At 42.7% G+C, this 72,089-nt stretch overlaps 2 long non-coding RNA genes across 2 annotated transcripts; both read right to left on the bottom strand.

Annotated features, from left to right (window-relative positions):
- Positions 1–27,635: 27,635 nt before the first annotated feature.
- On the bottom strand, positions 27,636–30,373 carry LOC123119255 (uncharacterized). Its single transcript, XR_006458570.1, has 3 exons — positions 29,431–30,373; positions 28,471–29,268; positions 27,636–28,361 (listed from the first exon to the last, which is right to left on the bottom strand). It is a non-coding gene; the product is annotated as an uncharacterized lncRNA (long non-coding RNA).
- LOC123119256 (uncharacterized) lies at positions 30,374–32,141 on the bottom strand. Its single transcript, XR_006458571.1, has 5 exons — positions 31,684–32,141; positions 31,526–31,603; positions 30,929–31,147; positions 30,653–30,706; positions 30,374–30,431 (listed from the first exon to the last, which is right to left on the bottom strand). It is a non-coding gene; the product is annotated as an uncharacterized lncRNA (long non-coding RNA).
- Positions 32,142–72,089: the final 39,948 nt, after the last annotated feature.

A 72,089-nucleotide genomic window follows, 5' to 3' on the forward strand; every position in this document is an offset into this window, starting at 1 on the left:
AATTTTTTATAGGTTTGCAGTATATGGTGAACATTTTTCAAATGCACACTAACTTTTCAGCATACAGTGAACTTTTTGAAAATGCACACTGAGCTTGTTTTAGCATAAGGTGAACATTTTTCAAAACACACGCTGAACATTGTTTTATATATGATGAACATTTTTTGTATATACATTGAACTTTTTTAATATATGATGACATTGTGGACTTTTTTTAATATACACTGAACTTTTAAAAAACCTATAATGATCAATTTTTTACAATATATTTTTTTGTTATGAATAGGTTATAAAAAATTCTAGCTTCTAAAAAACAACAACTGGTATTTTGGGTGAAACCCTGACTTAAATCCAGACAAGAAAATATAGATAATAGCTTCCTGGGAAAGTGGGTCTGCGAAGTCACAGTAGGTGCTTCGTAGTCGACGGGAACGTCTTCTACGTTCCGTTTTCTCATGTATTCACATTATGAATGCTCTAAACTCTGTGTTTCTTGAACATGGCCAGGGAAATTGATAAAATCCACTCCCTTCGTTCACAAATATAAGATGTTTTGGATATTTCAATATAAACTACACACAGATTGAAATGAGTGAACAATCATACTACAATGTGTCTTTATATACATCCGATTCACAAAGAGATTAGAACATCTTTATACTTGTGAAGGGAGGGAGTAGATGCTAAATTGCCTTTTTGTCTACGGATTTGCTAATCGTGAAGATGCACAAAGAATCTACAGCCCCAACATTGGATGATGAGGAACTATATTTTTTTCAATACTGATGTTGAGAAACTATAAGTTCCCTCACCAAAGGAAGGAAGGAAGTAATTCCACAAATTCTGAACGTGCTGCTACAGATACTGAAAAGTTTGAAATTATTTAGTTTACAATCGGGGAGGAAAATAAACAATACAACCGAGGATATGAAAACCTCACTTAGAGCATCTACAGCTGGGCGCCCCAAACCTGCCTCATACGTCCGGGCGAGCCGCCGGTCACGATTTTTTTTACCCAGACGGCCCCCTCAAACGGGCCCCAAATGCCCGGGCTGACTGGCACCCCTCATATTCAGCCCAAATATGGGGCGGATATCGGGGCGCCCGGGTGCATCCGCCACGTAGGACTGATGAAGGGGTCCCACGCGGACTTGCCCGGAAACCCGGCGGTCCGACGGACGCCTCTTCCGTCGCCGCGGTGTGAACGCCATGTGGCTCTGCTTTGGCTCGCCGTCCGAGACCAAATCCGCCTATTTAACCCGGTCGGTGTCCCGCAACCCTAGCCCATCCACCTTCCCCCTCTCCGTGCCGCCAGTCCGAGCCCTTCCACCTCCTTCCTCTCCCGCTCCGGCGCTCTGCCCACGCTCTAGCGCTCTGCCGTGGTCCGGAGAAAGATCACCTACTACACAATGCTCACACCGGAGCGCCGGTACGAGATCTAGCAGGAGATTCGGGTGAGACAAGCTGCACGCGCCGCCCGCATCGCTGTCGGGCTTGAATGGCACGTTTCTTGAATGGCCTCAATTATCCTATCAAGAAGATCACCAACTTCCAACCTTACTCCAACCTCCTCGAGCTAGTGCGCCAAGCTACCAAGGCAGAGCGACAAGTGCAAGACGACTACAAGTACGCCAAGTACTCTTTCAAGACCTACGGCTCCTTCAATCAAGATTCAACGACTACGACGCCTTCTACCTTGAAGAAACCTACACCAAGCAATGGCGACAAGTCAAGTTACAAGAAAACTTCGACATCTTCAAGTCGTCCTCCTACTACAAGCAACTTCAAGCCAACGGCTTCTTCATCATCTACTCCAACGGATGAGCCCATCAAGACAAGTTCCATCAAATGCTTCACATGTGGAGGCCTAGGCCACAAGACATACCAATGTACCACTCGTCTCACCATGATTGCCAATGATGATGGCACCTATGACTCCATGAGTGAGAAAGAAATGGAAGCACTTGAGCACGTGGCCATGCACCGGCGAGTGAATAAAGATGAAGACGATCAAGTCTTTTGTGACAATGATTCGAGCCCCGCTCTTGCTGTCTCCAAGGTCTTGATACTTCAACACCAATAAGACGAAGACCAACGTTGCCATATCTTCCATACCAAAGCGGGCATCAATGGACGTTATGTCAAGGTCATCATCGATGGAGGAAGTTGCCACAATTTGGCAAGTGGAGAGCTATGTTCCAAGCTACAATTGGTTAAGATGAAGCATCCTCACGCCTACAAGGTCCAATGGCTTAGCAACTCTGGCACTATTCAAGTGAAACATACCGCGTTCAAGTCTCCTTCAAGTTTGGCACATATGAAGACACCTTGGAGTGTGATGTGGTTCCCATGTCCGTTTTGCCACCTCCTACTTGGACGACCTTGGCAATTCGACTGCGGCGTCATCCACAACGGGTGAACCAATCACAATAGCTTCAAAATAAAGGGAAAGGAGTATGTGCTACAACCTATAACACCAAGTCAAGTGATCACCGACAAGCAAACATCGTGGTAATTTTCTTTGGTTATGAATTTAGTCCTAATATGATGGGCATCCAAGAGGGGTATAATAAAAACTTTCATATAAAGTGCTTTGAATACTATGAGAATTTTGATTCCTTATGATTGTTTTGAGTTATGAGGATGGTGATATTAGAGTTATGCTAGTGAGTAATTGTGGATTGTAGAAATACTTGTGTTGAAGTTTGTGATTCCCGTAGCATGCACGTATGGCGAACCGTTATGTGATGAAGTCGGAGCATGATTTATTGATTGATTGTCTTCCTTATGAGTGGCAGTCGGGGACGAGCGATGGTCTTTTCCTACCAATCTATCCCCCTAGGAGCATGCGCGTAGTACTTTGTTTTGATGACTAATAGATTTTTGCAATAAGTATGTGAGTTCTTTATGACTAATGTTGAGTCCATGGATTATACGCACTCTCACCCTTCCACCATTGCTAGCCTCTCTAGTATCGCGCAACTTTTGCCGGTACCATACACCCACCATATACCTTCCTCAAAACATCCACCATACCTTCCTATTATGGCATTTCCATAGCCATTCCGAGATATATTGACATGCAACTTCCACCGTTCCGTTTATTATGGCACGCTTCATCATTGTCATATTGTTTTGCATGATCATGTAGTTGACATAGTATTTGTGGCAAAGCCACCATTCATAATTTTTTATACATGTCACTCTTGAGTCATTGCACATTCCGGTACACCACTGGAGGCATTCATATAGAGTCTTATTTTTTTCTAAGTATCGAGTTGTAATTCTTGAGTTGTAAGTAAATAAAAGTGTGATGATCTTCATTATTAGAGCATTGTCCCATGTGAGGAAAGGATGATGGAAGCTATGATTCCCTCACAAGTTGGGATGAGTCTCCAGACTTTACAAAAAATAAAAGAGGCCAAGAAGCCCACCAAAAAATGAGAGAAAAGAGAGAAGGGGCAATGTTACTATCCTTTTTCCACACTTGTGCTTCGAAGTAGCACCATGATCTTCATGATAGAGAGTCTCCTATGTTGTCACTTTCAATACTAGTGGGAATTTTTCATTATAGAACTTGGCTTGTATATTCCAATGATGGGCTTCCTCAAATTGCCCTAGGTCTTCATGAGCAAGCGAGTTGGATGCACACCCACTTAGTTTCCTTTTGAGCTTTCATAAACTTATAGCTCTAGTGCATCCGTTGCATGGCAATCCCTACTCACTCACATTGATATCTATTGATGGGCATCTCCATAGCCCATTGATACGCCTAGTTGATGTGAGACTATCGCCTTCTTTTTGTCTTCCCCACAACCACCATATTCTATTCCACCTATAGTGCTATATCCATGGCTCACGCTCATGTATTGCATGAAAGTTGAAAAGGTTTGAGAACATCAAAAGTATGGAACAATTTCTTGGCTTGTGATTGGGGTTGTGCATGATTTGAATATTTTGTGCCACGAGCATGGAGCATAGCCACACTATATGATTTTGTAGGGATAGCTTTCTTTGGCCATGTTATTTTGAGAAGACATGATTGCTTTATTAGTATGCTTGAAGTATTATCATTTTTATGTCAATATTAAACTTTTGTTTTGAATCTTATGGATCTGAACATTCATGCCACAATAAAGACAATTACATGGATAAATATGTTAGGTAGCATTCCACATCAAAAAATTTGTTTTTATCATTTACCTACTCAAGGACGAGCAAGAATTAAGCTTGGGGATGCTTGATACGTCTCCAACGTATCTATAATTTTTTTATTGTTCCATGCTATTATATTATCTGTTTAGGATGTTTTATATGCATTAATATGATATTTTATGTTATTTTTGGGACTAACCTATTAACCTAGAGCCTAGTGCCAGTTTCTGTTTTTTTCCTTGTTTTTGAGCTTTGCAGAAAAGGAATACTGAACGGAGTCCAAACGGAATAAAACTTCACGATGATTTTTCTTGGACCAGAAGACACCCAGGGGACTTGGAGTGCAAGTCAGAAGAGCCACGAGGCGGCGGCAAGGGTGGAGGGCGCGCCCTAGGGGGGGCGCCCCCTACCTTGTGGGCCCCTCGGTGACCCCCTGACCTAGATCTTCCTCCTATATATTCACATATATTCCAAAACGCTCAGAAGCATCCACAAAAACACTTTTCGCCGCCGCAACCTTCTGTTCCCGTGAGATCCCATCTCGGGGCCTTTTCCGGCATCCTGTCGGAGGGGGATTCGATCACAGAGGGCATCTACATCTACTCTATTGCCCTTCCGATGAAGCGTGAGTAGTTTACCTCAGACCTACGGGTCCATAGCTAGTAGCTAGATGGCTTCTTCTCTCTCTTTGATTCTCAATACCATGTTCTCCTTGATGTTCTTGGAGATCTATCCGATGTAATCTTCTTTTGCGGTGTGTTTGTCGAGATCTGATGAATTGTGGATTTATGATCAGCTTATCTATGAATATTATTTGAATCTTCTCTGAATTCTTATATGCATGATTTGATATCTTTGTATTTCTCTTCGAACTATCGGTTTGGTTTGGCCAACTAGATTGGTTTTTCTTGCAATGGGAGAGGTGCTTAGCTTTGGGTTCAATCTTGCATGATTTCACCCAGTGACAAAGTAGGGGTAGCGAGACACGTATTGAATTGTTGCCATCGAGGATAAAAAGATGGGGTTTTCATCATATTGCTTGAGTTTATTCCTCTACATCATGCCATCTTACTTAAGGCGTTACTCCGTTCTTTATGAACTTAATAGTCTAGATGCATGCTGGATAGCGGTCGATGTGTGGAGTAATAGCAGTAGATGCAGGCAGGAGTCCGTCTACTTGACATGGACATGATGCCTATATTGCATACTCATTGCCTTGGATATCGTCATAACTTTGTGCTTTTCTATCAATTGCTCGACAATAATTTGTTCACCCACCGTATTATTTGCCTTCAAGAGAGAAACCTCTAGTGAAACCTATGGCCCCCGGGTCTATTTTCCATCATATTAGTTTCCGATCTACGATTTTACAATCTTTTATTTTCATATCTATAAACCAATAAAACCTAAAATATTTTATCTTTTGTTTAGTTTTATCTATTTCTATCAGATCTCACCTTTGCAAGTGACCGTGAAGGGATTGACAACCCCTTTATCGTGTTGGGTGTGTTTGATTGTTTCTGCAGGTGCATCTATTGGGGACTTGTGCGTTTCTCCTACCGGATTGATACCTTGGTTCTTAACTGAGGGAAATACGTATCTCTACTGTGCTGCATCACCCTTTCCTCTTCAAGGGAAAAAACAACGCAAGCTCAAGAAGTAGCATGATCCAGGTACACACGTCTGGACAATCATCGTTGTGTTCGACCCGGGCACGTGCGCTTGCCTGGCTCAACATATCCACGGGCATAGAATTTCCTTAAGACGGTTGTTTCAAGGGTGTTTTGGTGTTTTTCTCAAGAAGGTTGCTTTTTCCTATACGTTGGCCGTGCACTTGCTTGGAACACTAAGGTGGACTTTCTTTAGTGCGACGGTGGGCCGGTGTAGCGTCTCCTGTGCATAGAATATAGGTGGTTGATGGAAATATGCCCTAGAGGCAATAATAAAGTTGTTATTATTATATTTCCTTATTGATGATAAAGGTTTATTATTCATGCTAGAATTGTATTGGCTGGAAACTTAAATACATGTGTGAATACATAAACAAATACCGTGTCCCTAGTGAGCCTCTACTAGACTAGCTCGTTGATCAAAGATGGTTAAGGTTTCCTAACCATAGACATGAGTTGTCATTTGATAACGGGATCACATCATTAGGAGAATGATGTGATGGACAAGACCCAGCCGTTAGCATAGCATATGATCGTTCAGTTTATTGCTACTGCTTTCTTAATGTCAAATACATGTTTCTTTGACCATGAGATCATGCAACTCCTGGATATCGGAGGAATACCTTGTGTGCTATCAAAGATCACAACGTAACTGGGTGATCATAAAGATGCTCTACAGGTATCTCCGAAGGTGTATATTGTTGGCGTGAATCGAGATTGGGATTTGTCACTCCGTGTAACGAAGAGGTATCTCTGGGCCCTCTCGGTAATACAGCATCATAAGAAGCTTGCAAGCAAAGCGACTAAGGAGTTATTTACAAGATGATGTATTACGGAATGAGTAAAGAGACTTGCCGGTAACGAGATTGAACTAGGTATGAAGATACTGACGATCGAATCTCGGGCAAAGTAACATACCGACAGACAAAGGGAATTACGTATGTTGTCATAAAGGTTCTACCAATATAAGATCTTCGTGGAATATATAGGAATCAATATGTGCATCTAGGTCCTGCTATTGGTTATTGACTGGAGAGGTGTCTCGGTCATGACTACATAATTCCCGAACCAGCAAGGTCGCACGCTTAACGTTCGTTGACGCTAGAGTAGTATTGGGATATTTGATGAGTGGTAACCAAATGTTGTTTGGAGTCCCAGATGAGATCCCGGACGTCACGAGGAGCCTCAGAATGGTCAAGAGGTAAAGATTTATATATGGGAAGTCATATTTTTGGGTTCTAGAAAAAGGTGCGGTTTTTTGGGTATTGTACCGGGAAGCTTCCAGAAGGTTCCGGAGGATTTCGGAGGGGTCCGGAAGTCAACAAGTGGGTCAACCATGACCCAAGGGATAGCATGGGCTGCGGGGAGGCACCCTCTCCTAGGCGCACCAAGTCCTCAAAAGCTCATGTGGTTAGGGACGGCAAAAAAGAAAGGAGTCCTAGTCGGAATAGGATTGGACTTGGAGTCCAAGTCCTCTCCCCCTTAGCTGCGCCCTAGGGCTTGGAGGGGCTGTTTCCCATGCCCCTACAGCTATATATAGAGGGGAGGGTGCGCCCCAAGAGTACACACCAAGCCCTTGGCGCCCCTCTCTCTCTCCCGTTACTCCGTAGTTCCACCGCCTCCACTACAAAAAAATACACTTCCGTGATGATACGTGTTTGTCACAGTAGGTCACGTTTTCTATCATGCATGTACATCCATGAAGATTTTATGACAGAACCAAGATAGTCATACATGTGCTGTCGTAGAAGTGTTCCATGACCTTACCAAAATTATCATCACGGAAGTGTCCACTTCCATGACGATAAATGCCGCGTCATGGAAGTGTTTTCGTCAAGGGTGACCGACACATGGCATCCACCGTAACGGGTCGTTGTTAAGCTATCGGGTCCGGTTTTGGATCCGATAACCCGCTAACAGCCATGACCAATGCCGATTTTCCACGTGTAAAATTCTCATTGGCTGACGGAACCACGTGTCAGCTCCGTGTTGGCATAGGTGTCACTCATCCAATGGGTGAGATGCGCCTATGATATGTTGACACATGGACCGGCCCAAAAGTGGCCCATAAAGATTAAATGGGCCGGCCCAACTAAAGGCCGACAAGATTTAGCGGACCATAATGGGCCGGCCCAGCTAAAGGCCCACAAGATTTTGTAGAACATAATGGGCCGGCCCAGCTAAAGGCCCAACATTCTCAGTTAAGGCTCGTACGGCTAGTGTCAAATAGGCCCGTCAACGGCCCGTCCTAAACTTGTCATCATCACGGCCCATGGTCACTTCTGGCCCGTTAACAGTCCGCTAAGTATTTGGGCCGAATTACGACCGAGTGTGTTTCCGGCCTGTTAAAGGTCCTGCTTCATTTGGGCCCATTTATAGGCCATTGAAACTTTTGGCCCATAAACGACTGTGAAGGATTTGGGTCATATTCGGCCATGTCTGACATTCGGCCTGTTAGAGGCCCACTATAGATTTGGGCCACTTTCAGCCTGTTGTGACTTTCGGCCTGTTAACATCGGACGAAATCCATGGGCCATATGTGGCCCAACGTCACATCGGGCCTATTAACGGCCCATATAAAAATGACACTAATCAAGCCCGACCGAACTTCCGGCCTGTTAAAGGCCTGTGTAGTAGGTCGGCGCATTTACGGTCCGTCTGAATTTCAGCCTGTGAACGATCCGCATTGTAAATGGGCCACCATTTCGGCCTGCTAATACCAGTGGGTTATTTGGCACAATCAGGGCCCAATCTCACTTTCGGCCTATTAAAGGTCCATGTTTTTTATGGGCTCGAGATATTTACACCTGTAAACGGCCTATTGTTACCGAGGGCCCAAATTATGTTTAGGCCTGTTAAAGGCCCACTATGGGCACAAGCCTGCCAAAAAAATATGAAAGCTTATGCTGATTTAGGCCCAGATATTTTTAGTGGGCTACATGCAAATTTCGGCCCATAATCGTTTTAGCCCAATTGGAATGGGCCCAACGAATGTTGGCATGTTGGGCTCCTACGAAGCTTTCGACCGAATACATTACTAAGATAAACCTACACTATACAAAAATAGCGTCGTAATTACTGCAACCTTTGGCAGCATCATAAATGTTGTATCAAACAAAATAAATTCCAACCATACAACAAAACTCCTGTTGGCATAAAGTTTACAGTCCTTGCAGATAAAAGCACCATCAGATGTATAGAAGCATAGATCATTTGACCTGAGTGCTAATGTTTCAGGCTGTAGAATCTGATGGAGCAGCACGATCTTCCCCTTTTTCAGACATTGCTCTTGAACAACGAAGCAAATGTCTGATAGTCTGGTTTCAAAACCATTCATATCTTGACGACATTTGTCAACCAGTATTCTTGTTTCCGAAACGACGTCCATTAGGGATTGGACTTTTGTCTGGAGCACAGATATATCACTCTGTCTGGCCGAAAGATTTTGTTCAGTAGGCGATTTGGACGAGGTTACCTTCACAACCAACCCAGAATTACGCAGGAAGGTGCTTTTTTGCACTGTTAGTGGAGAGATACTGACACACTGCAGCAAGAGGTGACTTGTGCCTGTGGTAGCCTCGTCACCTTCAGGTGGTTGTGGCTGTTCAATCATTTGTTCCATAGCTTGCTGAAAGTTTGAACTTGTAGATTAGTGTACCAGATAAGTTACTAATGAGACAAAAACAAATAAAGTAGGTTTCACGTTTATACATAACTTATTTTGGTGAACTACTGTAATACATTAGCATGTATTGTAGTGCCAACTACATAATAAAATCACTTTCGGAACATATGTCCATGTAGCATTCCTACTGTATTGTCTATTTCCTCACATTTGTTGACATCTAAGGATAAAGAGACATGGTTTAAAGTAGGATGAACATAGTATGACATCATTCATATCATGGGCAAACAGATATAAAACAAACAGGCTATTGTATCATTGTGTGCGCACGTGAACATCACAACTAGATTACACATCAAGACCAAAAGAATATCCTTCATCTCTTTTAAACCATGTAAGGTGAAATGATACGTTAAGACAACTGTGCACAAAAGTGAATAGAGTAACTGACATTGGTTGCAAACCAAGTAGTTAAATGAACACATCACAGTACAAATCAGTTCAAAGGTAGGAGGAGTAAGGACTTACAACATCGGCTTGAACTGGTGTGCTCATGCCCTTCATCTTGCTGGTGTGGCAATCCTTGAAGATTTGCACTGCATTTGGTTCGGGTTCTTTTTGGTCTGCAGGGGCTTTCCTCTGTATTTGGAACAAGTCAATATAGATACGATAATATGGCACAGAAAAAGAAGGAACTAGCAGCTATTTACAAGAGCCTCGTAGTGTGCAATATAGTTATGAGATCCTGTTGTCTGTTGGAATTTCACTTTAGAACGGTTGGTCTTATTCTTCAAACAGTTAGCCTAGAAGAAGATACACTTGTAAGGCACATACATAAATACAAGTTCAATATGTGGTCTGATCAAATACATATACCCTACCTGATACTTTGGATCAGACCAGTGTTTAACAAGGACTGTCCAGTCTTCATCTATAATATATTCCACTGGAGATGTTTGGGCGATTTCATTGTTAGCCTTGCCTTCAAAGTGAGATTTTCTAAGGTGGTACCGATATTGTCGCAGAGCAGACTGAAAAACATGAGTGCATGATTGTTTAGTTGCATCATCTTTCAGATCCAACTTGAACCTCATCTATTGAAAAAAGAATGTGAGTCTTATTAGGAGGAAGCTAGAAAGTATGGGACAGAGCAAGACAATATTACAAATTGCGATGAATAACATTACTTACAGATAAATGGTCAAGGAAGGTGTTAAACTGGGTATTGTCTTTCTCATTCCTGTACTGGATCCACGTTGGGAGGATACGTGCATGACACCTAACGGCAACGGCTGCCTCTGATACTAACTTGGCTGACTCTGTAGCATCACGTGGCCTTTTTAAACCTGCCACAAAATGGATCTCCATTCTTCCTTCTTTAGATTTTGTTAATCTGTCACGCATTATCCCTGATGTCTGTTTCTGCTTGCGTCGTGGTGCTAATTCAACAACGAATATGGAAAGTGTTAGTGCACATCAAACTGTGAGAGTACATATAAAGGAGCATCCAACTGCAACTTGACTCGGTCAGGTACCGTCTTTGTGACGCCCGGGTAATTAAGCTAGAGTAATCCCACGCTAATGGTGCCACGTTACCTCCGTTACTGTTGCTAATCTATCGTTAGATCAAAACCGGTCCAAAATTCAAATTTAATATTTGGTCAATAATAAAAGTTTTCAAACATTAAAATAAAAATGTTCGGTTTGTACTAAATATTACATAGATAATTATGGTGTAGAAGACACAGTTTTAAAAAATGCATAATATTTTAAATTGAATTAAAACAGAAGAGAAAATAAATAAAAGAAAGAAAATACAAAAGAGAAAAACAAAAGACCAAAAAAAAAAGAAGAGAAACCCCCCAGGCTTCGGCCCAGCTGACCACAGGCCCAACTGGGCCAAGCCACCAGCCCACACGGCCACCCCACACCCGCAGCCTACACCTAATCTCTCCCCCGTGACCTAACTGCCGCACCCCACATCCCCCCACAACCACCCCGATCTCTCTCCCCTTCCCCGCGTGGATCTGGATCGGGGGTGCTCGCCCCCGAAAACGGTGCCCCGACCCCATCGCCTCGTCGCCTCGCGGACGCTGCCCGGTGCCCACGCCGCTGCCTGGACCTCGCCGCCCGTCCCCGTCATCCTTCCCGAAACCCTAACCCTACCGATCCACCTCGTCCTCCCTCTCCCTCGAGCGTGCCCTCGCCTGGATCGGGCACAGCCCGACGCACCTCGAGCCCGCCCGTCGCTGTTGCCACTGCCCTCGCACACGATCGCGGCCTCCTCCCATGCGCGCCCACCGTGGCCGCGCCTCGCACGCGCCCCGCTCCGTGCGCGCCCATCGTGGTCGCCTCCCCCGCTCTGCTGCGGCCTCGTTGGCCCGCGCGCCCGCCCCCTCTGCTCGCTGGCCGCAGTGCCGCTCCGGCGCCCAGTCGGACTCCGACCGTTAACGGCGCCTAGCACCCGCACCTGTCTGCCCACGCGCCTGTTTGGCCCCCTGGGGCCAATGACAGGGGGGCCCCACGCCCAGAAACGGTTTAATAAAAAAAGAATTAAATAAAATTAAATAATAATAATATGATTAATCAATTAAGATAATTAATTAAATTAATTAATCCCTTTAATTAATCTAAATTAAGCATAATTAATTAACCTAATCACTTTAATTAATTTAACTAAACCTGTTTAGTTAACTAAGTCAATGACCAATGGGACCCACATGTCAGCGACCAGTCAACACCTCTGTTGACTGCTGATGTCATGCTGACGTCATGATGACGTCAGCAAATACTATTCTGGATAATGTTGAATTGAATTAATTAAATAAATTCTAAAATGATTTAAAACTTTAGAAAATCATATAAAATAAACTGTAGCTCAGATGAAAATACTTTCTACATGAAAGTTGCTCAGAACGACAAGATGAATTCGGATACGCAGCCCGTTCATCCGCCACACATTCCTAGCATTGCAAACATGCAACTTTCCCCCTCCGGTTCATCTGTCCAAAAACGCGAAACACCGGGAATACCTTCCCGGATGTTTCCCCACTTCGCCAGTAGCTCCTACTACTACGTTAGGTCACCTCTAGCACCGCGTAATGCCATGTTACACTTTGTGATTCTTTGATTGCTCTGTTGTTTATTGTGTTTCCGCTCCGTTACTTCTTTCCGGTAGACACGGACCGACGCCGCTGCTACCCAGTACGACTACGGTGTTGACGACCCCTCCTTCTTGCCAGAGCAACCAGGCAAGCCCCCCCCCCTTGATCACCAAGATATCGCCTATTCTTCTCTATACTGCTTGCATTAGAGTAGTGTAGCATGTTACTGCTTTCGGTTATCCTATTCTGACGCATAGCCTGTCATTGTTGCTACAGTTGTTACCCTTACCTGCTATCCTACTGCTTAGTATAGGATGCTAGTGTTCCATCAGTGGCCCTACACTCTTGTCCGCCTGCCATGCTATACTATCGGGCCGTGATCACTAGGGAGGTGATCACGGGTATATACTATATACTTTATATACATGACACATGTGGTGACTAAAGTCGGGTCAGCTCGTTGAGTACCCGCAAGTGATTCTGATGAGGGGGCTGAAAGGACAGGTGGCTCCATCCCGGTAGAGGTGGGCCTGGGTTCCTGACGGCCCCCGACTGTTACTTTGTGGCGGAGCGACAGGGCAGGTTGAGACCACCTAGGAGAGAGGTGGGCCTGGCCCTGGTCGGCGTCCGCGGATACTTAAAAATAACACGCTTAACGAGATCTTGGTATTTGATCTGAGTCTGGCCACTGGTCTATACGCACTAACCAACTACGCGGGAACAGTTATGGGCACTCGACGTCGTGGTATCAGCCGAAGCCTTCGTGACGTCAGCGACGGAGCGGCGCGCGCCGGATTGGACTGGAACGCCTGCTAGGCTAGGTCTGCTTCCGGCCGCCCTCGCAACGTGCAGGTGTGCAATGGGCGATGGGCCCAGACCCCTGCGCCATAGGATTTAGACCGGCGTGCTGACCTCTCTGTTGTGCCTAGGTGGGGCTGCGACGTGTTGATCTTCCGAGGCCGGGCATGACCCAGGAAAGTGTGTCCGGCCAAATGGGATCGAGCGTGTTGGGTTATGTGGTGCACCCCTGCAGGGAAGTTTATCTATTCGAATAGCCGTGTCCCTCGGTAAAAGGACGACCCGGAGTTGTACCTTGACCTTATGACAACTAGAACCGGATACTTAATAAAACACACCCTTCCAAGTGCCAGATATAACCCGGTGATCGCTCTCTAACAGGGCGACGAGGAGGGGATCGCCGGGTAGGATTATGCTATGCGATGCTACTTGGTGAACTTACCATCTACTCTCTTCTACATGCTGCAAGATGGAGGTGGCCAGAAGCGTAGTCTTCGACAGGATTAGCTATCCCCCTCTTATTCTGGCATTCTGCAGTTCAGTCCACCGATATGGCCCTTTACACATATACCCATGCATATGTAGTGTAGCTCCTTGCTTGCGAGTACTTTGGATGAGTACTCACGGTTGCTTTTCTCCCTCTTTTCCCCCTTTCCTTTCTACCTGGTTGTCGCAACCAGATGCTGGAGCCCAGGAGCCAGACGCCACCGTCGACGACGACTCCTACTACACCGGAGGTGCCTACTACTACGTGCAGCCCGCTGACGACGACCAGGAGTAGTTTAGGAGGATCCCAGGCAGGAGGCCTGCGCCTCTTTCGATCTGTATCCCAGTTTGTGCTAGCCTTCTTAAGGCAAACTTGTTTAACTTATGTCTGTACTCAGATATTGTTGCTTCCGCTGACTCGTCTATGATCGAGCACTTGTATTCGAGCCCTTGAGGCCCCTGGCTTGTATTATGATGCTTGTATGACTTATTTATGTTTTAGAGTTGTGTTCTGATATCTTCCCGTGAGTCCCTGATCTTGATCGTACACGTTTGCGTGCATGATTAGTGTACGATTGAATTGGGGGCGTCACAAGTTGGTATCAGAGCTGACTGCCTGTAGGAATCCCCCTTTCCAACTCCTTGGCCGAAGTCGAGACTAGTCATTTAAAAACTTTTACTAACATGGTTGTGTGGCTTACGGGCCCACGTCGTCATTGGGTGGTATTAGGATCTTTTACTCCTTGTCTATACTCTGGGACTCTGATCTCTCTTCTATTCGGGTTAAGTGAATTTTGCTAAATCTAACATTAGGATCTTGTTATCACTTTCACCCGGAGAGCCCCTTATTACTGATGATCGTCTGCTGCACGTGAAGACCCTGAAGATACTCTCTGCTGATAACTCGAGAACTTGTGTTCATCGCTTTTGCAATTCCCTTTCATCGATAAACTCCTATAGATAACCACGTATACTCGCCATTCATACAATGTTTCCCAGTTGATCTTGTTATTACAAGATACCCCGAAATTCTCTCTGTTGTTCCGAGAATCGTTTGAGCTTACTGCCTTGCTGTTCTTTGTCACCTGAATACCCCTACGGATAATTCTCGCACGTACCGAGTATCCGCTCATCCCCAGTTGATTCAAGTATTTCACAAAAGTGTTCAAAATACCATTTGATCTTCCGAAAATCCTCAGGAGCCTTTTTGCTCTTGAAATTCTTGCTTACTTGCATTATCATTAATCTTAAGTCTCGTAATCTTATTGGCATCTCTTGTCATTATCATTTTGAGTCCGTTGATTCAATTTGTTGCGAATGCTCGCAATCCTCAATCAGAGCCTAGAATTCATCCTTCCGGCTCAGACGTCATTTGAAACGTGAACTGGTTATCGACCAATCAAATTGTCGTCGATTGTACCCCTAAGTCTATTCAACTTATCCATTCTTAATCAGACCATTGGCTTCTGATCCCTTGATTTGGAAATGATAATTCCTTTGCATTTGAGCTTTGAATTACTCAGTTGTTTTTATAGTCTGATGCCCTTTCATTCCTTCTTCCTCTGATAGAGTACCGATACACGCATCAGCTCTGTTGTAGATCACAAGACTCCTTGTTGGGTTATTATCCGACAGTGTCCTTCATATTCAATAACCTTGTGATCATTTCCATGGATATATAATGCCTTTGGTAATTTGTATCCTCTGCTTGATAACCATACTCTACTTTTGAGCTGGTGATAATTACTCTCGAAGCTTGTGGCATATGTTTCTTAAGTTACCCTGATGGGTTGAACCTATGCCTTCCTTAATCTGTGTGAACCCGAAAGTTTTCCAAGGTTCATACTCCTCTGGTAATTAACCAGGTAGGTCTTCGCACTCAAATTATTTTTAATAGAGCAGTGAATGAAAGGTTATGCATTGCAGAAGTGGGAGTCGACCTTGAACTTTGTGTTCATGCACATGGACACGATGTAGATCTTATCATTAAAAGCTTCTCTTAAATTAATTATTCCCTTGGTATAAGTTCATCTTATATCTGGGATCTGGCCTTTTGCAAACGTGGTTCCAACCATGTTCTCCTTTAAATACCATTTCTCGTACAAGTTAAGCACTTGTCTTCTGCAGAGCAATACCCCAGTCCAACCTCTACTTTGGTTTGTCGTCGAGTATTACCCCCCTGGTATCTCGAGATTATCACGGAACTGCATAACTTCTTATGAGTTCTTCATCAAGTACTACATTCTCACTGATTACAGTTTTTCACGGGCTTCGAGTTATTAAACACTCAAGGACATCGATAACTGAATCGAGTCCGCGTCGCGATTAAACAACTCTTAGTAATCTTCTTTACTTGCGAGTTTGTACTCGATCACGTCATTCCTAGCCTGATTGGCTATATCATTATCGTGCTAAATTTTAACTGTGCTACCGGGTCCTTCTTCCCGGAGCACAAATTGCGACGGTGAGCTAATCTTACAATCGATCTTCCTCGTCATATCGTTTGTCCTTGAACAGCAAGCTTGATTTCGAGTTTGTGTCGTACCCATGGTTCCAATAACTTTTTGTTTCATCATTCCTTTGACTTGATGTCATCGCCGATCAGTTACATCTTCTCGAAACCTCTCGACAAATGTGTCGTGATCGTCATCAACATTCTGAGGTCTTCCAAGATATCTATTGAATTCTTTATGAGAAATAGCATCCTTTGCCCTCGATGATTTGGGTTATCATCGACAACATTATTGCATTCCCTCCAACACAAAACTTGTTCCTGTTTTATGTTGTACCTTGAGTTCCTTGCTATCCAACTTATGTTATGTTCTACCGCGGAGTATTACCATCTTTGATGTCAAAAATGTTGTGAGGATTGCTCCACCTCTTAAGAATTCTTGCTATAATGATACTTCTCACCATCACCATTCTTTCTTGGTCCTCGTGTTGATTCCAACCGGGGTACCCACAAGTGAACGGTGTTGTTTGGATTCTGCACTTCTAGCAACCCTATTGCTTTGAAGTTAATGGTCGATAATTCATTCTTAGCCTATCGGTTGCTGAACCACCATTCTAACATTGATCATGCTACCTAACCCCATATTTCGGGTCCACCTTTCAACCAATGTTTAATTCTGTATGTTTTCCTCGAGCATACCTCATTATGTCATCTGATTTGACAAATGTTATCTCCTTATTCACATAGTTGTGGAAATCCATCCTTTTGGAAATCTCAAGGAATTGTCGCTGAGTCCACCAGCCACCTTCTCGTCCTCTCCTTGGTTAAATAATGAACTCTTGTTTTGGAACTCGCTTCCATAGTTCATTTCCAAGAATCTTACATTATCATCTCGTCAATGTGTGTTACACCTTTCTTCTCAGGCATCCTGAATCTGAGTTATCCTAACACCGATCAGATCTGAATCTCGGTCAGCTATGATGGTTGGAGCATATTTTCAAGAGTTATAACATTGATCTTTATATGACCCGGTAAGGTGATGTCATGCCTAGCACACTAGACCGGAGTACCTATTATTATAGTTCTTCCTTTCAGCAAGGTTATCCATTCTTCCATGAGAAAATTGTAACACTTATTCTACAAGTTTTTCCTGATGGATCCTTCCTGTATCCAAAGTCTCATCTTTGCTTGAAGACCATGTCAATGCTATCTCGAAGCGTGTCTGTGGTACTCCGATTTCCAATAAGAGCATTTGAAGAACAATGCTAAATTTTCTTTGTCCATTATCCAAACACCGTTGTATGGGTGATGTCAAGAAATTTCTCTCCCCTTACCTAAAGGGTTTTCTACTTCTATCCAATCATGGATATCATGCTCTGCTTACCCTTGGGAAGGATATACCCCTGAAATATGTGTTTAAACACATTTTCCTTTCCATTGTTCTGTTAATCTGATAAACACCTTTTCCTTTCCATTGTTTTCTTTAACCTTTCTGGTGATCACTTTGATCTAAGCAGTATTAATTCCCTGCTTATGTGAACACCTCGGTGTACAACCCTGTCAGTAAGACCCCGTTACTTTTGTTGATGACATTTCGGTAACCGCCGATGGACGAGAACTTTGCCTACTGGTCCGCCTCGTTTCAACGAGCAAGAAAATGGTTCTCTTCGTCCCTCGCCTTTGGTACCGATGTTGTTGCCGACATAATCGACAGGCTACCCTCTGACATGTCTTGCTATCATGACCGTGCAAGATGTCACCGTTCCTCCTACTTTTAATCCACATGGTGGGCCCATAACCCACAGTTCCACAGGATCGAAACCTGACTCTCCTGTACACCCCCTGTTCCCAAGGATGTTCCTCGCGCGTGGCCTCGTATATAATTCACGAGCCACCTCCCGTGAGATCATCAATTCTGGTATCAGACACAAAACTTATTCCCATTGCTCTGGACCCCTTTTACACTTTGTTTCAGGCATCGAAGGATTTCCTACCCGCTTGAAACTTCTCATGGTACCTTCTTACTTTGCTCTCGATATTTTCTTAAAGTTCCAGTTCGAGAGTTACTTTCCGCCACCTTCCCCGATGTTAGCTACCAGATAGTCAACCTTGCAGAGGTCCGTTCTCCCGGAATACCCCCTTTATACATTCGTAAGTACGATTGAGTTCCAGAAGAAAGGATGCCGACTTCAGCATGATGACCTGAAGCAGAGAAATGAAGACATCAACATAATGGATCGACCTCTCTGAGAATAGCAACCAAGACCGAGAAGACTCGTTAGAATTTCGCGACCAAATCCCTTCCCCCTTACTCCCCCTCTTAAATCTCGGGACGAGATTTCTTGTAGTGGAGGAGAATTGTGACGCCCGGGTAATTAAGCTTGAGTAATCCCACGCTAATGGTGCCATGTTACCTCCGTTACTGTTGCTAATCTATCGTTAGATCAAAACCGGTCCAAAATTCAAATTCAAAATTTGGTAAATAATAAAAGTTTTCAAACATTAAAATAAAAATGTTCGGTTTGTACTAAATATTACATAGATAATTATGGTGTAGAAGACACAGTTTTAAAAAATGCATAAATATTTTAAATTGAATTAAAACAGAAGAGAAAATAAATAAAAGAAAGAAAATACAAAAGACCAAAAAAGAAAGAAAGAAGAGAAACCCCCCGGGCTTCGGCCCAGCTGACCACAGGCCCAACTGGGCCAAGCCACCAGCCCACACGGCCACCCCACACCCGCAGCCTACACCTAACCTCTCCCCCCATGACCTAACTGCCGCACCCCACATCCCCCACGACCACCCCGATCTCTCTCCCCTTCCCCGCGTGGATCTGGATCGGGGGCGCTCGCCCCCGAAAACGGTGCCCCGACCCCATCGCCTCGTCGCCTCACGGACGCTGCCCGGTGCCGGCGCCGCCGCCTGGACCTCGCCGCCCGTCCCCGTCATCCTTCCTGAAACCCTAACCCTACCGATCCACCTCGTCCTCCCTCTCCCTCGAGCGTGCCCTCGCCTGGATCGGGCACAGCCCGACGCGCCCCGAGCCCGCCCGTCACTCTTGCCACTGCCCCGCCTGACGCCGTCGCCGCATCGCCTCCGCCGACCGCCTCTTCATCGACTTCGCCCATAGAAGCAAGCCCGAGACCACTACCTCGCCGGATTGGCCTCGTCTTCCACCTCTGCCTGCCGGTCATCGCCGTCGGGTCCGCTGCACTGAGCCACTTCTGGCCTCCCCGAGCCCTCCTCTGCAACGATGTGAGCATCCGGCTCCCCTCTCCTCCTCTCTCTGCCCTCGCACACGACCGCGGCCTCCTCCCGTGCGCGCCCACCGTGGTCGCCTCCCCCGCTCTGTTGTGGCATCGTTGGCCCGCGCGCCCGCCCCCTCTACTCGCTGGCCGCAGTGTCGCTCCGGCGCCCAGTCGGACTCCGCCCGTTAACGGCGCCCAGCACCCGCACCTGTCTGCCCACGCGCTTGTTTAGCCCCCTGGGGCCAATGACAGGGGGGCCCACGCCCAGAAACGGTTTAATAAAAAAAGAATTAAATAAAATTAAATAATAATAATATGATTAATCAATTAAGATAATTAATTAATCTAAATTAAGCATAATTAATTAACCTAATCACTTTAATTAATTTAACTAAACCTGTTTAGTTAACTAAGTCAATGACCAGTGGGACCCACACGTCAGCGACCCAGTCAACACCTCTGTTGACTACTGATGTCATGGTGACGTCATGATGACATCAGCAAATACTATTCTGGATAATGTTGAATTAAATTAATTAAATAAATTCTAAAATGATTTAAAACTTTAGAAAATCATATAAAATAAACCGTAGCTCAGATGAAAATACTTTCTACATGAAAGTTGCTCAGAACGACGAGACGAATTCGGATACACAGCCCGTTCATCCGCCACACATTCCTAGCATTGCAAACACGCAACTTTCCCCCTCCGGTTCATCTGTCCGAAAAAGCGAAACACCGGGAATACCTTCCCGGATGTTTCCCCCTTCGCCAGTCGCTCCTACTACTACGTTAGGTCACCTCTAGCACCGCGTAATGCCATGTTACACTTTGTGATTCTTTGATTGCTCTGTTGTTTATTGTGTTTCCCCTCCGTTACTTCTTTCCGGTAGACACCGAGACCGACGCTGCTGCTACCCAGTACGACTACGGTGTTGACGACCCCTCCTTCTTGCCAGAGCAACCAGGCAAGCCCCCCCCCCCTTGATCACCAGATATCGCCTATTCTTCTCTATACTGCTTGCATTAGAGTAGTGTAGCATGTTACTGCTTTCGGTTAATCCTATTCTGATGCATAGCCTGTCATTGTTGCTATAGTTGTTACCCTTACCTGCTATCCTACTACTTAGTATAGGATGCTAGTGTTCCATCAGTGGCCCTACACTCTTGTCCGTCTGCCATGCTATACTATCGGGTCGTGATCACTAGGGAGGTGATCACGGGTATATACTTTATACTTTATATACATGACACATGTGGTGACTAAAGTCGGGTCAGCTCGTTGAGTACCCGCAAGTGATTCTGATGAGGGGGCTGAAAGGACAGGTGGCTCCATCCCGGTAGAGGTGGGCCTGGGTTCCTGACGGCCCTCGACTGTTACTTTGTGGCGGAGTGACAGGGCAGGTTGAGTCCACCTAGGAGAGAGGTGGGCCTGGCCCTGGTCGGCGTCCGCGGATACTTAAAAATAACATGCTTAACGAGATCTTGGTATTTGATCTGAGTCTGGCCACTGGCCTATACGCACTAACCAACTACGCGGGAACAGTTATGGGCACTCGACGTCGTGGTATCAGCCGAAGCCTTCGTGACGTCAGCGACGGAGCGGCGCGCGCCGGATTGGACTGGAACGCCTGCTAGGCTAGGTCTGCTTCCGGCCGCCCTCGCAACGTGCAGGTGTGCAATGGGCGATGGGCCCAGACCCCTGCGCCATAGGATTTAGACCGGCGTGCTGACCTCTCTGTTGTGCCTAGGTGGGGCTGCGACGTGTTGATCTTCCGAGGCCGGACATGACCCAGGAAAGTGTGTCCGGCCAAATGGGATCAAGCGTGTTGGGTTATGTGGTGCACCCCTGCAGGGAAGTTTATCTATTCGAATAGCCGTGTCCCTCGGTAAAAGGACGACCCGGAGTTGTACCTTGACCTTATGACAACTAGAACCGGATACTTAATAAAACACACCCTTCCAAGTGCCAGATATAACCCGGTGATCGCTCTCTAACAGGGCGACGAGGAGGGATCGCCGGGTAGGATTATGCTATGCGATGCTACTTGGTGAACTTACCATCTACTCTCTTCTACATGCTGCAAGATGGAGGTGGCCAGAAGCGTAGTCTTCGACAGGATTAGCTATCCCCCTCTTATTCTGGCATTCTGCAGTTCAGTCCACCGATATGGCCCTTTACACATATACACATGCATATGTAGTGTAGCTCCTTGCTTGCGAGTACTTTGGATGAGTACTCACGGTTGCTTTTCTCCCTCTTTCCCCCTTTCCTTTCTACCTGGTTGTCACAACCAGATGCTGGAACCCAGGAGCCAGACGCCACCGCCGATGACGACTCCTACTACACCAGAGGTGCCTACTACTATGTGCAGCCCGCTGACGACGACGAGGAGTAGTTTAGGAGGATCCCAGGCAGGAGGCCTGCGCCTCTTTCGATCTGTATCCCAGTTTGTGCTAGCCTTCTTAAGGCAAACTTGTTTAACTTATGTCTGTACTCAGATATTGTTGCTTCCGCTAACTCGTCTATGATCGAGCACTTGTATTCGAGCCCTCGAGGCCCCTGGCTTGTATTATGATGCTTGTATGACTTATTTATGTTTTAGAGTTGTGTTCTGATATCTTCCCGTGAGTCCCTGATCTTGATCGTACACGTTTGCGTGCATGATTAGTGTACGATTGAATTGGGGGCGTCACAGTCTTGGTGTTGATACTCATGAGGTTCATCTGATCTTGCCAAGTCATGTTGTGTCATCAGTGCTTCGGAAGTAGTGTTAGGTGTGAAGGCAGCTTGGGAACTGGTCAGTTCTGGAGCAAACAAACGAGTAACTCGTTGAGATGCTGGTACTGTTGAAGCGGATGCTGCAGCTAGTGGAGCAGGTGATACTGTGTTTGTAGATTTAGCCGGTAGACTTGGACCTTCTACTGCACTATAAGTACCAGCAGAATCTCGAGGGCAGATCCTTTTTCGTTTCACCCGACGAGTAACACCATTCCCTACTATATTCTTTTCCTTGCTCTTTTTTTACTTTGCCGTGTCAAGCCATACCCACAACACAAAAGAATAAAGTCGCTCTTCAGAACTCATTGATGCATGATACAGACAAGCAATACTTTGATGTAAGACAACCGTATGAGGATGGAATATGTAGGAAAAACAGGACGGCGTGACATATTCACAGCTACGATGTGTAAACTAAGCAGAAGGATTTTCAAGAAAATAGAAGTAATGCAAGCTAGACACCATATGAAAGATGCAACCAATATCACTCTGCCAAGTTAAAAGTGTCTTGTCATAAGTGGCATTTAGAAAAATTAGAAGCAGTACAATGTAGAAATTAATGCAAGATGCAACCACTATCAAACTGCCATGTTAAAAGCGTCCAATCATGAGTGACTGATGCGGGATACACAACAACAGTACTTTGATGTAAGAACGTTGTATGATAGATAGATGCAGTGTATTCTAGACACAGAAAGGCATGTTATATGCACATGTATAATATAAACTCAGCAAGTGCAATTTAATCAAAATAGAAGAAATACAGGCTAGACAACATATGCAACATGAAACCAATTATCACACTATCAACTTAGAGCAAGCACATGCGATGGTGGAGTACGGGAGATGAACTCATCATGCAGACTTGGGACTTCAACTTCATTAGCAGTAGCAGTGGAAAATCTAGAGTCTCTGTTTGCGTTGGTCCAGAGGACCACCAACATCCCCTAACTTACTCTTTTCCTTCCTATTTTCTGATATTGCCTTATGAAGTCAAAACCACAAGAAGATGAATAAAATTAGCTTTGCATAACTGGTTGATGCATGATATACAGACGAACACTACTTTGATGTAAGGCAAGCGCAGGATAGGAGGATGAAATATATACAAAAAAAAGACAGCATTGCATATTCACACGTACGATAGGAGGATGGAATATGTATGAAAAATAGTAAGCATAAGGCATTTCAACAAAATTAGAAGAAATGAAAGCTAGGCACCATATGAACATGCAACCAATATCACTCTATCAGGTAAAAAGTGTCTCGCCGTAAGTGCCATTTCAAGAAATTAGGAGCAATACAAGCTAGAAGACAATGCAAGATGTAACCTACATCACACTCCCAAGTTAAATGTGTCTTATGGGTAAGTGATCGTTGCAGGTATAAGTTGTAAGCTACGCAGATGCAATTCAACAAAATCAGAAGCAATACAAAGTAGACATCATACGGAACACGCAACCACATATAACAGTTCCAAGTTAGAGCAAGCACCTGTGATGGTGGAGTAGGGGAAATGTGCTCATCATCTACACGTATGTTCTAGAAACACGAACATGTGTCATACTCACAAGCATTATGTGTAAAGTAAGCAGATGCAATTCAACAAAGTTAGAAGCAATACAAGCTAGACATCATACACAACATGCAACCACGTATAATAGTGTCAAGTTAGAGCAAGCACCTGTGATGGTGGAGTAGGGGAGATGTGCTCATCATCTACACAGCTACGTTGACTGTCCAGCCTTGTGTTGTCTTGTGAATCTTGTTGGGAGGATGGCGGAGTAGAATCTGTAGAGACCCTCTGTTTGAGTTGCTCCGAAGGACCACCATCATCCACTGTCGGACTAATTTCCTTCAGCTGTATTGATTTTGCATTGTGAAGTCAAACCGATAAGAAAAAAGGAATAAAATTCGCTCTTCAGAACTCATTCATGAATGATACTAACGAACACTATTCGGATGAAAGGCAAACACATGATACGAGGATGGAATATGTACGAAAAACAGGACGACGTGACATATTCACACCTATGATGTGATAACTAAGCAGAAGGCATTTCAAAAAGTTAGAAGCACTACAAGCTAGACACCATATGAAAGGTGCAACCAATATCACTCTGCCAAGTTCAAACTGTCTGGCATTTCAACAAATTAGAAGCAGTACATGCTAGAAATTATATGCAAGACACAACCAATATCACAGTGGAGACTTAAAGGTGCCTTATCATAAGTGACTGATGCGGATATGCAAGAACAGTAGTCTGATGTAAGAACATGGTGTGATCAGGTATAGTATGTTCTAGAAACAGGAACACGTGTCATATTCACAGGCATTATGTGTAAAGTAAGCAGATGCAATTTAACAAAGTTAGAAGCAATACAAGCTAGACATCATACGCAACATGCAACCACATATAATAGTGCCAATTAGAGCAAGCACCTGTGATGGTGGACTAGGGGAGATGTGCTCATCATCTACACAGCTACGTTGATTGTCTAGCCTTGCGTTGTCTTGCGAATCTTGTTGGAGGATGGTGGAGTAAAATCTGTAGAGACCCTCCATTTCAGTTGCTCGGAAGGACCACCATCATCCAATGCCTTACCAATTTCCTTCCGCTTTATTGATTTTGCATTGTGAGGTCAAACCGACAAAAAAAAAGGAATAAAATTCGCTCTTCAGAACTCATTCATGCATGATACTGACAAACACTAGTCTGATGAAAGGCAAAGTCATGATACGAGGATGGAATATGTACGAAAAACTGGACGGCTTGACATATTCACACCTATGATGTGGTAACTAAGCAGAAGACACTTCAACAAATTAGAAGCACTGCAGGCTAGACACCATATGGAAGGTGCAATCAATATCACTCTGCCAAGTTAAAACAGTCTCGTCATAGGTGGCGTTCATCAAACTAGAAGCACTACATGCTATAAATCATATTCAAGATGCAAACCAATATCACACTGCCAACTTAAAGGTGTCCCATCATAAGTCACTGATGCAGGATACACAAGAAGTGTAGTTTCATGTAAGAACATGGCGTGATAGACAGATATAGTATGTACCAAAAACAGGAAAGCGTGTCATATTCACACGTATCATGTGTAAGCTAAGCAGATGCAGTTTACACTAATTAGGTGCAATACAAGCTAGACACCATATGCAACATGCAACCAGATATCATACTGCCAAGTTAGAGCAAGCACCTTGGATGGTGGAGTAGGGGAGCGGAGACTTGGAACTCGTAATGCACTAGCAGTACAAGGAGAATCTGTACAAATGCTCCGTTTATGTTGCTACAGAGGACCACCATCATCGCCTCCCTTACTCTTTTCCTTTCTCTTTTTTGATTTTGCCTTGTCAAGTCAAACCCATAAGAAAAAGGAATAAAATTTGCTCTTCAGAACTCATTGATGCATGATACTGATGAACACTACTTTCATGTAAGGCAGTGGTGACCCACAAGTATAGGGGATCAATTGTAGCTCTTTTCGATAAGTAAGAGTGTCGAACTCAACAAGGAGTAGAAGGAAATGACAAGTAGTTTTCAGTAAGGTAATATCTGCAAATGCTGAAATTATAAGTCGTTGAGTAGTTTGGTAGCAAGATAATTTGTAACGAGCAAGTAACAATAGTAGTAACAAGTATGCAGCAAGGTAGCCCAATCCTTTTGAGGCAAAGGACAGACCAAAACGGTCTCTTATGATAAGCAAAGCGTTCTTGAGGGTACATGGGAGTTTCATCTAGTCACTTTCATCATGTTGGTTTAATTCGTGTTCGCTACTTTGATAATTTGATATTTGGGTACACCGGTGCTTAGGTGCTGTTTTTACTTGAACAAACCTCCTATTTATGATTAACCCTCCCGCAAGCATCCGTAACTGCGAAAAAAGTATTAAGAATAAATTTAACCATAGCATTAAACTTTTGGGTCCAATCGGTCCCTTACAGAATAGTGCATAAACAGGGGCTTAAGCTTCTGTCACTCTCACAACCCACCATCTATTTACTACTCCACAATGCATTCCCTTAGGCCCAAATATGGTTAAGTGTCATGTAGTTGACGTTCACATAACACCATTAAGGGAATCACAACATACATACCATCAAAATATCAAACACATATCGAATTCACATGATTACTTGCAACATGATTTATCTTATGACTCAAGAACGAAAGTAACTACTCACAAATAATAAACATGCTCATGATCAGAGGAGTATTAAATAGCATCATGGATCTGAACATATAATCTTCCACCAAATAAACCATATAGTAATCAACTACAAGATGTAATCAACACTACTAGTCACCCACAGACACCAATATATAGTTCCGGTAACAAGATTGAATACAAGAGATGAACTAGGGTTTGAGATGAGATGGTGATGTTGAAGATGTTGATGGATATTGCCCTCCCCGAGATGGAAGAGTTGTTGGCGATGATGACGACGATGATTTCCCCCTCCGGGAGGAAAGTTCCCCTGACAGAATCGCTCCACCGGAGGGCAAAAATGCTCCTGCCAAAGTTCCGCCTCGAAACGGCGACGCTCCGTCCCGAAAACCTTCTCCTTTTTTTTAGGTCAAAATGACTTATATACCAGAAGATGGGCAGCGAAGGTGGACCGAGGAGGCCACAACCCACCAGGGCTCATTTGGGGGGCCTGGCGCGCCTAGGTGGGTTGTTCCCAACTGGTGGCCCCCCTCTAGTGGTTATTGGCTCGAATATTTTTTAAATAATCCATAAAAATTCTCCGTGAAGTTTCAGCTCATTTAAAGTTGTGCAGAATAGGTGGCCTGATGTAGCTTTTTCAGGTCCAGATTTCCAGCTGCCGGTATTCTCTCTCTTGATGTGTACCTTGCAAATTACTAGTAAGCAGCACGTGCAACGCACGTCTTTTGTTTGCCAGGCCAGGGTGTTGTATCAATGGACATTGTATGAGTAGTTCTCTCCTTGATGAACGGAACCTTGGCACTGTTGACTATTGTCGCCGAATTGCTTGATAAAAAAACCAATTGTTCAATTGTTCTTCTTTAGATTGCACCATTAAATTAGTGGTGCTATTTCACGATTAATTTGCATCCAGTTTCTTGATATTTAATTTTGTAGAAGATATGTATTATTCAATTTAGGAAATGATATGTATTATACCATATCAAAATATAACTATATCTACTTAGAAAAAAATAGGATATCACCCTACCATGGTAAACAACGGACTACACAGCTAGCAAGTCCTAGGTTGTCATAGGCAAAATATTTCCTTCTTCAAAATTCTCGCAAGGCACCATAAGTGAAATCATGCTGGAAAAACTTGCTTGAGAGCTCAACTGATTGCGCCTTTGATAAAGTGCAAAACATAGAGATACAAAGGGCAATTTGAGAAACATTATGTCCTTTCTTTGCACACAACTCCATAGTTGAAAGCGACGCCTTGACCAATCTATCTATGTATGCTCTAAATCAGCTCATTCCTCAAACTGTTATCCTGTTTTGCTTGCTCTTCAGTCTGCTACACTACTGCAGGGCATTGTAATAAATGCTGTATTATGTTGTTGAGCTGAATGAAATCTGGCGCCTCTGGCGCTCTCTGTTGTTAAAAAAAAAACATAGTAGGCAAGTTGTGTATTAGGATACTAAGACTACCACTCAGTTTACCGCCCAGTCTTTTGACAAATTTCAACCAAGGGTTCGCTCTGACAGGCCCATCATTTTGTCATATGTATGCTGGCATCGACTTGCTTTGTACTCCCTCCATTCCAAAGTTAGTATAAAGTTGGGTCATCTATTTTGGAACGGAGGGAGTAGTTATCAGGGCCTAGACTTTGGTTTCTTGATCGTCCATCCCGATGGGTGCCTGTCTGTACGTATTCTACTTCTTGGGGCATGAAACCTTCTCCTTGGGGCAAGGAAGTATAAGCTCAATGCAAATAAATAATGCATACCCCCAAGCACAAGCACCATGAAGAGGAATTGCCCCTTCTTCATCTTTGCACTGTAAGGTTGCTCCACCTTGCTGCAAAAGCTGAGCAGAGTAAAAGGTTCAGAAAGACAGAGAAAAATATTCAAGATAGCAATGCAAACCTGCACACAAGGTACACGGCCGTATAAGCATATCAGGTGAAGCACAGTACCTCATCAGAAGACTTGCAATTCAACTGCTGTAGCCTGATACCTGCCACCGCCTAATACTCTCGTCAGTTTTTTGTCGGGCCTAGGGATCATAACTATTGCAATTTCATTATTCTATATGCCTTTAACATTATAGAAAATCAAAACAAAAAGAACTCTGCAGGAGCACAAGCTACATGCCAATATGATTTTTGCCTTAACTTGAAAGGAATGGTAGAAACAAACAGTTCTCCAGTCAGTTTTTATTTTCTTTGAATAAGTACTTATAAATTCTAACACTTTTTTGCTAGTAACAGAACATCATGTCTTAGAAAGAAGCTTTGTTTTCTATGCCACCCACCATGGAACATATATCAACCAGTTAATAATTAATGCACCTTTGCTTCTAAGTAAGACATAGGAATAGTGTTTGTTTTTGGTGCAAGGGCAAACGGCTAACCACATATCAAAATCAAGTAAGGCTTAAAAAATGTCAGCACAATGCCTTCTGCTTTAGCATAACCCGATGAATACGAAATAAACAACCTTCTCAAAATGTGAAAAGCAGCAAATTGGAGCATTTCAGAAGCATATTTCTGTTTGACTCAAATGACATGTGAACAATGCCTAAATTCATAGAAGATAATTGCCAAGTTTGGACGCAAATTTAATTCATACCCAAACCTTGCAATCAGGTATAGACCATCAGAACCTCATCATTCCCATACCAAAAACACCTCACAGTTCACATGCATCAGAGCTGAAGCCAGTTTATTCAACAACAGTGAAGGCACTAATCGGCGACTAATCCACTCACCCTCCTGCAGGAAGTTGAAAAGCATGTAGTTAAAACGTGTTGTTTGTTCTGCAATCAAATTTAGATGGAGTAATCTTCACTTGCATAGATACAACAACTCTGATCTCTAAAACCTAACCACAATAGCAAGGATCTGGATAAAATGGAGGCAAAACTTGAATTCAACCTAAGCGACGTGGGCGCTCCCTGACTTCTACGTGGTGTCAAGCTATGCCTTGTACGTTGTTACATCCAAACTGTAGTTAGTTTTCAGTTCTTCTGTGTCTCTGACAACATTAAGATAAGCCAGATCATCATGACACATTGTCAGAGAGACAGATACCATGTTCTCATGATGAATTCAGAGATGCCGATGTGAATAATTATTAGCAGTTTCATAGTTATATAATGTGTGAAGTAGATCAGATATAGGAAACTTAATAAGAAAAAATGCTTGAAACAAAAGAGTTTATGTTATTTCTCCCTGATAATTGTGAGTTTACTGAACCAATATATCTGGTTGGTGTCTCTCAGTCTAATTCTGTACATGCTTACATAAATTGGGTGAGCCAGAAACAATTGTGAATTGGTGAGCAACATTCTTAAACAATATGAGCCTCAACCTTGATGAGACATCGGAACAGTGATTTTCAAAATATAACTCTACATAATGTATAATGACACTGAAGAATTACAGTTTCCATCTATCTCTCTCACAGCATGCACGTTCATTCAGCATGACATGGGTACAATATGGATAACTCAAAAAACAAACTAAGAATTTCAAAATGATGTGAAGAAAAAATTGGTCAGAACTGCAAAAGGAGGTGATCTCAAAGTTATTTTACACTAACCACTCACCCTCTTAACATCAGGTAAGGTTATCAACTAACAGACTTGCCAAATTAACACTTATGTATCTTTTATAAATGAAAACAGTAGTACTTTCTCGTATCAGATGACACTTTTATCTGACTTGCCGGCTAGCTGGCTAGACAAAACATCAACAGTTAGTTTTTTGTTCTTCTGTATTAGTCTGACAACATTAAGAAACATAAAGTGCAAAATAAATAAATTTAGTTTTTCTGTTGTGAGAGAATAAGGAAAGAACAGAGAAACAATAAAGCTATTCTTGCCTTGCTGATCTGAAACCCCATTTCTTCAGTGTTTAACATGGAGGCAACAAACCTGTGATTAAATGTTTTCTCATTCAGTCTACGTCACCCATCGAAAAAATTATGATTGAACAAATGATTTGTACAACTATCACTGGGATTAGAAGACAATTGTTATAGATCTTTTTTTCGCAGGCAAATGCTCAAGAGCTCAGAAAACAGAACAATAGTGTTCCTCAAAAGCTTAGAAAAATGCTACATTAGGAGTGAAGCATTAAAATAAAAGAGGCTCACCTGGCATAAGATTCACAAACCTCTGCTATCAAGGCTGCATATTCTACCAACTTCCTGTGTAGAAGAAATAAAAAAGTTTGATATGAGGGAAACTTTCTATGAAAATGTTCACAGGATATGTTTACGGGAATCACATGGCCAAAATAAATCTTAGCTTTCTTACATGACCAAGAATAGTCTTAAATCAATGCTTCAGTAGTAATTCACTGAAAAATAACATATCTAGAAACAACATGAAGGAGAGGAGTTTATCCTGGACTACATCATATAGATTACCTTGATTCACCTCACATGCAGCCTGCTTGGATCTCTTATCAAACGCCCTTGTCGACATGACACATAAAAGATCTTCAGAACCAACATGAGAGAGAGAGGTGGTTAAGTTAGCAAATGGTAATAAGAAGGGTAAATGAAGAATCGACGTCCAGAATCAATGTAGACGATCTGCAGCAGCACCAAGAATCGGTCTCCAGAATCGATATAGACGATCTGCAGCTGCACCAATCGTTTAGACAAGTATGTATCCAATTAGGAGCCATATTTAACATTACAATCAACAGAATCAAAAAAGGAACTCGGGAATCCGCAATTCCGAACAGGTAGGATGAGATGATCGATCTCATATATCAGCTGAGAGTGCAACCAAAAGATTCGATGGTTGCATATCTTATAACTATGAGAAAGTCTAGGATTCAGCAATCGGTTGTCTGAATTTTGTTTTGCAATCGAGTGCCTATGGTTTGAAGGCCTGGATGAAAGATAAGCACTAAAAGTCCAAAACAGACTGATCTAAGCTATAATAAAAACAAACAATTAAGTTTCGTCCGACAAAGAGTTGCAGCACGACAATAGAGCGGATGCCAAAATCCAAACCTCAACTTTGCATCACCGAGAAGAGTACGGAGATCTTCTTGTCCAGGAAGCTCGTCCTCGTGCACCATCACTTCCTCACTGGACAGAACAAATTAATCCAGCAACTTAGTGATCCTAAAAGATTAACACCACAATCTTTGAGGCAATAACACAAGCACCTAGTGCAGCGGAGAGTGATGTGCGCGTGGGTCGCTTGCTCGTGGAGGTGTGGAAAAGTCCAATGGCGACCAGCGGCTCGCGGCTCCCGCGGCGGGCGGTTCCAGCAGTGGCTCCAGCGGCGGGCCGGCTCCGACGCAGCCTGTGGCGGCTCGAGCTGTGGGGCAGCTCCGACGCGACCTGCAGCGGCGGCGCGACCTGCGGCGGCCCCAGCTGCGGGCGGGGGCGGCTCCAGCAGCGGGCGGCGAAGGGCGCGGGGGCCGGGGCGGCTCCGGCTCTACCCGCGGCGGGCGGCGAAGGGCGCGGGGGGCGGGGCGCGGCTCCGTGTTAGATCCCGAGAAGTATCCGTAAGAATTTCTATGGAATTTCTATGAATTCTGAGCGTATGGGTATGAGGTAAGAGGAACGCTAGGGTTCCGGTATATTAGCCATCGCGGCGATTTGAGGAAAAGTGATCAAGATGCTCTCTCTCCAGCCACAACCCGGCTAGTTATAGGCAATGGTTTAACCCAGCTGGTAACACTATAAACTAATAAAGAACTGTTACAACGGTAAAATAGATCTACGGCTAGGATGAGACTTGTGCTCTCGTCGCATCTGGACCCTTGGTTTACTAAACCGGTATTTGCCTAAAACGGTTCAGTAACTACATCTTCAGAGCTAGCACTTCAGGTTCTGACATTGCTCCCCTCTTGAAACACGACGTGCCCTCACGGCGTGTGCTCTGCTTCTGGCCAAGCTTGAGTTGTTGCTTTGAAGAATTCGGGGAACGTATATTTGATGAAATCTGCGTCCTCCCAGGTGGCATCTTCTGCAGTTAAATTCTGCCACTAAATAAGCCACTGGACAACCGGTGTGTTGTGCTTGGGAATTTGCCTGACTTGCAGAACTGCCGCTGGACCAGTTTTGATCGTTCCATCTGCATTCACCATTGGTAAGTGGGGACTGGGAATGGATTTGTCTCCGATGTGTTTCTTGAGCTGGCTCACGTGGAACACCGGATGAATCTTGACATCTGCAGGAAACTGGAGCTTGTAAGCTGACTGTCCCACCTTTTGTGTGATTAAGAAAGGGCCGTAGTATCTGTTTTGGAGTTTCAGAGCTCCTCGAAACCCAAAAGCTGCCAGTCTGTATGGGGCCATTTTCAGATAAACTAGCTCCCCAACTTGAAAAACTCTTTCCACTCTTTTCATATCAGCATAGTGTTTCATCCTATTTTGTGCTTGTTGTAAGTTGCTCTTTGGCAGATCCAACATTTGTTGTTTAGAACTGAGGAAATCATGTGCCTCCTTTTCCTCAGGACCAGGAATTGCTAATTCAGAAATGAGGGGAGGGGGAAATCCATATAGGGCTTGAAATGGAGACGTCCTCAAGGCGGTGTGGTATGTGGAATTGTACCAATATTCAGCCAGAGACAGCCAAGAGACCCACTTTTTTGGTTCATTAGTAGTCATACACCTCAAATAAGTTTCCAGGCATTGGTTTACTCGCTCTGTTTGACCATCTGTTTGAGGGTGATACGCTGTACTATACCTTAATTCCACATGTAATGCAGCAAATATATCTTTCCAGAGCTGACTTGTAAAAATCCTGTCTCTGTCAGATATAATAAGCTTCAGAGGTCCATGCAGCCTGATGATATGATCAACAAAAGCTTGAGCTACACTCAGAACAATATATGGATGGGAGAGGGATGAAATGAGAGTATTTGATAAATCTGTCCACCACCACCATAATAACTTCTTTGCCCTGAGAGTTTGGAAGGCCTTCAATGAAATCCATGGTCACATGTTGCCATGCCATGTCAGCTACAGGGAGGGGATCTAGTAAGCCTGGTTGCAAGCAGTTTTCATGTTTTGCTCTCTGGCAAACAGGACATGCAACTATAAATGTTTCCACTTCATGTTTCAACCCTGGCCAATAGAAAATGTTCTTAATTCTCTGATATGTAGCTCTCATCCCTGAGTGGCCTCCTATAGGTGAGCTATGGAGAGCATGTAATAGCTGAGTTCTCAATGCAGGATTATTCCCTACCAGAATTTTTCCTTTGTATCTGATTATCCAAGCATGTATGGTATAATCTGAGTTATCAGTAGGCTATTGCAGCAGCAGTTGCTCCAGTAATTTCTTACTGATTGGATCTTGCTGATAACTCATTAACAAATCTTCTGCCCATATAGGTGTAATGACTGACAGAGCAAAACAACTTGGAAGTACACCTTGTTGGTGCTTCCTTTCTTATACTAGATTTTGAAATTAAATTCCAGTAACTTCATCATCAGTTTATGTTGCACTCCCTCAGTAATTTTCTGGCCAGTAATGAACTTGAGAGACTGCTGATCTGTTTTGATAGTGAGTTCATTTCCTAGCAGATAGTGTCTCCATTTTTTAATGCTTCTAATATAGCCAAAGTTTCCTTCTCATATGTGGACATAGCTGCATTTCTGGGGCACATAGCTGAACTGTAGTATGCTAGGGGCCTGCCCTGTTGCATGATCACAACTCCTATTCCTTTACCTGAAGCATCTGTTTCCAATACAAATGGTAAAGAAAAATTTGGTAGTGCCAAGACAGGTGCTGTGATCAAGGCTTTCTGTAACTGAGCAAAAGTTTGGTTGTGTTCCTGTTTCCATGCAAACTGCCCTTTCTTTAACAAATCATGCAGAGGTCTGCAAATTTTTCGATACCCCTTGATGAATCTTCTATAATATCCAGCTAAACCCAAGAAACTTCTCAGTTTAGTAACAGAGTCAGGTATTGGCCACTCAGCAATAGCAGCTATTTTCTTGGGATATGTAGCCACTCCTTCTGCAGAAATCACATGTCCTAAGTATTCCACTTGTTGTACAGCAAAAACACTCTTGGACATTTTTGCAAATAGCTGATGTTCTTTTAATAATTGTAACACTATTTGAAGATGTTCCTGGTTCTCCTTGAGATTTTTACTGTATATTAAAATATCATCAAAGAATACCAATACAAACTTCCTCAAGTATGGCCCAAAAATGTTGTTCATTATAGCTTGGAATGTTCCTGGAGCATTTGATAAACCAAAAGGCATAACTAAATATTCAAAGTGGCCCAAAAATGTTCTGAATGCAGTTTTTTGTATATCATCAGGATGCATTCTGATCTGATGATAGCCTGATCTGAGATCAATATTAGAAAAAATATTGAGCCCCATGCAATTCATCCAAGAGATCTTCTATCACTGGTATAGGAAACTTGTTCTTAATTGTTAAAGAATTAAGTTTCCTAAAATCAGTGCATAGCCTCATTGAGCTATCTTTCTTCCTCACTAGTATAATAGGAGCTGCATAAGGGCTTTGACTGTGCCTGATGAGGTGAGCAGCTAGCAGTTTCCTAATCTGATCTTCCATCTCTTGTTTCTGGTGTTGAGGAACTCTATAAGGTCTCACATGAGGTGGAGTTGCACCAGGAACTAAGGGAATAGTGTGGTCCAGAGCCCTTTCAGGTGGTAATGACTTGGGCTCTTCAAACAGATCAGCATACTCTAGCAGTAACTTTTGGATTTGAGGAGGAGTTTGTGTGCCTTCTGGTGCTTCCATTAATATGTTGTGCACTTGTAAGAGGAGACTTTCTACTCCTTTATCTAATAGCTCCATCTTTTCTGCTGGTACTTCCTTAACTGGTTGGGAAGTATTGAAAATTGCAGTAGTAACAGTCTGATTTCCTTCTTGTGTGAAACTGAATGTATGTTTGGGAATGTTGAATGATACAGGACTGACTATAGTCATCCAATCATATCCCAAAATGACATCATGGCTAGGCAGTGTTAGTACTCTAAAATTATGTTGGAGTTTCAGTTTAGCTAGTTGAAATTTGCAGTTAGGTACTACTGCAGAAGATAATAATCTGCCTCCTCCAGCCTGCTATAGTTCTTTGTTTGACAGGTAACATCTGACAGTTGGCCTTAACATCAAAATCTTGGTTAATAAAGGAGGAAGTACTGCCAGAATCTAGCAAGGCTACTGCTCTTTTTCCATTAATGTGGATTATAACTGTAGGAGTTGGTACAGGTAGCTGATGACCAAGTGCATGTACAGAGATGAACATTGCTTGTTCTCCTTCCTCTGTATTTTCAGGTTGCTCTTGTTGATCAATTTCCTCATTATCAATTACAATTTGATCTGGCTCCTCTTGTTGCAGCAAATGTATATTAGGAATTAATTTACATTTGTGACCATGTTGCCATTTATCTCCACATCTCCAACATTCCCCTACTTTTCTGATTCTCTGACCATTGTTACAGGCACTTCAGCTTGCTTGGTAGGAACTTGCTGCTGTTGTTGTGGTTGAACTACAGTGATACTATGTTTTGTTGGAGGAGTCCAAGTGGATTTCTGATAGAAGTTCTTGAATGGTGTAGCTTGCTTCTTACTGGTAGTGGCTATGTGTGGATGATTAGGTTCTATGTCTTTTGCCATACAGTAAGCCTCTGTCAGTGTTTGAGGTCTGAAAGGCCTAAGTTGAAATTTAATTCCCTCTCTTAGACCATTCACATAACACCTCACAAACCACAGTTCTCCCAGTTCAGGATTTTCCTCTTGCACATCTGCCATTAAATCTTCAAACATTTTAGTTTATTCAGATACAGAATAATGCATCTGTTTGATTGAGTTAAACTTTTCTGTCAGATCATATGAACCCTTGTCAGAAAATCTTTTAACTACTTCTGCACCAAATTCTTTCCAATTGAGCTGCTTCTTCAACAGACCAGATCTCCTTAGCCATACATCAGCATCATCAACAATGTACATCTGAGCTAATGAGACTTTGTACTCCTCTGGAGGTCTAGACATTTGGAAGTACTTGTTACATTGTCTTATCCACCCCACTGGGTCTGTTCCAGAAAATCTAGGAAAATCCAACCTAGGTCCTTTTGTAACTGATTTCATGAACTGAGCCTGCATATCCTGCTCATAAGTTCTGTAGTATCCCTACCACAATTGCCTGTCTCTGTTTTGCTGGTAAAACTAGTTGAATGCAGGAGTGTGTGCATTATGTCTACCAATAACAGGAGTTCCTATCCCACTAGCAGTGTCATTTCTACCTTGCTGAGTATAACCAGGAGGCACTGTAACTCTGTTTGTTCTGATAGGAGGTAGGTTCTGTAACTGAATATCTTCCAGCTGCTTAGTCTTCTCTTTTTCTGTTGCTAAATTCTAACTTCTTGTTCTTGCGTTTGTTCTCTATGCAGAGTAGGAGATTTGACCACCGGTGCTGAACTAGACGGATTATCTTGCTGGGCATCAGGTTGAGAAGTTTTAACCAAAGTTGTTAGAACAGTGCTGATTGTTGCTAGTTGCTTGCTCAAATCATGCACAACTTGCTCCACTGTACCCACTGTTTCAGAGATCTGTCCTTGCTTGGCTCCAATTACTTGCACTTCCTCATGTAACTTGGACATCTGGTTCTGCATCTGTGCACTTTCCTATTGCAGCACCCCGAAATCATCTCGCAAGGACATAACGTCATGAAGATCTGCTTCATCAATTGCCTTGGAGCGCCCCATCACCTTGATCTGAGGAGGAGAGAAGGAATTTTACTGCCGGATTCACCCGGTAACCCGGCTCTCTGCTCAGATCCTGCCGCCTACTCGATCCTCGCAACCGATGCTGCAAGAACCAGCGATGGACAGGGAATTTTACCGCTGGAGAAATGTTCTCCCGCAACCCTTCCGCGCTACTGGTTTGCAGCCGAACAATTTGCCGCCTCCTGGGCCGCCCCGATACCGATCGCCGCCTCCAACGCCGCCCTGGTACAGATCTCTGCTCTTAACGTCAGATCACCGCCCCTAGCGCCGCCTATGCTCAGATCGATCCCGATCGACACCTAGGGTGGGAATTGGGTGGGATTACTCTTTCTCTAGACAAAATTTTTGTGGCCGAGGGAAAACCTTGCTCTAAGTACCAATTTATTAGATCCCGAGAAGTATCTGTAAGAATTTCTATGGAATTTCTATGAATTCTGAGCGTATGGGTATGAGGTAAGAGGGACGCTAGGGTTCCGGTATATTAGCCATTGCGGCGATTTGAGGAAAAGTGATCAAGATGCTCTCTCTCCAGCCACAACCTGGCTAGTTATAGGCAATGGTTTAACCCAGCTCGTAACAGTAAACTGATAAAGAACTGTTACAACGGTAAAATAGATCTACGACTAGGATGAGACTTGTGCTCTCGTCGCATCTGGACCCTTGGTTTACTGAACCGGTATTTGCCTGAAACGGTATAGTAACTACATCTTCAGAGCTAGCAGTTCAGGTTCTGACAGTCCGGCTATACCCGCGACGGCTCCAGCGGCGGGCGGCGAAGGGCGCTGGGCGGGGCGGCGAAGGGTGCGGGAGGAGGAGGAGTGGCCGAGAGTGGGCGATAGGTCGTGCGGGCAGTTTTGTTTTTGTTTTTAAATGGCGGCGTGGGCTGGGTTAGCGATAGATGGTTTGTGCCTTAATGCGTGGTTTGCAGCGTTAAACACCGAAGGATTAAGGGCCATTAGATCTTGCTAATGGATGGTTCTGATTGTTTGGATCTGGCATCTCTCTTCCTTTTATAAGGGGTAGTAGATGAAAGAAAAGGCATTAGAATTACTCCAAAAAGCATTATTATGGATAAAAACATTATAAATAACAGTAAGAAAACATGATGCAAAATGGACGTATCAACTCCCCCAAGCTTAGACCTCGCTTGTCCTCAAGCGAAAACCAAAATCGAAAAACATGTCCACATGCTTTGAGAGAGAGGTGTCGATAAAAACAATATACGGACATAGAAGCATCATGTTGATTATTATAACAGCAACAAAATTAAACATAGGACTTTTATCATAGAACTTGCATCATATACTTCCCATGAATAAGTAACAGTTCATCACATAATCGAAGTATAAAGCAAAAACTCTATTAGAAACCAACAAACTATATTCTTAGTCAACTTTGCAACTACAATTCATCAACTTTTCAGGAAGGGTCAGGTGTCGGAGCCTTTAGGCAAGTCCACATACTCAACCATCATATAGTCTTCTATGATTGCTAACACTCACCTTGTACCCATGAGCAAAACGTTTCAACCGAACACATAGAAAGATATGGGCTTATAGTTTCGCCTCCCAACATACTCACCTCAAGGGTGATGTCAACAATAATAACACATGCTATCTATATTCGACTGGACATATGTGCCTAGATCATTCCTCACCACATGATGCTTGCCAAAAGAGAAAATAAAAAGGAATAGAAGGAAAACTTTGACTCTTTGCATAAAAGTAAATACATAAAAGTAAAAGATAGGCCCTTCACAGAGGGAAGCAGAGGTTGCCATGCGCTTATTTGTTCGCATGCTCAATCCCTTAGTGCAAGAGAATGTCACATTGTATTGTCCCTTAAGATGACAACCTTTATTATGCAGTCTTTCGATTTTATTCTTTGCCATCCAAGTTCGTACAACGCTCAATTTTCTCTTACACTAAATGATCTCAGATATTTAGAAGCAAATTTTATTGTCTTTTTGCACCGATGACAACTTACTTAAGGGATCTTGCTCAATCATAGGTAGGTATGGTGGATAGTTGAAAAGATTTGGGTTTAAGGGTTTTTGGATGCACAAGTAGTATCTCTACTTAGTGCGGAATTTTTGGCTAGCAAAGATAGGGGCAAGCATCACATGTTGAAGGATTTATGACAATATGACTTCTATGTGAATATAAACAAACATAAACCATTAAGTTGTCTTCCTTGTCCAACGTCAACAATTTTGGCATATAATATTTTGATGAGGGCTCACAATCACAAAATATTTCTAGGATAGTATATTTATATGTGAATCTTCTCTTCCCTTATTAATTCTTTCATGAGTTGCATCATTGACTAATGCTATGTTTGTCAATCTCTAATAAAATTTCCTACTTATACTTTTCCTTAGGTGGTGCCATCACCTACCATAGGATTAGTATATGACATTATTGATTTATTTCCTTTCTCTTTTTCTTTCTTTCTTTCTTATTTCTTTTCTTTTCTTTATTTGCAACAAGAAAGTAAAGAAAGCAAAAACTCAAACTAAACTTTATTATATAACTTGCACACGATTACAATGATAGATCACTAAGCAAACTCTCAAAGAGGAAAGGATCGAACTAAATTTTATTTCATCTAAAGCAAAAAGATCGAACTAAGATAAGTAAAAGCAAAAATATAGTGGGATGATACGATACCGGGGCAACTCCCCCAAGCTTGGCGGTAGCCAAGGGGAGTGCCCATACCCGATACTCAGTTCTCCCTTGGTGGTGATGATAATTGTGCCTTCAACCTTTTCATATTGTAGTTGAGGAGAGCAATCTCCTCCTTTAAATCATCGACCTCCAAATCCAGCTTCAAGATCTTGTCACATAAATCCCCTTTGCTTTTCTGCCTAAAACGAAGAGGAATTGATCGGTTAGTCCTTTTAGGGAGACTGGACTTCTTGAACTTCACGTGCATATCCCCTGGTTGAGGTAGAGGGACATCCTCCTCGTCCGAGCTTGAATCATCGATCCTCATCAAGTGAGCATCCTCCTCATCATCAGTAGTTCGACCATAAGGAGATAAGTGTGCAAGTGCGATAAGTCGACTAGAGGGGGGTGAATAGGCGATTTTTACAAATTCGTCACTGAGGAATTTCAGGGTGAGGAAATTCCTAAGTCACGAACGACTAGCAGCGGAATAAGTACTCAGATGCAAACATAACAGAACAGAAGCACAGTGATCATGATGAAATGAAAACAAGCACAGAGTACAGAAAGCGTAAACACAGGATAAGCAGGCTGAAGACAAACTGGCTGAAGAAATTGAGCTGAGGAAATTGAGAAAGTCTTCAGTCAAAGTCTTCAAACAGTAGCGATCAAGTACACAACACAGTAATGAGGAAACGGAACCAGGTAGCTCGGTGAAGACAGTGATTTGGTAGACCAGTTCCAACTGCTGTGACAGTTGTACGTCTGGTTGGAGCGGCTAGGTATTTAAACCTGAGGACACACAGTCCCGGACACACAGTCCTCACCGTATTCTCCTTGAGCTAAGGTCATACAGACCTCGCCCAATCACTCGTGGTAAGTATTCAGGTGACCTCCAAACCTTCACAAACTCGGTCACTCGGCGATCCACAATTTCCTCTTGGATGCTCTAGACCATGACTCCTAACCGTCTGGAAGATGCACAGTCTTCCAAGGTAACAAGCATCGGATCCACACAGGAACAATCTCTTCAGTGATTCTCAATAACTTTTGGGTTTGTAGGTGTTTGGGTTTGGGTTTTCATCACTTTATGATTTTCGCTCAAAGTCCTCAGAGGATGGGATGCTCTCAATGACAAGTGTCAGTTTCTCTCAGAGCAGACAACCAGCTAGTGGTTGTAGGGGGGCGGCTATTTATAGCCTAGGGAGCAGCCTGACATGATAAGACATAAATGCCCTTCAATGATATGACCGTTAGGTGGGTAAGATATTTTGGAACAGCTGGCACATAACACAGCAATGGTCGGAAATTTGAGCTCTCAAATTCCTCAGGGCTATCATGTTCCTCACTTGTAGGTAATCCGCACTGGTGAATTCCTAACTCCTCAGTCAGAACAAATTCCTCAGAGACTAGAAGAGCTTCGTCCCTGTCACTGAAGAAATTGACTGAACTGTATGAGATTTCCAATGGCTTCACTCGAAGGGATTGGTAGGTGTAGGATTTTGAGATGAGCATCACTTGGAAACTTTTCCTTAGTTTTTCCTCGACCCCCTTTAACAGTATGGTGTTTCCTATGACTCAAGAAAGAGAAAATGAAACTACAAAAACAAAAGTCTTCACGTTTCATAATCCTCGCATGAATATCAAGTCTTCACAGTCACACCAATTTCTTCACTTTCAAAGTCTTCAGAAAGCCGAAGTCTTCAGTTGAAGACATTCATTTTTAGGGTTCGACTTTCTCTGTAAATATCAAACTCCTCATAGACTTATTGACATGTGTACACTCACAAACACATTAGTCCCTTAACCTATCAGTCTTTAATACACCAAAATCACTAAGGGGCACTAGATGCACTTACAAAGCCCCCATAGGTCTTTGGATCAACAATGAGATGTGAGACATAGCTCTCTCCGTCTGAGTTTTGGGACAACATATTTTCAGATCTGCGCAGAAAACATCAAGAAAAGAGGACAGAGGATTTTCTCCGTGATACGGTGGTTAACAAGTTCGGGAAGTATATATAGATTTTTATCTTGGAGGACAAGTACACCAGAGAAAAACGGAGTACGGAAGGTGTCCCAGGTGGGCACAACCCACCTGGGCGCACCAGGCAAGCCTGGCGCGCCCTGGTGTCTTGTGCCCACCAAGGGATGCTTCCTGGAAGTTTCTTTATTTCCAAAATTTTAAAATATTCCAAAACTGATAAAAAATATTTTTGTGGATTTTTCGGAGTTCGTTTGCTTACCGTATCACGTACCTCCTTATTTTGGCGATTCTGGAGTGTTCCGGAAGGACTCTTTTTTGTGCTCTTCTGGTGTCAAAGTTTGGATAATATTGCTTTCAACATTAATAGGCATACCTGAGATATAATGCTTTATTCGTTGCCCATTGACAACCTTCGGGTTAGTACCTTCGGAATTATTTATTTTGATGGAACCTGACCGGTAAACCTCCTCGATGACATATGGGCCTTCCCATTTCGAGAGGAGCTTTCCTGCAAAAAAACTAAAACGAGAGTTGTACAAAAGAACATATTTTCCGACTTTAAACTCACGCTTTTGGATTCTTTTGTCATGCCATCTTTTAACTTTTTCATTGAATAACTTTGCATTTTCATAAGCTTGGGTTCTCCATTCATCTAATGAGCTAATATCAAATAATCTCTTTTCACCGGCAAGTTTGAAATCGTAATTGAGTTCTTTAACTGCCCAGAATGATTTATGTTCTAATTCAAGAGGCAAATGACAAGCTTTTCCATAAACCAATTTATAAGGAGACATACCCATAGGATTTTTATATGTTGTTCTATAAGCCCAAAGTGCATTATCTAATTTCTTAGACCAATTCTTCCTGGACCTATTAACAGTCTTTTGCAAAATTAATTTCATTTCTCTATTGCTAAGTTCAATTTGACCACTAGACTGAGGATGATAGGGTGATGCAATTCTATGGTTAACATCATACTTAGCAAGCATTTTACGGAAAGCACCATGAATAAAGTGCGAACCACATCAGTCATTAAATATCTAGGGACTCCAAACCTTGGGAAAATAACTTCCTTAAGCATTTTAATAGAGGTGTTGTGATCAACACTACTGGTTGGAATAGCTTCTACCCATTTACTAACATAATCAACAGCAACCAAAATATGTGTATACCCATTAGAGGAAGGAAAAGGTCCCATGTAATCAATCCCCAAACATCAAATGGTTCAACTGCAAGTGAATAATTCATAGGCATTTCATGACGCTTACCGATATTACCTATTCTTTGGCATTCATCACAAGATGAGACAAACTTACGGGCATCCTTGAAGAGAGTAGGCCAATAAAATCCAGGCTGCAATACCTTATGAGCAGTTCTATCTCCAGCATGATGCCCTCCATAAGCTTGGGATGACATTTCCGTAGGATTTGTCCCTATTCATTCTCAGGTGCACAACGTCTAATAATACCATCTACTCCTTCTTTAAAAAGATGTGGGTCATCCCAAAAGTAATGTCTTAAATCATAGAAGATTTTTTTTCTTTTGTTGGTATGTAAAGCTAGGTGGTAAATATTTAGCAACAATGTAATTAGCATAGTCAGCATACCAAGGAGTTCTATTAGCAACATTTTACTGCAGCTAACTATTCATCAGGAAAACTATCATCAATAGGTAGTGGGTCATCAAGCACATTTTCAAGCCTAGACAAGTTATCATCTACGGGGTTCTCAGCTCCTTTTCTATCAATGATATGTAAATCAATTCTTGTAACAAGAGAGCCCACCGAATGAGTCTAGGTTTAGCATCTTTATTTTCCATAAGATATTTAATAGCAGCATGGTATGTGTGAACAGTTACTTTGGAATCAACAATATAAGGTCTAAATTTATCACAAGCAAACACCACTGCTAAGAATTCTTTTTCAGTAGTAGCATAATTTCTTTGAGCACTATCTAGAGTTTTACTAGCATAATGAATAACATTCAATTTCTTATCAACTCTTTGTCCTAGAACAGCACCAACAGCATAATCACTGGCATCACACATAATTTCAAAAGGCAAGTTCCAATCAGGTGGTTGAACAATAGGTGCAGAAATTAAGGCTTTCTTGAATGTTTCAAAGGCTTCAAGACAATCATCATCAAAAACAAAAGGAACATCCTTTTGCAAAAGATTAGTAAGAGGCCTAGAAATTTTAGAAAAGTCTTTGATAAATCTCCTATAGAAACCAGCATGACCTAGGAAACTACAAATACCTTTTATATCTTTAGGACATGGCATTTCTGAATTGCATCAACCTTAGCTTTGTCCACTTCAATACCTCTTTCAAAAAATTTATGACCCAAGACAATGCCTTCATTAACCATAAAGTGGCACTTCTCCCAATTCAAGACAAGATTTTTTGTTCACATCCCTACAAAACTCGATCAAGATTGCTTAAACAATCATCAAAAGACTTCCCATAAACAGAAAAGTCATCCATGAAAACCTCAACAATATTTTCACAAAAGTCGGAGAATATAGCCATCATGCATCTTTGAAAGGTAGCAGGTGCATTACATAAACCAAAAGGCATACGTCTATAAGCATAGGTTCCAAAAGGACAAGTAAAAGTGGTCTTTTCTTGATCAGGTTGAGAAACAGGTATTTGTGAAAAGCCAGAATATCCATCAAGGAAGCAAAAGTGTGTGTGCTTAGATAATCTTTCAAGCATTTGATCAATAAAAGGCAATGGGTAATGATCTTTTCTAGTAGCCTTATTTAATTTTCTAAAATCAATTACCATTCTATAGCCTGTAACAATTCTTTGTGGAATAAGTTCATTTTTATCATTAGGAACTACAGTAATACCTCCTTTCTTAGGGACACAGTGAACAGGACTTACCCATCTACTATCAGCTATAGGATAGATTTGTTGGGTATCGTAGCATAATTTAAAACTTTTCCTACGCTCACCAAGATGCATCTATGGAGTCTACTAGCAACGAGGGGAAAGGAGTGCATCTACATACCCTTGTAGATCGCGAGCGGAAGCGTTCCAATGAACGTGGATGACGGAGTCGTACTCGCCATGATCCAAATCACCGATGACCGAGTGCCGAACGGACGGCACCTCCGCGTTCAACACACGTACGGTGCAGCGACGTCTCCTCCTTCTTGATCCAGCAAGGGGGAAGGAGAGGTTGATGGAGATCCAACAGCACGACGGCGTGGTGGTGGATGTAGCGGCTCTCCGGCAGGGCTTCGCCGAGCTTCAGTGAGAGAGAGAGAGAGGTGTTGCAGGGGAGGAGGGAGGCGCCAAAGGCTGTAGTGTGCTGCCCTCCCTCCCCCCTTTATATAGGCCCCTGGGGGGGTGCGCCAGCCCTAGGAGATGGGATCTCCAGGGGGGGGGGGGCGGCGGCCAAGGGGGGAAGGGGTTGCCTTGCCCCCCAAGGCAAGGGGGAACTCCCCCCTAGGGTTCCCAACCCTAGGTGCATGGGGGGGAGGCCCAAGGGGGCGCCCCAGCCCACTAGGGGCTGGTTCCCTTCCACTTTCAGCCCACTGGGCCCTCCGGGACAGGTGGCCCCACCCGGTGGACCCCCGGGACCCTTCCGGTGGTCCCGGTACAATACCGATAACCCCCGAAACTTTCCCGGTGGCCGAAACTGGACTTCCTATATATAATTCTTCACCTCCGGACCATTTCGGAACCTCTCGTGACGTCCGGGATCTCATCCGGGACTTCGAACAACTTTCGGGTTTCCGCATACATATATCTCTACAACCCTAGCGTCACCGGACCTTAAGTGTGTAGACCCTACGGGTTCGGGAGACATGCAGACATGACCGAGACGCCTCTCCGGTCAATAACCAACAGCGGGATCTGGATACCCATGTTGGCTCCCACATGTTCCACGATGATCTCATCGGATGAACCACGGTGTCGAGGATTCAATCAATCCCGTACACAATTCCCTTTGTCAATCGGTATGTTACTTGCCCGAGATTCGATCGTCGGTATCCCAATACCTTGTTCAATCTCGTTACCGGCAAGTCTCTTTACTCGTACCGCAATGCATGATCCTGTGACTAACGCCTTATTCACATTGAGCTCATTATGATGATGCATTACCGAGTGGGCCCAGAGATACCTCTCCGTCACACGGAGTGACAAATCCCAGTCTCGATCCGTGCCAACCCAACAGACACTTTCGGAGATACCCGTAATGCACCTTTATAGTCACCCAGTTACGTTGTGACGTTTGGCACACCCAAAGCACTCCTACGGTATCCGGGAGTTGCACGATCTCATGGTCTAAGGAAAAGATACTTGACATTGGAAAAGCTCTAGCAAACGAAACTACACGATCTTTTATGCTATGCTTAAGTTGGGTCTTGTCCATCACATCATTCTCCTAATGATGTGATCCCGTTATCAATGACATCCAATGTCCATAGTCAGGAAACCATGACTATCTGTTGATCAACGAGCTAGTCAACTAGAGGCTTACTAGGGACACATTGTGGTCTATGTATTCACACATGTATTACGATTTCCGGACAATACAATTATAGCATGAATAATAGACAATTACCATGAACAAAGAAATATAATAATAACCATTTATTATTGCCTCTAGGGCATATTTCCAACAGTCTCCCACTTGCACTAGAGTCAATAATCTAGTGACATTGTGATGAATCGAACACCCATTGCGTCCTGGTGTTGATCATGTTTTGCCCTAGGGAGAGGTTTAGTCAACGGATCTGCTACATTCAGGTCCGTATGTACTTTACAAATATCTATGTCTCCATTCTGAACACTTTCACGAATGGAGTTGAAGCGACGCTTGATATGTCTGGTCTTCCTGTGAAACCTGGGCTCCTTCGCAAGGGCAATAGCTCCAGTGTTGTCACAGAAGAGAGTCATCGGGCCCGACGCATTGGGAATCACCCCTAGGTCGGTAATGAACTCCTTCATCCAGACTGCTTCCTGTGCTTCCTCCAAGGCTGCCATGTACTCCACTTCACATGTAGATCCCGCCACGACGCTTTGCTTGCAACTGCACTAGCTTACTGCTCCTCCATTCAAAATATACACGTATCCGGTCTGTGACTTCGAGTCATCCAGATCTGTGTCGAAGCTAGCGTCGACGTAACCCTTTACGACGAGCTCTTCGTCACCTCCATAAACGAGAAACATATCCTTAGTCCTCTTCAGGTACTTCAGGATATTCTTGACCGCTGTCCAGTGTTCCTTGCCGGGATTACTTTGGTACCTTCCTACCAAACTTACGGCAAGGTTTACATCAGGCCTGGTACACAGCATGGCATACATAATAGACCCTATGGCCGAGGCATAGGGGATGACACTCATCTCTTCTATATCTTCTGCCGTGATCGGACATTGAGCCGTGCTCAATTGCACACCTTGCAATACAGGCAAGAACCCCTTCTTGGACTGATCCATATTGAACTTCTTCAATATCTTGTCAAGATATGTACTCTGTGAAAGACCAATGAGGCGTCTTGATCTATCTCTATAGATCTTGATGCCTAATATATAAGCAGCTTCTCCAAGGTCCTTCATTGAAAAACACTTATTCAAATAGGCCTTTATACTCTCCAAGAATTCTATATCATTTCCCATCAATAATATGTCATCCACATATAATATGAGAAATGCTACAGAGCTCCCACTCACTTTCTTGTAAACACAGGCTTCTCCATAAGTCTGTGTAAACCCAAACGCTTTGATCATCTCATCAAAGCGAATGTTCCAACTCCGAGATGCTTGCACCAGCCCATAGATTGAGCGTTGGAGCTTGCATACTTTGTTAGCATTCTTAGGATCGACAAAACCTTCCGGCTGCATCATATACAACTCTTCCTTAAGGAAGCCGTTAAGGAATGCCGTTTTGACGTCCATCTGCCATATCTCATAATCATAGTATGCGGCAATTGCTAACATGATTCGGACGGACTTCAGCTTCGCTACGGGTGAGAAAGTCTCATCGTAGTCAACCCCTTGAACTTGTCGATAACCCTTAGCGACAAGTCGAGCTTTGTAGATGGTCACATTACCATCTGCGTCCGTCTTCTTCTTAAAGATCCATTTGTTTTCTATGGCTCGCCGCTCAACGGGCAAGTCAGTCAAAGTCCATACTTTGTTTTCATACATGGATTCTATCTCGGATTTCATGGCTTCTAGCCATTTGTCGGAATCCGGGCCCGCCATCGCTTCTTCATAGTTCGAAGGTTCACCGTTGTCTAACAACATGATTTCCAGGACAGGGTTGCCGTACCACTCTGGTGCGGAACGTGTCCTTGTGGACCTACGAAGTTCAGTAACTTGATCTGAAGCTTCATGATCATCATCATTAACTTCCTCCCCAGTCGGTGTAGGCATCACAGGAACATTTTCCCGCGCTGCGCTACTTTCCGGTTCGGAAGGGGTGACTATCACCTCATCAAGTTCCACTTTCCTCCCACTCAATTCTTTCGAGAGAAACTCCTTCTCTAGAAAGGACCCATTCTTGGCAACGAAGATCTTGCCTTCGGATCTGAGGTAGAAGGTATACCCAATAGCTTCCTTAGGGTATCCAATGAAGACGCATTTTTCCGATTTGGGTTCGAGCTTTTCAGGTTGAAGTTTCTTGACATAAGCATCGCATCCCCAAACTTTTAGAAACGACAGCTTAGGTTTCTTCCCAAACCATAAATCATACGGTGTCGTCTCAACGGATTTAGATGGTGCCCTATTTAAAGTGAATGCGGCAGTCTCTAAAGCATAACCCCAAAATGAGAGCGGTAAATCGGTAAGAGACATCATAGATCGCACCATATCTAATAGAGTGCGATTACGACGTTCGGACACACCATTTCTCTGAGGTGTTCCAGGCGGCGTGAGTTGTGAAACTATTCCACATTTCCTTAAGTGTGTACCAAATTCGTGACTTAAATATTCTCCTCCACTATCTGATCGTAAGAATTTTATTTTTCTGTCACGTTGATTCTCAACCTCACTCTGAAATTCCTTGAACTTTTCAAAGGTTTCAGACTTGTGTTTCATTAGGTAGACATACCCATATCTACTTAAGTCATCAGTGAGAGTGAGAACATAACGATATCCTCCGCGAGCCTCAACACTCATCGGACCGCACACATCGGTATGTATGATTTCCAATAAGTTGGTTGCTCGCTCCATTGTTCCGGAGAACGGAGTCTTGGTCATCTTACCTATGAGGCATGGTTCGCACGTGTCAAATGATTCGTAATCAAGAGACTCCAAAAGTCCATATGCATGGAGCTTCTTCATGCGCTTGACACCAATGTGACCAAGGCGGCAGTGCCACAAGTATGTGGGACTATCGTTATCAACTTTACATCTTTTGGTATTCACACTATGAACATGTGTATCATCACGTTCGAGATTCATCAAAAATAAACCATTGACCAGCGGGGCATGACCATAAAACATATCTCTCAAATAAATAGAACAACCATTATTCTCGGATTTAAATGAGTAGCCATCTCGAATTAAACGAGATCCAGATACAATGTTCATGCTCAAAGCTGGCACTAAATAACAATTATTGAGGTTTAAAACTAATCCCGTAGGTAGATGCAGAGGTAGCGTGCCGACGGCGATCACATCGACCTTGGAACCATTCCCGACGCGCATCGTCACCTCGTCCTTTGCCAGTCTCCGTTTATTCCGTAGTTCCTGCTTTGAGTTACAAATATGAGCAACCGCACCGGTATCAAATACCCAGGAGCTACTACGAGTACTGGTAAGGTACACATCAATTACTTGTATATCACATATACCTTGGGTGTTGCCGGCCTTCTTCTTGTCCGCTAAATATTTGGGGCAGTTCCGCTTCCAGTGACCACTTCCCTTGCAATAAAAGCACTCAGTCTCGGGCTTGGGTCCATTCTTTGACTTCTTCCCGGTAACTGGCTTACCGGGCGCGGCAACTCCCTTGCCGTCCTTCTTGAAGTTCTTCTTACCCTTGCCCTTCTTGAACTTAGTGGTTTTATTCACCATCAACACTTGATGTTCTTTTCTGATCTCTACCTCAGCTGATTTCAGCATTGAATATACCTCGGGAATGGTCTTTCCATCCCCTGCATATTGTAGTTCATCACAAAGCTCTTGTAGCTTGGTGGAAGCGACTGGAGGATTCTTTCAATGACCGCGTCATCCGGGAGATTAACTCCCAGCTGAGACAAGTGGTTGTGCAACCCAGACATTCTAAGTATGTGCTCACTAACAGAACTGTTCTCCTCCATTTTACAGCTGAAGAACTTGTCGGAGACATCATATCTCTCGACCCGGGCATGAGCTTGAAAAACCAGTTTCAGCTCCTCGAACATCTCATATGCTCCATGTTTCTCAAAACGCTTTTGGAGACCCGGTTCTAAGCTGTAAAGCATGCCGCACTGAACGAGGGAGTAATCATCAGCACGCTGCTGCCAAGCGTTTATAACGTCTTGGTTCTCAGGGATTGGTGCTTCACCTAGCGGTGCTTCTAAGACATAATCTTTCTTGGCTGCAATGAGGATGATCCTCAGGTTCCGGACCCAGTCCATATAGTTGCTGCCATCATCTTTCAGCTTGGTTTTCTCTAGGAACGCGTTGAAATTGAGGACAACGTGGGCCATTTGATCTACAATACATAGTGTAAAGATTTTAGACTAAGTTCATGATAATAAAGTTCATATAATCAAATTATTTAATGAACTCCCACTCAGATAGACATCCCTCTAGTCATCTAAGTGAAACATGATCCGAATTCAACTAGGCTGTGTCCGATCATCACGTGAGACGGACTAGTCAAGATCGGTGAACATCTCCATGTTGATCGTATCTTCTATACGACTCATGCTCGACCTTTCGGTCCTCCGTGTTCCGAGGCCATGTCTGTACATGCTAGGCTCGTCAAGTCAACCTAAGTGTATTGCGTGTGTTTCGAGGCCATGTCTGTACATGCTAGGCTCGTCAACACCCGTTGTATTCGAACGTTAGAATCTATCACACCCGATCATCACGTGGTGCTTCGAAACAACGAACTTTCGCAATGGTGCACAGTTAGGGTGAACACTTTCTTGAAATTATTATAAGGGATCATCCTACTTGCTACCGTCGTTCTAAGCAAATAAGATGCAAAAACATGATAAACATCACATGCAATCAAATAGTGACATGATATGGCCAATATCATCATGCTCCTTTGATCTCCATCTTCGGGGCACCATGATCATCCTTGTCACCGGCATGACACCATGATCTCCATCATCATGATCTCCATCATTGTGTCTTCATGAAGTCGTCACGCCAACGAATACTTCTACTTCTATGGCTAACGCGTTTAGCAATAAAGTAAAGTAATTTACATGGCGTTTATTCAATGACACGCAGGTCATACAAAATAATAAAGACAACTCCTATGGCTCCTGCCGGTTGTCATACTCATCGACATGCAAGTCGTGATTCCTATTACAAGAATATGATCAATCTCATACATCACATATATCATTCATCACATCTTCTGGCCATATCATGTCACATATATCACTTGCTGCAAAAACAAGTTAGACGTCCTCTAATTGTTGTTGCAAGTTTTTTTACGTGGTTTGTAGGTTTCTAGCAAGAACGTTTTCTTACCTACGTATGACCACAATGCGATTTGCCAATTTCTATTTACCCTTCATAAGGACCCTTTTCATCGAATCCGTTCCGACTAAAGTAGGAGAGACAGACACCCGCTAGCCACCTTATGCAACTAGTGCATGTCAGTCGGTGGAACCTGTCTCACGTAAGCGTACGTGTAAGGTCGGTCCGGGCCGCTTCATCCTACAATGCCGCCGAAACAATAAACGACTAGTAGCGGGAAGAAGAATTGGCAAACTCAACGCCCACAACTGCTTTGTGTTCTACTCGTGCATAGTAACTACGCATAGACCTGGCTCATGATGCCACTGTTGGGTATCGTAGCATAATTTGAAATTTTTCCTACGCTCACCAAGATGCATCTATGGAGTCTACTAGCAACGAGGGGAAAGGAGTGCATCTACATACCCTTGTAGATTGCGAGCGGAAGCGTTCCAATGAACGTGGATGACGGAGTCGTACTCGCCGTGATCCAAATCACCGATGACCGAGTGCCGAACGGACGACACCTCCGCGTTCAACACACGTACGGTGCAGCGACGTCTCCTCCTTCTTGATCCAGCAAGGGGGGAGGAGAGGTTGATGGAGATCCAACAGCACGACGGCGTGGTGGTGGATGTAGCGGCTCTCCGGCAGGGCTTCGCCGAGCTTCAGCGAGAGAGAGAGAGGTGTTGCAGGGGAGGAGGGAGGCGCCAAAGGCTGTAGTGTGCTGCCCTCCCTCCCCCCCTTTATATAGGCCCCTGGGGGGTGCGCCAGCCCTAGGAGATGGGATCTCCAAGGGGGGGGGCGGCGGCCAAGGGGGGAAGGGGTTGCCTTGCCCCCCAAGGCAAGGGGGAACTCCCCCTAGGGTTCCCAACCCTAGGTGCATGGGGGGGAGGCCCAAGGGGGCGCCCCAGCCCACTAGGGGCTGGTTCCCTTCCACTTTCAGCCCACGGGGCCCTCCGGGACAGGTGGCCCCACCCGGTGGACCCCCGGGACCCTTCCGGTGGTCCCGGTACAATACCGATAACCCCCGAAACTTTCCCGGTGGCCGAAACTGGACTTCCTATATATAATTCTTCACCTCCGGACCATTCCGGAACCTCTCGTGACGTCCGGGATCTCATCCGGGACTCCGAACAACTTTCGGGTTTCCGCATACATATATCTCTACAACCCTAGCGTCACCGGACCTTAAGTGTGTAGACCCTACGGGTTCGGGAGACATGCAGACATGACCGAGACGCCTCTCCGGTCAATAACCAACAGCGGGATCTGGATACCCATGTTGGCTCCCACATGTTCCACGATGATCTCATCGGATGAACCACGGTGTCGAGGATTCAATCAATCCCGTACACAATTCCCTTTGTCAATCGGTATGTTACTTGCCCGAGATTCGATCGTCGGTATCCCAATACCTTGTTCAATCTCGTTACCGGCAAGTCTCTTTACTCGTACCGCAATGCATGATCCTGTGACTAACGCCTTAGTCACATTGAGCTCATTATGATGATGCATTACCGAGTGGGCCCAGAGATACCTCTCCGTCACACGGAGTGACAAATCCCAGTCTCGATCCGTGCCAACCCAACAGACACTTTCGGAGATACCCGTAATGCACCTTTATAGTCACCCAGTTACGTTGTGACGTTTGGCACACCCAAAGCACTCCTACGGTATCCGGGAGTTGCACGATCTCATGGTCTAAGGAAAAGATACTTGACATTGGAAAAGCTCTAGCAAACGAAACTACACGATCTTTTATGCTATGCTTAAGTTGGGTCTTGTCCATCACATCATTCTCCTAATGATGTGATCCCGTTATCAATGACATCCAATGTCCATAGTCAGGAAACCATGACTATCTGTTGATCAACGAGCTAGTCAACTAGAGGCTTACTAGGGACACATTGTGGTCTATGTATTCACACATGTATTACGATTTCCGGACAATACAATTATAGCATGAATAATAGACAATTACCATGAACAAAGAAATATAATAATAACCATTTATTATTGCCTCTAGGGCATATTTCCAACAAGATTATACCTGCTTCCAAAAGTTTTAATATTTCCGTTCTTACCACCTCTTTCATCTTCGGATTTAACCAACGTTGGTGATCAACAACTGGCTTAGCATCAGGTTCCATATTAATTTTGTGCTGACATAGAGTGGGACTAATGCCCTTTAAATCATCAAGAGTATATCCAATAGCAGCTCGGTGCTTCCTTAGAACTTTCAATAATCTTTGTTCTTCATGTTCTGAAAGGTTAGCACTGATAATAACAGGATATATTTTCTTTTCATCAACATAAGCATATTTCAAAGTGTCTGGCAATTGTTTTAATTCAAACACAAGATCACCTTTAGGTGGAGGTGGACCTCCAAGAGTTTCAATAGGCAAATTGTGTTTAAGTAGAGGACGTTGTTCAAAGAAAATCTTATCTATTTCATTTCTTTCATGCATATGTAAATCATTTTCATGGTCTAGCAAATATTGTTCTAAAGGATCAGTAGGTGGCACAACAATAGAAGCAAGACCAATTAATTCATCCTTACTAGGCAATTCTTTTTCATGATGATTTCTACTAAACTTGGAAAAATTAAATTCATGAGACTCATCACCAAAGCTAACACCAACCGTTTGTTTCTTGCAATCTATCTTAGCATTAACTGTGTTCAAGAAAGGTCTACCAAAGATAATGGGACAGAAGTCATCTTGTGGGGAACCAAGAACAAGAAAATCAGTAGGGTATTTTATTTCCCCACACAACACTTCAACATCTCTAACAATCCCAAATGGTGATATGGTGTCTCTATTAGCAAGCTTAATAGTAACATCTATTTCTTCTAACTCAGCAGGTGCTATGTCTTTCATAATTTCTTGATATAAAGTGTAAGGAATAGAAGTCACACTAGCACCCATGTCAAATAAACCATGATAACAGTGATCTCCTATTTTAACTGAAATGACAGGCATTCCAACAACAGGTCTATGTTTATCTTTTCTATCATTTTTAGCAATTCAAGCAGCTTCTTCACAGAAGTAAATAACATGCCCATCAATATCTTCTTCCATGAGATCTTTAACCATGGCAATGCTAGTTCTACTTTAATTTGTTCATCAGGTTTAGGTGTTCTAATATAGCTTTTGTTAACCATAGTTGAAACTTTAGCATGTTCCTTTATCTTAACAGGGAAAGGTGGTTTCTCAATATAAGCAGAAGGAACAACCGGATCAACATTATAAAGTATAGTTTCTTCTTTAACTAGTACTGGTTCTTTAATTTATTCTTTAATAGGTGGGTGATATTTAAACCGCTTCTCTTTAGGGAATTCAACATGAGTAGCAAATGATTCACAAAAGGAGGCTACTATCTCAGAGTCAAGTCCATATTTAGTGCTAAACTTTTGAAAAGCATCGGTATCCATAAAAGATTTAACACAATCATACTTAAGCTTTATACCTGACTCTTTACCTTCGTCGAGTTCCCAATCTTCAGAGCTGCGTTTAATTCTTTCCAAAAGATCCCACCGGAATTCAATAGTTTTCTTCATAAAAGAACCAGCACAAGAAGTATCCAGCATGGTTTGATCATTACGAGAAAGTCTAGCATAAAAATTCTGGATAATAATTTCATTGAGAGCTCATGATTGGGGCATGAATATAACATTGACTTAAGCCTCCCCCAAGCTAGAGCGATACTTTCTCCTTCACGAGGCCAAAATTTTTATTATATAATTCCGATCACGATGAACTAGATGCATAGGATAAATTTTTTGGTGGAACTCCAATTTGAAACGATTCCAATTCCATGATCTAATATCATCGCATAGCCTATACCATGCCAATGCTTTTCCCTTCAAAGATAAAGGGAAAACCTTTTTCATCACCCCATCTCCGGTTAAACCTGCAAGCTTGAACAATCCACAAATTTGTTCTACATATATCAAGTGCATATCAGGATGTTCGGTTCCATCTCCTGCATAAGGATTAGCTAGCAGTTGTTCTATCATACCCGAAGGAATTTCATATTCAATATTTTCAGTTGGTGCAATAGGTTGAGGGGTAGCTAATTGTGGTTCCGGACGAGGTGAAGATACCCCGAACGAACCCATCAAAGGATTGTTTTCCATAGTAACAAGTGACAATAAATTTCAGCACACTATATAAATGTTTCCTTACCAAAGGCGCTTCACTCCCCGGCAATGGCGCAAGAAAATAGCCCTGATGACCCACAAGTACAGGGGATCAATTGTAGCTCTTTTCGATAAGTAAGAGTGTCGAACCCAACGAGGAGCAGAAGGAAATGACAAGTAGTTTTCAGTAAGGTAATGTCTGCAAGTGCTGAAATTGTAAGTAGTTGAGTAGTTTGGTAGCAAGATAATTTGTAACGAGCAAGTAACGATAGTAGTAACAAGTATGCAGCAAGGTAGCCCAATCCTTTTGAGGCAAAGGATGGTCCAAAACGGTCTCTTATGATAAGCAAAGCGTTCTTGAGGGTACACGGGAATTTCATCTAGCCACTTTCATCATGTTGGTTTAATTCGTGTTCGCTACTTTGATAATTTGATATGTGGGAGAACCTCCTACTTATGATTAACCCTCCCGCAAGCATCCGCAACTACGAGAAAAGTATTAAGAATAAATTCTAACCATAGCATTAAACTTTTAGGTCCAAACGGTCCCTTACGGAATAGTGCATAAACTGGGGTTTAAGCTTCTGTCACTCTCGCAACCCACCATCTATTTACTACTCCACAATGCATTCCCTTAGGCCCAAATATGGTGAAGTGTCATGTAGTCGACGTTGACATGACACCACTAAAGGAATCACAACATACATACCATCAAAATATCGACCACATATCAAATTCACATGATTACTTGCAACATGATTTATCCCGTGACTTCAAGAACGAAAGTAACTACTCACAAATAATAAACATGCTCATGATCAGAGGAGTATTAAATAGCATCATGGATCTGAACATATAATCTTCCACCAAATAAACCATATAGTAATCAACTACAAGATGTAATCAACACTACTAGTCACCCACAGGCACCAATCTATAGTTCCGGTAACAAGACTGAATACAAGAGATGAACTAGGGTTCGAGATGAGATGGTGCTGTTGAAGATGTTGATGGAGATTGCCCTCCCCAAGATGGGAGAGTTGTTGGTGATGATGATGACGATGATTTCCCCCTCCGGGAGGGAAGTTCCCCCGGCAGAATCGCTCCGCCGGAGGGCAAAAGTTCTCCTGCCCAAGTTCCGCCTCGAGACAGCGGCGCTCCGTCCCGAAAGCCTTCTCCTTATTTTTTTTCTAGGTCAAAATGACGTATATACCAGAAGATGGGCACCGGAGGTGGATCGAGGAGGCCACAACCCACCAGGGCGCGCATGGGGGGCCTGGAGCGCCCAGGTGGGTTGCGCCCACCTGGTGGCCCCCCTCTAGTGGTTATTGGCTCCAATATTTCTTAAATAATCCATAGAAAATCTTCGTAAAGTTTTAGCTCATTTGGAGTTGTGCAGAATAGGTGGCCTGACGTAGCTTTTTCAGGTCCAGATTTCCAGTTGCCGGAATTCTCCCTCTTGGTGTGTACCTTGCAAATTATGAGAGAAAAGGCATTAGAATTACTCCAAAAAGCATTATTATGGATAAAAAAACTATAAATAACAGTAAGAAAACATGATGCAAAATGGACGTATCAGGCAGCCGCATGATAGGAGGATGGAATATGTATGAAAAACAGGACGACATGACATCTTGACATGTATGATGTATAAAGTGTAAACTAAGCACAAGGTGTTTGAACTAGTTAGAAGCAATGCAAGTTAGAAACCATATGAAAGATGAAACCAATATCACTCTGCCAAATTAAAAGGATGGCCTAACAAATGTATTTGACCAAATTAGAAGCAATACATGGCAACATGCTACAAATAATATGCAATATGCAACGAATAAAGGTGTCTCATCGTAAGTGATTGATGTAGGATACAGAAGAGAGGTAGTTTCATGTAAGAACATGGTTAACACATAGATGTAGTGCATACCAAAAATAGGAAGGCATGTCATATTCATAGGTATAATGTGTAAACTAGGCAGATGCAATCTTATATTTACTAATTGGAGGCACCATACAAATCGCCATGTTAATCCACATCATTAAAAATATCTTAACCATTCAATCTATATAATGATTTATCTCAACCATACGATTTACGTTCTTATGTGATGAAAAATAAGGTCAACCTGACACGATAACTACAATTTACGTTGCTCTGGTGGGAAAAAATAAGTACAACACGTACATGCAAGAGTCCATGTCGTTCAAGCCCCAGGATAAAAAGTGTGCACGTCCCCGATTCACAGAAAAACACATATTCCCGTTGAAAAGAAAAACACGTACATATATAAATATTAAAGGACCACTTACATGTAAGAGTTCTCAATGACGTGTTAAAAAAAGGAGTCCTCACGGACCACCTTCAAGTTCCAACCAATAAAAATACATGTGCTTGCTTCAAGCCTAAAAGAAAAGGACACATACAATGAAATGAAAACTATTCAAGCCTTCAAGTTCTGGGATAAAATGAGTCAACGTCCCGAGTCCCAGAAAACACAAACGTGCATGTTCCATTTAAAAATGAACAAAACGATGCATAAAGACCCAGCTAATTAATTTAATATGTGAAATCACCTAATTCTATGGTAATAGCTAGGAAAGTATACATAAATTTGCATGGATAGAAAATTATATATTAACATAATTTAACCTGTGATTTTATTGGTATTTCAAATTGGGATATTTTTCACAACCACGTCCATTTAAATTTAAAATTAATGGTTAAACTTTTTCAAGTATTACGATATACTCAATTGTTAGGGGACTAAATCATCATGAGCACCTTTTGTAAATGTATATTCCACGAATAATATATCATGGTGAAACTAAATTTTTATTAACTAATTAATAGTCCCTCTGGCCTATATTAAGTGTCACACAAACGGTTGTATATAACACTAAAATATGCCTAGATACCTCCGTTAGAGCAACACTTAATATGGATGGTGGGAGTAACTTCTTAGAAGGCTTTACTTGGTGTACCTACGTATGGTTTAAAAAATTGAATAGTTATATACAAATATGCTAAGCAATTACAAAAATTATTGCCGCCAACCATTCCTTAGGGGAAATTGAATCAAATAGCCATGAGTATCACAATAATTGTATGAAATTGTGCCTACCCTTGATGTTTATCAAAGTTGGACATTACTTCTATTATTTTGGCAAGAAATTTTCGAACAACAGAAACATATTACCATTTTCTGCATTTCTCTTCGACAATTTGAAGTAAATATATATTTGTCCAAAAATGTTGATATTGTTTGTCAGAAATACACTGCAGTTGCAAATCTCATTGCAAATGAATCTTCTAATATATACAAACTGGACATCATTCCAAATATAAAAGGTCTTATATTTTGAATTAATTCCATCTTTAACTAATTTGATCAATATTTAAATATAAAAATTAACATGTGCCTTTAATACACCAGAATATAAATTTTGTTGCTTATTTGTATATATATTTGACTCTTTCATTTCAAAATTTCATTATTGAAACAATATTGAATAACATAAAAACGTTGAGAGAACAATATCTAGCCCGTGCCGAAGCACGGGTAGATGAGTAGTTTACCCTAAATAGAAGCATTACAAGCTAGACACCGTATGCAACATGCAACCACATATCACACTGCGAAGTTGGAGCAATCACCTACGATGGTGGTGTAGGGGAAGTGCAGTCTTCAAGTACAGAGCTACGTTCAATATCTTCATTGAGGCTTGCTGTTTCTTGAGAATCATGTGGAGAGGATGAAACTGCACTCTTTATAAGAGTAGCACGTCTCATACTAACCCACGGGCGTGATTGTCTCATCATAAGCGATAGATGCAGGATACACAAGAACAGTAGTTTGATGTAAGAACATGATGTGATAGGCAGACGTAGTATGTACCAAAAACAGGAAGGCGTGTCATATTCACATGTATAATGTGTAAGCTAAGGAGATGCAATTTAACAAATTAGGAGCAATACAAGCTAGGCACCATATGCAACATGCAACCAGATATCACACTGCCATGTTAGAGCAAGCACCTGGGGTTGTGGAGTAGGGGAGATGAGATTTGGAACTTGCACTGCAGTAGGAGTAGCAGGAGAATCTGCAGAGATCATCTGTTTCGGTTGCTCTAGAGGACCACCATCATTCCGTGCCTTCGTCCTTTTATATTTTGCCTTGTCAAGTAAACACACAAGAAAAATGAATGAAATTTGCATTTCCAAATTCGTTGATGCATGATACTGACGAACACAACTTTTATGTATGGCAACCACATTCTAGGAGGATGGAATATGTATGAAAACGAAGGCATTTCAACAAATTGGAAGCAATGCAATCTAGACACCATATGAAAGATCCAACCAAAATCACTCTACCAAGTTAGATGTGTCTCATTATAAGTGGCACTTCAACAAATTAGAGGTAATACATGTTTGAAATGATATGCAAGATGCAACCAATATTACACTGTCAACTTGAAGGTGTCTCGTCAGAAGTGATTGATGAGGGATACACAAGAAAAGTAGTTTGATGTAAGAACATTGTTAATAGAAAGACATAGTATGTACCAAAAATAGGAAGGCATGTCATATTCACAGGTATAATGTGTTAACTAAGCAGACGCAATTTACCCTAATTAGAAGCATTACAAGGTAGACACCATATGCAACATGCAACCACATATCACACTGCCAAGTAAGAGCAAGCACCTGAGATGATGGTGTGGGGGAATTGCGGTCATCAACTAGAGAGCTACATTGACTATCTTCATTTAGCCTTGCTGTTTCTTGAGAATCATGTGGGGAGGATGACTGCACTCTTTAAACGAGTAGCGCATCTCACAGTAACCCACTGGGGTGACTATCTCATCATAAGTGATTGATGAGGGATACAAAAGAGCATTAGTTTGATGTATGAACATGGTTAATAGACATATGTAGTATGTATCAAAAACAGGAAGGCCTGTCATTATCAAAGGTATAATGGGTAAAGTAAGCAGATGCAATTTAACCAAATTGGAAGCAATACAAGCTAGACACCACATGCAACATGCAACCACATTTGACAGCGTGAAGTTAAAGCAAGCACCTGGGATGGTTGTGTGTGGCAATTGAGATCATCAACTGCAGAGCTACGTTTACTGTCTGCATTTGCTGACACTACAACCTTTAGAGCGCTGAAAATGCATAAAAAACAATAGTGTGAGTATGGGTGAAGTGTGTGCACAAGTAGTACAGTGTAAAGGTAGCAGATAGCAGGTCGGTGAGAAATAAATGGCGGGAGACATATGATAGATCTACAACATGCATGGCACACGAAATTACTAGATTCTAGGATATTGAAATATGAGCACAGGGATGGCTGAGAAATCCAGATGCTCCTCCAGCACACCACAAGGTGTGGTCCTATGAAAATAACAGTCGACTGAAAATCTGTCCATTTTTTCTGCACCGTCCAATGTACAAAGAACGGGCAGATCGCCTTCATCTACCTCCAGCCAGTCAGTGTTACGATCTTCCTCGAAACGCCAGCGACCACCGGCCCAGTCTCCTGCCTCTGCGCTCCCCTCGACCTCACCGCATCGCCCCCCGACCATCCCTTCAAGCCCCGCCGACCTCCAGATCGGGTGCAAGCAACTCCTGTGCCCCACACCCCTATGATAGACACCGATGCGCCGCTTCCCTGGCGAACATGCGGACTAGGTGCTTCGCGTACCTAAGCGGGTGCTGCTTCTTTTAATTGCGATTCAATTGACTCTGAATTGAAATCCAGGCGGGCTACTGACCTCTACCCAAGGTGAAATAGTAAATGGGAGGAAACCTTGTGCATTTCGTATCACGAAGAAGATGCAGTAAGAAGCGCTCAACTAGTTTCTTTCGTGGGATGAATAGGGTGTGAGTAGAGACGTAAGATTTGCATGAATAAGGGGAGAGGAGTACCTCTTTCTGCTGGTAGTGCTGTGTCCTCCTTCTATTTTTCCAATGATCTTCTTGTGGTTTGCTGGAAACGAGAAGTTGTGGAGGACGGTGGAGCCTTGGACGAACCCATGGCCAAGTTGTTGAGTGTGGTGCGGTGGCCGTCTGTAGGCGGCGGGGAACCAGATCCGAGGCGGTGAACGACAGCGTAGCGGGAACAGCTCCGGTGCGGTGGACGGTTGCGACAGTGGAGCAGCAGCGGTGAGGCGTAGGACGGTGTGGTCGAAGTGGTTCTGGTACGGCGCACATCGGCGTCGGCGTCGTGGAGGCAGCTCTGCCTCGGCTTCAGCTGCTAAGTCCTTGAGGGCGTTGTGGTTGCGGTTGTGTTGGACGACGATGTCGGGGTACCGGCTCCGGCGTGATAGAGGAGGGCGGCGGTGGATTGGGCACGATGGGGTGGAGGACGGGGGAGGCTGGGGTTTCGCGGCTGGTGGAGAGGGCGTTTTGGCGCCCATGGAGTATGAATGGGGAAACGGAGGGAGGGGGAACTAAGGGGGAACAATGTTTCGGTTTGGGACGCGCTTGTTTGAAATTTGGGGAAAGCTACAAACTTTGCCCCCATCTAAAATTTCGGACATATTGCGGGTTGGGGGTAGGACAGTAATCTCAGGTGTCCCAAAATGGTGGGCGGGATAGATTTTGGCCGAGCGCATGGGTGTTTAGGCGCCCACGGCGTATGAATGCTTCTCGGAGGCGGTTGAGACTAGCGTCTTGGTGAAGTTACAAACCTACCCTGGTTTAGACCTTTGGACATCGGGCCGATAGGCTACATGGGCCAGAGTCAGGATAGTAATTTCCTACCACCAAACATTACTCTCGCGCGGTTTCGGGTGACCAGAGGCTTATTTGGCGCTTCGTTCAATATTTGGGAGCAGAAGCATTAACGTTTTCGGTTCTCTTGAATTGACCTTTCAGGATTTGTCAAACTTCACAAATCTTGACTCTTGAAAATCCTAAAACTATGATTATTTTGGAATGGAGGGGGTACATTTGAATATACATTGTACACAAGTATATATTAAAAAATATGCAACTTACCTCAGTTAATGCATGGTTCCAGATATAATCTCCTTGGTTGCAAAAAATAGTTAGACATGCGTATGAATATATAGCATGTTCAAACGCACAACAAAGATTGATGGCCCCTTTTAGATCTGATTTACAAATGCCATTATCTCGAATTCAAATAGATGAATGCACTTCCTATGAATTCGAATATTTGAAACCCCCTTTATGTTGAATTCAACATGTATTCTATTTCGTAGCTAGCAATTTGGAATGTATCCATGTAAGTGACAAATGTATAAAGTACTTCACACTAACAACATGGAGTGCACTAATTAATGTTTATATATGAATTGCAAAAGCAATGCATTGCATGTATTTTAAACCGCTCTCACTCTATGGATCGATAATATGAAATAAACACATGCACATGCTAGAATTCAATAGAGTATGGGTGTCTGATAGACCGATTTTCGTTCATACGCAAATTGCAAAATTCATAATCTCATCCAAAAATAATAATTCCATTTATATTTAATTTAATGCGTAGAACCGCCTTTTACACATAGATGCACTATGCCTCGGCCCGTTCTCACACACGTGCTATATATCTCTCTATCTAACGCATAAGTGCACACACTTCATATACATCGGCATTTCTCTTTCACACATGCTCACAATCTCTCCCGGGGTGTCGGGGTGTCTCACGCACACACTCTCTCTATATCTCCCTCTCTCTTTCTGACTACTATGTACCACTCTTTTCACTAATCTCAGTTGGAAAACACTATTTCTCTCACATGCATATATACACATGCACGGTCTCTACTAGCCCTCTATATGCACATATATGTGCCTACGTGTCTCCCGCACGCACATTATCTTTAGGCCTCTCTCGCACACATTGCCCCCCCCCACAGACACACCTCTCTCTTAGTAGTTGGCAGATATGATTCCATCAGATCATTCAGTAGGATATCCCTGACTGTTAGGCTGGATGGTAATACGAGGCAAAGTTTTACCCAAGTCCGGACCCTTGCAATTGAGGAAAAAGCCTACTCCAGGTACTGTATATTAGTGATAGGGGTGTGTACAAAGTACACGTGAATACCAAGCATTGTGCGTGTGTGTATACTATCGACTAACTAACCCCCCAGGCTTCTATAACATACTCGGGGCCTAGGGTTACAAATCATATATAGTCGGCTTATCACCAGTGGGGATAGAGTCCTCCTCGACTCTGGTAGCTTCGTCTTGTATGCCGAGTCCTCCACATGGGTCTTCGTATAATGCGTCTCGGTCCAACCTATGTGGCGCAGGACGGAACCGGCCCATGAGTCCTCATGTTGACTGATACGTCTCCAACGTATCTATAATTTTTTATTGTTCCATGCTATATTATATTCTGTTTTGGACATTATTGGGCTTTATTATACACTTTTATATTATTTTTTGGGACTAACCTATTAACCGGAGGCCCAGCCCAGAATTGCTGTTTTTTGCCTATTTCAGAGTTTCACAGAAAAAGAACATCAAACGGAGTCCAAACGGAATGAAACCTTCGGGAATGTGATTTTCGGAACGAACGTGATCCAGAGGACTTGGACCCTACGTCAAGACATCAACCAGAAGGGCACGAGGTAGGGGGCGCGCCTACCCCCCTGGGCGCGCCCTCCACCCTCGTGGGCCCCCTGTTGCTCCATCGACGTACTCCTTCCTCCTATATATACCTACGTACCCCCCAAACTACCAGATACAGAGCCAAAAACCTAATTCCACCGCCGCAACCTTCTGTACCCGTGAGATCCCATCTTGGGGCCTATTCCGGAGCTCCGCCAGAGGGGGCATCGATCACGGAGGGCTTCTACATCAACACCATAGCCTCTCCGATGATGTGTGAGTAGTTTACCTCAGACCTTCGGGTCCATAGTTATTAGCTAGATGGCTTCTTCTCTCTTTTTGGATCTCAATACAATGTTCTCCCCCTCTCTCGTGGAGATCTATTCGATGTAATCTTCTTTTGCGGTGTGTTTGTTGAGACCGATGAATTGTGGGTTTATGATCAAGTTTATCTATGAACAATATTTGAATCTTCTCTGAATTCTTTTATGTATGATTGGTTATCTTTGCAAGTCTCTTTGAATTATCAGTTTGGTTTGGCCTACTAGATTGATCTTTCTTGCAATGGGAGAAGTGCTTAGCTTTGGGTTCAATCTTGCGGTGTCCTTTCCCAGTGACAATAGGGGCAGCAAGGCACGTATTGTATTGTTGCCATCGAGGATAACAAGATGGGGTTTATATCATATTGCATGAGTTTATCCCTCTACATCATGTCATCTTGCTTAAGGCGTTACTCTGTTCTTATGAACTTAATACTCTAGATGCATGCTGGATAGCGATCGATGTGTGGAGTAATAGTAGTAGATGCAGGCAGGAGTCGGTCTACTTGTCTCGGACGTGATGCCTATATACATGATCATACCTAGATATTCTCATAACTATGCTCAATTCTGTCAATTGCTCAACAGTAATTTGTTCACCCACCGTAATACTTATGCTCTTGAGAGAAGCCACTAGTGAAACCTATGGCCCCCGGGTCTATTTTCCATCATATTAATTTCCCGACAACAAGCTATTTCTGACGCCGTTTTTATTTTACTTTCTTTACTTTGCATCTTTATCATAAAAATACCAAAAATATTATCTTATCATATCTATCAGATCTCACTCTCGTAAGTGACCGTGTAGGGATTGACAACCCCTTATCGCGTTGGTTGCGAGGATTTATTTGTTTGTGTAGGTGCGAGGGACTCGTGCGTGGCCTCCTACTGGATTGATACCTTGGTTCTCAAAAACTGAGGGAAATACTTACGCTACTTTGCTGCATCACCCTTTCCTCTTCAAGGGAAAACCAACGCAGTGCTCAAGAGGTAGCAAGAAGGATTTCTGGCGCCGTTGCCGGGGAGGCTTACGCAAGGTCAAGTCAAGATTTGGACTCCCGACAACGAGCCATTTCTGGCGCCATTGCCGGGGAGTCTATGCAAAAGTCAACATACCAAGTACCCATCACAAACCCTTATCTCCTGCATTACATTATTTGCCATTTGCCTCTCGTTTTCCTCTCCCCCACTTCACCCTTGCCATTTTATTCGCCCTCTCTCTTTTCCGTTCACCTTTTTTCGCTCGCTTCTTGTTTGCTCGTGTGTTGGATTGCTTGCTTGTCACGATGGCTCAAGATAATACCAAATTGTGTGACTTTACCAATACCAACAATAATGATTTCCTTAGCACTCCGATTGCTCCTCTTACCGATACTGAATCTTGTGAAATCAATGCTGCTTTGTTGAATCTTGTCATGAAAGATCAATTTGCTGGCCTTCCTAGTGAAGATGCCGCTACCCATCTAAATAGCTTCGTTGATTTGTGTGATATGCAAAAGAAGAAAGATGTGGACAATGATATTGTTCAATTGAAGCTATTTCCCTTTTCGCTTAGAGATCGTGCTAAAGTTTGGTTTTCATCTTTTCCTAAAAATAGTATTGATTCTTGGAATAAGTGCAACGATGCTTTTATCTCTAAGTATTTTCCTCCTGCTAAGATCATCTCTCTTAGAAATGATGTTATGAATTTTAAGCAACTTGATCATGAACATGTTGCACAAGCTTGGGGGAGGATGAAATTAATGATACGTAATTGCCCTACGCATGGTTTGAATTTGTGGATGATTATACAAATTTTTATTCCAGATTGAATTTTGCTTCTAGAAATCTTTTAGATTCGGCCGCGGGAGGCACTTTTATGGAAATCACTTTAGGAGAAGCTACTAAACTCCTAGATAATATTATGGTTAATTATTCTCAATCGCACACTGAAAGATCTACTAATAAAAAAGTGCATGCGATAGAAGAAATTAATGTTTTGAGTGGAAAGATGGATGAACTTATGAAATTATTTGCTACTAAGAGTGTTTCTTCTGATCCTAATGATATGCCTTTGTCTACTTTGATTGAGAATAATAATGAATCTATGGATGTGAATTTTGTTGGTAGGAATAATTTTGGTAACAACGCGTATAGAGGAAACTTTAATCCTAGGCCTTATCATAGTAATTCCTCTAATAATTATGGTAATTCCTACAACAATTCTTATGGAAACTTTAATAAGATGCCTTCCGAATTTGAGACTAGTGTTAAGGAATTTATGAATTCGCAAAAGTATTTCAATGCTTTGCTTGAAGAAAAATTGCTTAAAGTTGATGAATTGGCTAGGAACGTTGATAGAATTTCCCTTGATGTTGACTCTTTAAAACTTAGATCTATTCCACCTAAGCATGATATCAATGGGTCTCTCAAAGCCATGAGAATTTCCATTGATGAGTGCAAAGAAAGAACCGCTAGGATGCGTGCTAAGAAAGATTGCTTTGTGAAAGCGTGTTCTTCTAGTTTATATGAAAATAAAGATGAAGATCTAAAAGTTATTGATGTATCCCCAATTAAATCTTTGTTTTGCAATATGAATCTTGGTAATGATGGGACTGAATATGATTCACCTTTACCTAGAAGGCGTTCCAAAAATTCGGAGTTTTTAGATCTTGATGCTAAAATTGATAAAAGTGGGATTGAAGAGATCAAAACATTATATTAATGAACCCACTATTTTGGATTTCAAGGAATTTAATTATGATAATTGCTCTTTGATAGATTGTATTTCCTTGTTGCAATCCGTGCTAAATTCTCCTCATGCTTATAGTCAAAATAAAGCCTTTACCAAACATATCGTTGATGCTTTGATGCAATCTTATGAAGAAAAACTTGAGTTGGAAGTTTCTATCCCTAGAAAACTTTATGATGAATGGGAACCTACTATTAAAATTAAAATTAAAGATCATGAATGCTATGCTTTGTGTGATTTGGGTGCTAGTGTTTCCACGATTCCAAAGACTTTGTGCGATTTGCTAGGTTTCCGTGATTTTGATGATTGCTCTCTAAACTTGCACCTTGCGGATTCCACTATTAAGAAACCTATGGGAAGAATTAATGATGTTCTTATTGTTGCAAATAGGAACTATGTGCCCGTAGGTTTTATTTTTCTTGATATAGATTGCAATCCTTCATGTCCTATTATTCTTGGTAGACCATTCCTTAGAACGATTGGTGCAATTATTGATATGAAGGAAGGGAATATTAGATTCCAATTTCCGTTAAGGAAAGGCATGGAACACTTACCTAGAAATAAAATAAAATTACCATATGAATCTATCATGAGAGCCACTTATGGATTGCCTACCACAGATGGCAATACCTAGATCTATCCTTGCTTTTATGCCTAGCTAGGGGCGTTAAACGATAACGCTTGTTGGGAGGCAACCCAATTTTATTTTTAGTTTTTTGCTTTTTGCTTCTGTTTAGGAATAAATCTTTGATCTAGCCTCTGGTTAGATGTCTTTTTATGTTTTAATTAGTGTTTGTGCCAAGTTAAACCTATAGGATCTTCTTGGATGATAGTTATTTGATCTTGCTGAAAATTCCAGAAACTTTCTGTTCACGGAAATAAAAATCACCAGAACGTGATAAAATATTGATTCCAATTGCTGCTGATCAATAAACAAATTTTCTAGGTTGTCCTATTTTGGCTGAATTTTTGGAGTTCCATAAGTTCGCGTTAGTTACAGATTACTATAGACTGTTCTGTTTTTGACAGATTCTGTTTTTTGTGTGTTGTTTGCTTATTTTGATGAATCTATGGCTAGTAAAAGAGTTTATAAACCATAGAGAAGTTTGAATACAGTAGGTTTAACATCAATATAAATAAATAATGAGTTCATTACAGTACCTTGAAGTGGTCTTTTGTTTTCTTTCGCTAACGGAGCTCACGAGATTTTCTGTTAAGTTTTGTGTTGTGAAGTTTTCAAGTTTTGGGTAAAATATTTGATGGATTATGGAACAAGGAGTGGCAAGAGCCTAAGCTTGGGGATGCCCATGGCACCTCAAGATAATCTAAGGACACCTAAAAGCCAAAGCTTGGGGATGCCCCGGAAGGCATCCCCTCTTTCGTCTACTTCCATCGGTAACTTTACTTGGAGCTATATTTTTATTCACCACATGATATGTGTTTTGCTTGGAGCGTCTTGTATGATTTGAGTCTTTGCTGTTTAGTTTACCACAATCATCCTTGCTGTACACACCTTTTGAGAGAGACACACGCGATTCGGAAATTATTAGAATACTCTATGTGCTTCACTTATATCTTTTGAGTTATATAGTTTTTGCTCTTGTGCTTCACTTAGATTATTTTGAGAGTCCTACAAAACAGCATGGTAGTTTGCTTTAACAATAATAGGCATTCAAAATTAGTAAAAAAAAAAATCTTATGAGTGTGTTGAATACTATGAGAAGTTTGATGCTTGATAATTGTTTTGAGATATGAAGATGGTGATATTAGAGTCATGCTAGTTGAGTAGTTGTAAATTTGAGAAATACTTGTGTTAAAGTTTGTGATTCCCGTAGAATGCACGTATGGTGAACCGTTATATGATGAAGTCGGAGCATGATTTATTTATTGATTGTCTTCCTTATGAGTGGCGGTCGGGGACGAGCGATGGTCTTTTCCTACCAATCTATCCCCCTAGGAGCATGCGCGTAATACTTTGCTTTGATAACTTGTAGATTTTTGCAATAAGTATATGAGTTCTTTATGACTAATGTTGAGTCCATGGATTATATGCACTTTTCTTCCTTCCACCATTGCTAGCCTCTCTAATACCGCGCACTTTTCGCCGGTATCATACACCCACCATATACCTTCCTCAAAACAGCCACCATACCTACCTATCATGGCATTTCCATAGCCATTCCGAGGTATATTGCCATGCAACTTACCACCATTTCGTTTTCTATGACACGCTCCATCATTGTCATATTGCTTCGCATGATCATGTAGTTGACATTGTATTTGTGGCAAAGCCACCATTCATAATTCTTTCATACATGTCACTCTTGATTCATTGCATATCCCGGTACACCGCCGGAGGCATTCACATAGAGTCATATTTTGTTCTAAGTATTGAGTTGTAATTGTTGAGTTGTAAGTAAATAAAAGTGTGATGATCATCATTTTTAGAGCATTGTCCCAAGTGAGGAAAGGATGATGGAGACTATGATTCCCCCACAAGTCGGGATGAGACTCCGGACGAAAAAAAAGAGGCCATAAAAAAAGAGAGAAGGCCCAAATAAAAAAAATTAATGAGAGAAAAAGAGAGAAGGGACAATGTTACTATCCTTTTACCACACTTGTGCTTCAAAGTAGCACCATTATCTTCATGATAGAGAGTCTCCTATGATATCACTTTCATATACTAGTGGGAAGTTTTCATTATAGAACTTGGCTTGTATATTCCAATGATGGGCTTCCTCAAAATGCCCTAGGTCTTCGTGAGCAAGCGAGTTGGATGCACACCCACTTAGTTTCTTTTGTTGAGCTTTCATATACTTATAGCTCTAGTGCATCCGTTGCATGGCAATCCCTACTCACTCACATTGATATCTATTGATGGGCATCTCCATAGCCCGTTGATACGCCTAGTTGATGTGAGACTATCTTCTCCCTTTTGTCTTCTCCACAACCACCATTCTATTCCACATATAGTGCTATGTCCATGGCTCACGCTCATGTATTGCGTGAAGATTGAAAAAGTTTGAGAACGTCAAAAGTATGAAACAACTGCTTGGCTTGTCATCGGGGTTGTGCATGATTTAAATATTTTGTGTGGTGAAGATAGAGCATAGCCAGACTATATGATTTTGTAGGGATAACTTTCTTTGGCCATGTTATTTTGAGAAGACATGATTGCTCACTTAGTATGCTTGAAGTATTTTTTTATGTCAATATTAAACTTTTGTCTTGAATCATTCGGATCTGAATATTCATACCACAATTAAGAAGAATTACATTGAAATTATGCCAAGTAGCATTCCACATCAAAATTCTGTTTTTATCATTTACCTACTCGAGGACGAGCAGGAATTAAGCTTGGGGATGCTTGATACGTCTCCAATGTATCTATAATTTTTTATTGTTCCATGCTATATTATATTCTGTTTTGGACATTATTGGGCTTTATTATACACTTTTATATTATTTTTGGGACTAACCTATTAACCGGAGGCCCAGCCCGGAATTGCTGTTTTTTTGCCTATTTCAGAGTTTCGCAGAAAAAGAATATCAAACGGAGTCCAAACGGAATGAAACCTTCGGGAACGTGATTTTCGGAACGAACGTGATCCAGAGGACTTGGACCCTACGTCAAGACATCAACCAGGAGGGCACGAGGTAGGGGGGCGCGCCTACCCCCCAGGCGCGCCCTCCACCCTCGTGGGCCCCCTGTTGCTCCACCGACGTACTCCTTCCTCCTATATATACCTACGTACCCCCAAACTACCAGATACGGAGCCAAAAACCTAATTCCACCGCCGCAACCTTCTGTACCCGTGAGATCCCATCTTGGGGCCTGTTCCGGAGCTCCGCCGGAGGGGGCATCGATCACGGAGGGCTTCTACATCAACACCATAGCCTCTCCGATGATGTGTGAGTAGTTTACCTCAGACCTTCGGGTCCATAGTTATTAGCTAGATGGCTTCTTCTCTCTTTTTGGATCTCAATACAATGTTCTCCCCCTCTCTCGTGGAGATCTATTCGATGTAATCTTCTTTTGCGGTGTGTTTGTTGAGACCGATGAATTGTGGGTTTATGATCAAGTTTATCTATGAACAATATTTGAATCTTCTCTGAATTCTTTTATGTATGATTGGTTATCTTTGCAAGTCTCTTCGAATTATCAGTTTGGTTTGGCCTACTAGATTGATCTTTCTTGCAATGGGAGAAGTGCTTAGCTTTGGGTTCAATCTTGCGGTGTCCTTTCCCAGTGACAGTAGGGGCAGCAAGGCACGTATTGTATTGTTGCCATCGAGGATAACAAGATGGGGTTTATATCATATTGCATGAGTTTATCCCTCTACATCATGTCATCTTGCTTAAAGCGTTACTCTGTTCTTATGAACTTAATACTCTAGATGCATGCTGGATAGCGGTCGATGTGTGGAGTAATAGTAGTAGATGCAGGCAGGAGTCGGTCTACTTGTCTCGGACGTGATGCCTATATACATGATCATACCTAGATATTCTCATAACTATGCTCAATTCTGTCAATTGCTCAACAGTAATTTGTTCACCCACCGTAATACTTATGCTCTTGAGAGAAGCCACTAGTGAAACCTATGGCCCCCGGGTCTATTTTCCATCATATTAATCTCCCGACAACAAGCTATTTCTGATGCCGTTTTATTTTGCTTTCTTTTACTTTGCATCTTTATCATAAAAATACCAAAATATTATCTTATCATATCTATCAGATCTCACTCTCGTAAGTGACCGTGTAGGGATTGA

This window comes from Triticum aestivum, chromosome 5D, assembly GCF_018294505.1.
Source record: "Triticum aestivum cultivar Chinese Spring chromosome 5D, IWGSC CS RefSeq v2.1, whole genome shotgun sequence".
NCBI lineage: Eukaryota > Viridiplantae > Streptophyta > Magnoliopsida > Poales > Poaceae > Triticum > Triticum aestivum.